General features: G+C 41.4%; 4 protein-coding genes across 7 annotated transcripts in view; 2 read left to right on the top strand and 2 right to left on the bottom strand.

The window, feature by feature from the left end:
• LOC138214246 (RNA binding protein fox-1 homolog 1-like) overlaps positions 1–9,174 on the bottom strand; it is a 278,008-nt gene extending 268,834 nt beyond the window's left edge. Inside the window, exon 1 of one of the 4 annotated variants that reach the window (XM_069175661.1) lies at positions 9,070–9,174. The gene's annotated coding sequence lies outside the window, so the exon portion shown is untranslated. The remainder of the gene's footprint in view (positions 1–9,069) is intronic. The other 3 variants (XM_069175653.1, XM_069175651.1, XM_069175649.1) reach the window with 3 other exon arrangements.
• A 5,220-nt stretch (positions 9,175–14,394) lies between these two features.
• Positions 14,395–21,876, bottom strand: nags (N-acetylglutamate synthase). The gene is made up of 8 exons (XM_069175643.1): positions 21,179–21,876; positions 19,755–20,035; positions 18,079–18,292; positions 17,815–17,995; positions 17,664–17,703; positions 17,375–17,506; positions 17,102–17,284; positions 14,395–16,322 (listed from the first exon to the last, which is right to left on the bottom strand). The coding sequence occupies exons 1-8, from the start codon at positions 21,551–21,553 to the stop codon at positions 16,154–16,156; spliced, it is 1,575 nt and encodes a 524-aa protein (XP_069031744.1). The 5' UTR covers positions 21,554–21,876; the 3' UTR covers positions 14,395–16,153.
• Positions 21,877–30,966: 9,090 nt separating this feature from the next.
• LOC138214244 (beta-1,4 N-acetylgalactosaminyltransferase 2-like) lies at positions 30,967–40,703 on the top strand. The gene is made up of 5 exons (XM_069175646.1): positions 30,967–31,053; positions 38,052–38,233; positions 38,827–38,970; positions 39,624–39,852; positions 39,980–40,703. The coding sequence occupies exons 1-5, from the start codon at positions 31,044–31,046 to the stop codon at positions 40,171–40,173; spliced, it is 759 nt and encodes a 252-aa protein (XP_069031747.1). The 5' UTR covers positions 30,967–31,043; the 3' UTR covers positions 40,174–40,703.
• Positions 40,704–49,074: 8,371 nt separating this feature from the next.
• On the top strand, positions 49,075–66,164 carry LOC138214242 (beta-1,4 N-acetylgalactosaminyltransferase 2-like). The gene is made up of 12 exons (XM_069175644.1): positions 49,075–49,151; positions 50,024–50,142; positions 50,943–51,086; positions 52,534–52,640; positions 53,022–53,059; positions 54,741–54,807; positions 55,412–55,525; positions 55,881–55,967; positions 63,024–63,205; positions 63,799–63,942; positions 64,594–64,822; positions 64,950–66,164. The coding sequence occupies exons 2-12, from the start codon at positions 50,024–50,026 to the stop codon at positions 65,141–65,143; spliced, it is 1,425 nt and encodes a 474-aa protein (XP_069031745.1). The 5' UTR covers positions 49,075–49,151; the 3' UTR covers positions 65,144–66,164.
• The last annotated feature ends 5,925 nt before the right edge of the window (positions 66,165–72,089 follow it).

The following is a 72,089-nucleotide window of genomic DNA, read 5'->3' as shown; positions in this document are numbered from 1 at the left end:
CAATGCAAACCGTGTCTGGATTCAAAAGCCCACATCTGAGAGGAAATCCATCATCACATGAAAGGTTGCTCCACCTCTGCAGGAGATACTGATAGCAGCACTCAGCTCACTCTCACTCACACACTCTCCTTAAAATTCTCTTCTGTATCCACCCTAGTGACACTGCTATTGATTACAGTGAGGAACCTTAATGACTCTGCACAATGAGCAACCACTATAAATGCATAATTTTTTCTAACCCGACCCCGGGGTAGACGATCTGGCCCCATGGGAGAGTCAAAAGGCTTATCGCGCTGCAGAATGCCATCATTCAACGTTTGACACATTAGATAAGTTGCATCTCCGTTTCTGTCGATGTCGACCCTGTTTACCAAACAGGAACAACACAAGACGTTTAAACGCAGACACAATGTTAAATGCACCGCAGGCGTATGCTGACAGGCGATCAGACTGACTATTAATGATGGAAGAGAAGACTGCTGGTTGTTGTTGTTGTTTTTCCTTCCAGATATTAAGGAATGGTGATGATGATCTTCACCGGTCCGATCAACTCTGAAGATACAAGACTTGACCATGCTGGAGTTGGAGATACAAACTCTTCTCGGACTATTCAGGTCGTGTACGGTCTCATTCCACTGATACAGATGCTGAATGCTATAACCTCGTTATCATCACGTGATGTCGCATTTACTGCAGGAGGGAATGTTTTGATTAGAAAAAGGACATTAAATGAATTAAACTGAATTTATATTAAAAAAAAAAAAGACAATTCAAGTGCTTTTGAATCACAAACAAATGATTTTAGTTTCTGTGACTCTTCATTTTCTGGTATTGTTGATATATATATAACTATATATATATAGTTACATATATATATATACATATATATGTAGTTATATATAACTGACATATATCTATATATATAGATATATATAATATATGTAGTTATATATAACTGATATATATATATATATATATACATACAGTTGATAGCAGATCATGCTGTTACGTTTTGTGTGTCTGAGTTTCTTCAGGTGAACTGTATGTCGGCTCTATTACGCTCTGTTCTGGTCGGATGTGGCTCACGTTGGCTCGTCAACATTTTGGACCCACAAAGACCTTTATTCTGCTTCCTAAAGTAAAGCAATTTGTCTGCGATCCTTTTCACGTGTCCTCATCCTGACAACCCTCAGCAGTTATTCTCCAGATGCCTGCTCACTCTAGCGTTGCTGTGCACCAACATCCGTACGATGATCCACCGTTTACTGGATTATATGAATCAGTACTTTGATCTGATTGTTGATTCAAACGTACGTCTTCGGCTCCGGTGCAGCAGGAATGTTTTTGCTTGTACTCTGGCTCAGTGTTTCAAGACAAACTACCATGCAAACCAGAATATACAGTAGCTGGTACGTCAGCCAACAAAGTGACCAGGCCACACACTGATTGTTCTAACTGACAGTTTAACAATTCATAGATTCTCGTCCGTCTCCGACCGGCTTTTCGCTGCTTCCAGTAGTTCAAAACAAGCATTGAAAACATTTTACTGTCGTTCTTTTTGAGCACACCGAGAGCTGAAGAGCCTGGATGACATTTCCAGTAACGGGGTATTCACCTGAACAGGTGCCAGATGTTCTCTGGCTTTGGTTGGTAGAAAAAGGAAACAGCAGGCACGGTGTCAGTACTACATGGTTACCGAGGGTTCTCACGGATTTGCTCCATTTTCGTCTCATCAGCTTGTAACAAAGGTCTTCATCGCCTGGGCTCAGCTGCTGCTGTTTCTGCCAGTGTGTTCCTCAGCGGCAGCAGCAGGCACATTTTAATCACTTGCTGGCAGACAAAGAAACGGGGGGTATGGGTGTGGGTATGAGTTGGATGGGAGGGGGGCTGAGGGAGGGGGGCAGGAGGGGGGGGGGGGCATGTGACAAATATATGCTGCTTCCTGGGAGAGTGAGGAAGAGGGGAGAAGCCCCTTCAGGCTGAGTGGAGGGAGAGAGAAATGATCGTGTGCTCTTGTTGACTCTGCAGCAACAAATAATGAGATGAAAGATATCATTCACCTCGTAGAAGGAGGAGCGGCGACAGCTGGACGTTTATTGCCTCTGCCAAACATGGGCATGTGAGACAGGCTTCCTGTGGAGGCAACACCTTTGACTGTATAGTTTAATAAGAATACATAATAAAGAATTTATAAATATCTGTTGGCGAGGAAAACCTGGATACATGTGCTATTTGTCATGGTACTAACCCACAAAGAAGTGTTGACAGAATCAAATTATTGTATTGCCATGTATTAACATGCCCCCCCCCCCCCTTAACAAAACAAAACACAAATGTACTCAGAACTGCAGTTACGTTCAGTAACTTCTATTTATTTACTTAATTCCTTTGCAACCGTTTCATTTCAGCTCATTGTGAGATTCGCTCACACATTTTTCTGTCACTGAAAGTTTCACCAATTTGTCTGTTTCTGTGCTCTGCTGCGTGTCTGTGTTTGATGAAGGGCGGAGCCTCACAGACAGGAAGTGCAGCAGAGCAGCAGGTAGACAGGTGAATGTTACTCCAGTTGACAACAACTACACTTGTTAGTTGACTGTAAAAAGATTTTTTTTAAATAAAAATGGCCCAGGCTGTCTGCCTCGGGGAATCACTGCACACTCTGGATTCAAACTGGTCTGAATTGAAATTGTGAATCAGGTGTGAAAAAACTATGTGGCCTCATTCTTAAAGTATAAGAAAGAAATCCCCCATCATGACACTGAAAGGTCACTTAATTCTGCCTAATCACACCATGTCAAGCTGCTCAGGTGATCTCTTCTTCTGCAAAGGAAATAGAAGTAGAACCCACAGCAACATCACTTCTCCTAAGAGACAGCACCCTGCTGGGAGGACCCGTCCTGTACCAGGACCCAAAATAAGGTACGACCCACTTTAAAGCCCTCATCAGCTACAGTAATGTACCATTTATTTCCATACAGACTTTGTTTCCATGTGTTGTCCTGCAGGTGACCGACAGGTTTACCTGAGCCACCAATAGCAGCGCGTGATGGTCAGGTCATAGAAAAGCAGCCTACAGATGCCTTTGGACTTCTCCATCTGCACATCTTAAAAAAACTCATCCATTTTCCCTCGAGAAAGCTCTTCTTCCCTCTTTAACTCAGATAAAGTGATGTCACGTATCTCACTGTTGGTTGGGTCTGGAGTTTTGAGTGTGAAAATGAAAGTGAAAGCGGTGTGCAGTGAGATTAGCAAACCTCTGAGACCCTCTTTCATCTCTGCTGCAGGTTAGAGGCTCCAGGTGAGTGATGTCAGCTGATGTAAGGCAGAGAGATGGAAGACCTCGGTGCAAAGGTTCATTTTTCTCAAACTGTGTTCACAAATTTGCTCAAAAGATTATTGCAAAGGTGTGCGTTGGACTAGTGACAAGACAAGGCCTCTCTGAAATGTGCAGTTATATCTCGGGGGTCAAAAAACACTCCGAATCTGGTATGACCACCATTTGCCTCATGCAGTGTGAAACAGCTCCTTCTCAGAGTTAAACAGGTTGTGGATTGTGGGACTGGTATTCATTTTGCGTTATCATGCAGCAACATGATAGACAGCAGGACAACAGGCCTCTGGACCTCATCAAGGGCTCTCTATTTATTCAAACGGCCATCAATGAAATGCACCCGTTTGTTGTCCATTAATTACGCCTGTCTATGCCATAACCCCACCGCCACCATGGGCCACTCTGTTCACCACGTTCACATCAGCCCACACCACACCAAACGCACCAAATGTTGGCCATCTGCCTGGTACAGCCTGAACTGGGATTCATCTGAAGAGAACACTTCTCCATCCAAGGAGAGCATTTGCCCACTGAAGTCAGTTATGACGACAAAACTGACAGTTTGTGCAGAAATTCTTTGGTTGCTCAAACACACCTGTGCAATAATCGTGCTGTTTAATCAGATGTGACACATCTGCCAGGCGGATGGATCATCTTGGCAAAGGGAAAGTGCTCACTGACACAGATTTGATCAAATTTGTCAACAAAATTTGAGAGAAATAAACTTTTTGTGTGCATAAAAGAAACAAAAGTGTTCTATTTATATTTTTGTTGCATATACTGTGTACACACACACACACGGGCTGATATCTGAATTTATTTACTCTCTCATATTGGTTTGTACATCAACACCAAAAATCCAGTGTCAGCCAGGCTCTCTGTAATATACTGGATGTACCCGGCTTCGAGTTTGAACTCAGGTTTTTAGATGTCTGGTTAACATGTTCACATACAGAATGCGGATATGTGGACATTCATTTAACGCCTGCCTGGATTCTCCTGACAACAGTCTAGAAAAATGGAAGTAAACCAGACACAAGTTTGGACCTAACGAGATACAGAACATTTCTTAGGAGAATATGTTAAACATAGTCCAGACTTTATTGAAATGCATGAGGCCCTTCCCGCTGACAGAAAAACTGATTTCTTCATTGATTAGTAAAAATGGATGAAGTGTTTAAGTGTCAGCAGGTGGATATGTTTAGCCTCCGCTCCTCCAATATCAATTTAAACCTCGTAAACAATTTCAGAAGCTTGTAAATCCTCTCCCCAGGACTCACTGTGAGCTGCTCAATTAAAGCCTGCACAGACTGTCAGCATGTGATATTTCTTTCAACAGCAATACAATTTTATGAGGCATCAATACATGGTCTCACTCTACATGCCAGCCAGCTTGTTGCGAGCCAAACAGCAGATGCTTCTCTTCCTCGTTTTGCATATTCACCACATGAAAGATGGCAGCGAAGCCAAGGCTTCTCTCCACCAGGTTTAAGAAGTAGGAACTCGTCTGTGTGGAAAACACTTCAGCTATTTTCACACGTCTCATTTGGCCTCGTACTATAGTTCTCTTTAGGAATTTCTATATAAATACTGCAGATTTCAGACAAGATTATAATCACAAACACACATCTATGGTACATAATGCTGGACGCATGAAGAAACACCTCCAACACCATCTCCTGACACATTACAGCGAGAGAGCTGCAGCATTGGAGCGGATGAGACGGGGTGTGCGTGAAGCATATTTACCGTCCCAGAAGGATTGCTGCTAAATATCAGGTGATGTTATGTCCATTGAAGAACGCTGCTATACGCCTTCCATTAGTCAGCTTCTTGGTGTGCAGCTAGCTAGCTATCATTGACTGATGGCATGTGAGGGAACATCGGTGAACCGCAGCCCACCGGTTGAGGCGGCTGGACGTCCAGCGAAGCGTCTGCTTCTGTCTGAGGATTTATCAGTTAAAAAGGACTTTTTTTTCCAAACGTTAGTGAACCGCTTGCTTGCGTGGCTACTGTGGAGTTGTTGGGTTTGTCTCGGTGATGTCGGCCAGACGGAGACACACGTTGGACAATTGAATTGACACATGAAATCTGTCATGCTGAAATATGTTGAACTACATCTTTTGGGTGGACATAACAGATCACCTAAAAATAAGCTCCAAACGTTCAAACTTTCCTTTGAACATGAACATTTTACAGCTGAATGTGTCAATCTGGTGACTCTGAGATTACAATGAGAACATCACCAACATGGAACAATCTCCTTAAATGTAAGACCAACATTCAAATTAGCCAAAATCTTACCAATTGCCTGATATGCACCCCCGCATGGATCAGTGATGAAGCAGCGACCTATGCAGGACTTCACGTCACCAGTAGGCGGCTTTAGGACATCAGGCCCCTCCCCTATTTCAACAGCCAATCGGCTTGAAGCAAAGTCACCTGGTCACAGTTACAAACGGTCAGCTGATGAAGAGAGTGTTGGACGAGGCAAAGAAACGATCACCTCATCAATGTATTCAAGGAACAGCCGTGACATTAGAGAAACTCACTGTCCTCGTTCATGTTTCATATGACATGAAGCTGGGAGGTACAACGGAAGTTCAGAGAGTCGTTGCTACGGAGACGTTACTCCGTCTTGTCCAGTTGCTTCGGTGTAAACTGGCACCGCCTGCTTTAATGTGCCCTCGGCTGGAATCAAGTTAAATAGAAGGACAGACTCGTTCATTCTTGACTTTTCCTGGTTGTTTTCATTTTTCTGTGAGGATGTCGCAGGTCCTCAGGCTGTGTTTGTCTTTGTGTGCTGTGAGGTCTCCACCTTAAAGAGCTCTGAGATGACTTATGTTGTAATGCTTTACAGCAGATAAGCTCAACCTGATTTGCACACATAAAACAGTGAAATAGTCGACGACTGCACGGCACAAAATACACTTTCAAACATGCAACACTGTGTATTTGCTGTACATGAAAATGGAAACAGCAAAAGGAAACTCCAGTCCTTCGTGCACAGCAGCCGTTTTAACGAATGAAGACCATCCTCAGCTCATCACTGCTTTACTAGCAAACCCGTGAATCTGCCTCATCCGTCTCTGCCGGTGTATCAGGGAGCTCATCCTCAACATCTACACACCGAGTGCAGCGGTGAAGAGTCCTCCGTCAGGACATCAGAGGACACGTCGGAGACCCGGCGAGCTTTGAGACTTCTGCACTCCTTCAGGCCGTTTCAGAAACATCTCACTCAGCTTCACCATCGCAAACTACATCTTGAGGTTGGACTTCACGAGAAAGGTGTTTGCCTGCTGAGCACTTTGAACGAAGACGTCATTAACCGTGGGAATCCATCCACCTTTCAAATGGGTGACAGGCTAAACAGACACCATGAACTTTGGTGGAAGTAACCGTCTTCATCGAGTCCACAACTCTACTTGTAACGGCTATGCGGCTTTCACAAAAGAAAACAAAATGGAAGCCTTATCTTGTAATTATGACTTTCTGTCTCATAATTAGGAGATCTAGATCTCCGATTCCTGGTCCATTAGTCTGTTGTACATTATCTAGTAATTATGGTAAAACTATCTCAATCAGGACCAGGAGTGGGGCTGTGCATCAGGATCCGGTAACTCTGACTCTAAAGCATAATTTGGTGTATTAAAATCGGATGTGTTTCCTATTACTGTGACACTACGGGTCAGGCAAACTTCCCACTCTTCCACACATTTAAAAAGATGACAATTTTGCTCACTAATCCCAGCTAATTTAGCATTCTTCATTTTCCAGCTCACTGCATCAGGACCTGGACCACTTCCTGCCTGCCTGAGAGTCGTGTGTGTTTTAAGATGTCTCAGTAAGTAAATGCATCCGTCAGCACAGTTTGCAGCTCACCGCAAACACAATCTGTTAATAGATAATTCAGCATTTCATTTCCCAGAATGTAAACAAATATAAAACGGGGCTCGTGTTGCTAAACAGTGTGACTCATTTCATCCAAGGAAATATTCTACTTCCTGTTTCTTGTTCAACTTTACAGCTGTTCACACAAGTGATGAATTTTTAATGTGACAATTTCCAAAATAGTTTGTTGGATAAACATCACTCATATTGAAATTGAAGGCTCATATTTCTTACATTAAATCAGGTGACACCCGTCCGTCCCTCGCAATGATGGATAATCACCTTTTAACAATCATTTGACATCCAGATCTTGTTATTTTGAGGTGTTTTATCTTCATTCAATGTCATAATTACAGGATAAAGTCTACAATTTATTGTGAACGCAACACACTTTCATAAATTCTTTCTGATCCAAGAACCAGTGGTTGGTTCAGGTAATGACATAAATCTAGACACTTCACAATATACATTTTAATTTTTAACAAAAGTTTAGTATTTACTAAAGCAGCTATTATAAATAGCCGGTTGCTGTTGGGTCAATAACGTTGTGGGGTTCCTTTTACTGATCTGGATGTAAACAATTCATTTGCAAATAATAAAAAAAAATGCATCCAAATATCATAGTTTTCTCCAAATTAAAAAAGATATTTGTGCAAACTCTTTGCATTTCTTTAAAAACAGATAGTTTTGATAAAAAAAATGTTTTTGTTTATTTATGTATAATTTGAACGCAAACAAATAACCTTATTGAAGCAGGGGACATCGTACCGCTTAGGAAATGTACTTTTCCTCGTTAGTATTGCAATAAAAACCTTTTTAACAGTCAGCACATATGTCCATAACAGGGTGGACGTATCATACGGATCATTCTCCAAATATTGGCTTAAGGTTCTCTATAAATGAGTGGAAGCTCTGAAAATATATATTTTTACAACTAGAATGTATAATATTTAACATGACAAAAATGGAATTAACTTAGACCGAAATGTGTGAGTATTATGAGGGCTGACAGGCACCCGGCAGCGATATCCACCCTGGAGTTGTCAGTGAATGATACTGAATCAGGAGGAAACTGTGCCTTTATGTGGACTATTTGTATGTTGGCGACTGAATCAGAATAAACAACGTGTGTTTGTGATGATGAAGGAACATGTGATCCCGTCTGTGGTAGCATGTTTCTCTACAGGAGGGAGACCGAGACCTCAAAAGAAGATTCTGTATGAAGTTATGTCCTCTGTAGAAAACAGTCTTAATTCTCCACACTCACATCAAAGACACTTCTACATCAAGAGGAAATGAGTACATGTAGAAATTGGTCTGAATTGGATGCGACCAGGTGCCACTCACTGAAAACTCAGCACACACATCCTCAAACCGCAGTAACTGTCCAAAGGAAGCCAATTTATCTCAAGTAGGCAGGAGAGACGGATAATAGAGGTTTGACACTTGATGCAGGCAGAGTCATCAAGGTGGGCATCAGAAAAACCCTGGAGAGTTTCTGCCATGACAGGCGAGCCAGAGCTCACAAATCTCTGGCTTCAACTTCACCACGAAATCCTGAATGAGCTGAAGTCCTCCTTCAGCCCGTCGCGGAACCAGAACGCACTCCGGTCCGCTTCCAGCCGGACACCGCGCTCAACGCTTCCAGAGTAACATCTGGGTTTCTCTTCCAGCGCAGCGACCAGACAGGTAGAAAGGAGGAAACAACCTGTGCCCACCAACACCTCACCTTCCCACTTCATCTCAAACAGAAGCTTCAGGCTCTGACAGCAGAGGAGAACCATGAGAGGAGAACCATGAGAGGAGAACCATGAGAGCAGCAGCAGAACCGGAGGACGTCCACTCACCTGGCTGCGCTGCTGGACGCTCCGCGGGGAAGAGACGCTCTCCCTGGACACCTCTCCTGTCCTGTCCTCTCCTCTCCTGTCTGCTGCTCCGAGCACCGGCAGCGACCACAAAGCTCGTCTCACTGAGCCCACACACCGGAAAGGGTGAGAGGATGTCTTCAAAATAAAAGCAGGGCATTGGCGGTAAAACTGGCTGGAACAGAAAGAATATTCGAGTTATTCTTCCTTCGTTTTTTGCCACAACATTACACAGCTCTTATCAATTAATGTTGTCTTGAATGTGTCATATGGAGCTTGTTTATGTAGTGACCCTCTTTATAATAATAAGAGATCACAACTTGTTTTACAAGGACAGTTACATCATATATGGATATGGATTGTTGCCATGTGCTTGACTGGACAATCATATCTATGAATGGATAATGCTGATGGAAATGTGGTGTGTCCTATAGACAGGTCCCTGAGTGACATTAGCCCAGGTTAAAAAAAAATTTAAAAAAAAAAAAATCCATTTTCAGATTTAAATCAATCTTCACTCAACCTTCAGACCGCCCACTCTGCCATGACAGTATTTACGCAGCTCACCTGTAAAGTTTCACAGTCCAGCAACGATACATCAAAGTCTGGCCTGGTTACGTCCACAAAGGTCCAGTAGATCCATTCCTGTGAAGTATTTGGTCCAAAACACGTTGTCGCATCCACAATGCCCTCGACCCGCTGCTAGCTCATTTGAAACTTCCCGCCAGGTGTTCAGATTGACATCTCACTGAGCCAATAGGAGCTTCCATATCCTGTCCTCAGCCTATAACAGCCAACCAGAGTCGGTACCGGGCGGAAGTGTCACATCCAGCCAGTCGGAAGCCACATTAGCGATGATTGACACCTCGTATAGCCAATGACATTCTGAATTTGAGTACATGGGGCTTCAGTGGGCGGGGCTAAAACCAGAAAGAAAGAGTATCAAATTGGGAAGACTTGTGGATTAAAATGTGCATTAATGTTACTGCTTTGGGTTCTGGTCTTAATGTAAACATTCATATTGTTATGTTAGAGGGTTCCTTGTACAATTTATAGAATCACTTTTCTAAGATTAATTTTCAAATCTAAGAATTTGTTTTATTGTAACTGAAATATATCCCTAACAGAATTAAAATTGAATCGAATCGAATCAGGACCTTGTGAATTGAAATTGTGATGATATCCAGCCCTACCAAACGTAACCTGCTCCGGATATACCCTGAACCATCTCTAAATGCAAATAAAAGTACATTAAAATGCAAAACAGCTGCTCTGTAAATTATGCATACAGTCATACATTCTGCAAAACAAACATGGCTTATCAAATATGAAGGTATTCACTCACTCTCTCTCCACCACTCTTTTGTCTTTCCTTCATTTATCCCAAACATGCACGTTTGCTAGATGACATGTCTTATTTTTAATAGTTTTGCAAATAAATTTCATTCTACACGTTCTACACATTTAATATTCTGCTATTTCTATCGTCCCAAACTCCAAAGAACTTCAACATTTACTGGCTACTGATACAGTAATGATTGTAGTTATTTATTTGATTATGTTTCAGACTTCCATGTTGCTAGTTTAGTATATTTTATGAGACTGATTGAGAACTGATCTTTTATTTTTTATATTAGTTATATATTACATATTATATTGTTATTTGTACTGATGTAAGGATAGTAACAACATTTTATTTGCAGCACTTGAGAACTGTCTTTTATATTATTTTGGTGCCGTCCGTGTGAGGTCGGTCCATTTGTACTGACCTGATCTTTGGTCCTCCTGCGTGTGAATGGAGCTGATCCACTAACACTGGTGACGAAGAAGCTGCTAGTTTAACAACATTACCGCCAACTTCCAGGTATCCTCGTGGTTTTTAAAATCACGTTACTTCATGTTTTCAAACGTGTGTTCATGTTTTGTTTTTCTAAGCTACACACAACTCTATGATGCTTTGTGTTTTTTTCTGCCTCAGTCTTGTATCTGAACTGAAGCCAACATTTCTCCTTTTACTGACATGTTTGCGTAGATATTGGGATGTGACTTCTGCTTCTCATTTTATCCAACACACACGCGATGACACGTAGTGACCCTTCCTATGGAGGTCAGATGAACTTATTGTCGGTCGCTTTGAGCAAAAAGACTCCAAAAGGATGAAAATAATAAAGCTTTGTTTGAACTGATATTTGCTCTCCCTCTCATATAATGTTGGAGGACAGGAAGTGTTAGAGGGTTACACCACATTCACTGGGAAACCCTTTCCAAATATAGTTCTTCTTGGAGAGAGCTTTATTGGCAAGCTGCCTGATAACTCAGTTGGCTGTCTCAAAGCAATTTAATGCTTGAATGATTATTGCCAGACTGCTCGAGGCTAAAAGACAATGCTCACTTAAGGATTCTCTGAAAGATCAAATAAGCAAAAGACGGGTACATATGAGTACATGTGAGGATACCACACTGTAAACCCGGGAGAAAGGAGGCAGTCATTTAGAAATAACAAATATATTGTTTTGATTTTTTTTTTAAATGTCGCAGCATTCTGTCATTCACAGAAATTAATATATTTACATGAGGAGTGTTTTAATTGACTGGTTTTAAATGCCATCATCTACCTGCTGCAACGAGCTCAGTCTCACCTGGATGGAACCGGTGACTCTGTGAGAATCACTTTCTTTGATTTCTCCAGTGCATTCAACACCATCCAACCACTGCTGCTGAGTGAGAAGCTGCGGGTGGAGGGGGTGGACGCGTCCACCGTCTCCTGGATCAATGACTACCTGGCAGGCAGACCACAGTTTGTCCGTCTGGGCAGTGTGCTGTCTGATACGGTGGTCAGTGGTACTGGAGCTCCTCAGGGAACTGTTCTGTCTCCTTCCTGTTCACCTTATACACAACTGACTTCCAGAACAACTCTGAGTCAAGACATCTGCAGAAGTTCTCTGATGACTCTGCAGTGGTAGGATGTATAAGGGATGGACGGGAGGAGGAGTCAGTGGACGGCGTATAAGGGATGGACGGGAGGAGGAGTCAGTGGACGGTGTATAAGGGATGGACAGGAGGAGGACTCAGTGGTCGATGTATAAGGGATGGACGGGAGGAGGAGTACAGGGCAGTAGTGGAGGACTTTGTGGAGTGGGCTGGTAGAAATCACCTGCTCCTGAACGTGGCCAAGACCAGAGAGATGGTGGTCGACTTCAGGAGGAAGACGACGGCTCCACAACCGCTGAGAGTTCTGGGAGAGGAGGTGGACATGGTGGAGGAGTACAAGTACCTGGTGTCTCCATGACAACAGACTGAACTGGAAGACCAACATCAACGTTGTCTACAAGAAGGGGATGAGTCGACTCTTTTTCTTGAGGAAACTTCGATCCTTCAATGTGTGCAGCAAGATGTTGGAGATGTTCTACCAGTCTGTTGTGGCCAGTGCATTGTACTTCTCTGTGGTCTGCTGGGGGGGAGGAGGGGGGGGGCAGCATTGGAGCCGGTGACACCAACAGACTTAACAAACTGGTGAAGAAGGCCGGCTCCATCATCAGCTACAAACTGGACAGTCTGGAAAAGGTGGTGGAGAGGAGGACGCTGAACAAACTATTGTCCATATTGGATAATCCTGACCACCCTCTCCACCTGCTGCAGGGACAGAGGAGGACGTTCTCCAAAAGACTCCTCCAGCTGCTGTCACAAGGACAGATACAGGAGATCATTCCTGATACAGGAGATCGTTCCAGATACAGGAGATCATTCTAGATACAGGAGATCATTCCAGATACAGGAGATCATTCCTGATACAGGAGATCATTCTAGATACAGGAGATCATTCCAGATACAGGAGATCATTCCAGATACAGGAGATCATTCCAGATACAGGAGATCATTCCTGATACAGGAGATCATTCCAGATACAGGAGATCATTCCTTCCGACCGCAATAAGACTGTACAATAACTCACCTCTGGCAAAATCCATCACACAGCAATAACACTGTTGTCTGTGTTTCTTGGTTGTTTATATATATATATATATATATACTGTACTGTATATACTGTATATACTGTGCATTTTATATTTAAATTTTTTTTGACTGTTTTTTACTGCTTTTTATTGCTTTCCTGTATGCTGCTGTAGCGAAAAGATTTCCCCTTGGGGATTAATAAAGTAACTACCTAACCTAACCTAATAAACAGTCAGCTTAATAGAATCCTCCCACTGTGGAACAACCTGCGTGGGATGGATGTGTAGTTCTTCGTGAAGACACTGAACCCTTTTCACCCACAAAACACAGAGCAATCAGGAAACCTACAGAAATACAACAAGGTACATAAACATACAAAAGGTTGGTGGAATCAATTAATCTTTTGTAGTTAACATACAAATGTAACTGGGTGGTAAATATATACAAATGTAGTTTTCCACTGGAGGTTGGGTATAATTGTCATAGATGTTTGAATGTTAATTTTTGTTATTTACTTGTAAATTTAATATTGTTTAGATTACAATAAAAAGTGAAGCAGGTTATATTTGGTATTCCAGTTTCACTTGCTCGTGCAGACTTTGTTCACAAGGGGGCAGCAATGAGTAACTTCGTTTCACTGCCAAGTGTATCACAGTTTTTCTTTCAGCAGATCTGCAGATCTGATGCTCCTCATGCTGCCGTTGCATCACTACACATTCCTGCTGGGTTTAGATGTGTTGCAGGAGCTCTGCAGCATCTGCACTTCTTTTATAAAACAGTTGCCCACTTTTTAATTCCAGAGCCGGGTGGAGAAGTAATGGATGTAATTCCTCTTGAATAGGCAGCAGGATAGTGCAATACCGACATCTATGTTTTAAAAATGTGTTTTTATTAATTCTTTGCTGATTCTGATTAGAATATCCTACTTGTCACAATACCAGTATGCTTAATTTCCTTCCGTGTTTCCAATATATCAATAGATACAACAAAGCTCACCGTTTTGCAAACAGAAGTAACAGGGATTGATTACAAAATGAAGTACTCCTGGGATGATGACTCATGGATTTGGTTTACTATTGTCAAATATTTTTTTTACTGGGTATAAATAATGGATGGATGGATGAATGGAAATCTATTTTATTTTTTATGAAATGGTCAAAGTTGTCATATTGACATTTAGAGTGTATTGATTAATTCAGTCAACTCCAAGCCTAGTTTTAATCAGCTCCTGTTTGGGCTATTGATGGTAATGCAATATATCTAAATACCAATACAAACTTAACACTTCCTGTACCGTTTCAAAATAAAAGCCCTTTATATTTCAGAAGACGGAAACCCTTCAATTGACAACAAGTCTTTTATTGTGAAACATTTGCAGGAACATTTTGAAGCTGAAATTGAAGAGGTGTTTCAACAGTTAAAAACTGCACGATTCTCTTGTTGACTTGATATTTGAATTACTTTAATTTAATCAAGGTTACATTATTGACTACAGCAAACCTGCTTGAGCTGGAAATCCAGTAAGAAGAACTTTAGATTTAAAAAAAAAAAAAGAGAAAAGAAGGTACTAAAACCTGCCAATATGTTTGATCCAAATAAATCCCAGGCGATGGCTTGTCTGACATCCGTGCCACTACCATAGTCCAATGTGATGGGATCTGTCTGTCTGTCTATCTATGAATACACACACATACATACATACACACACTAACAGACTTAGTTGTGGTTCAAACGTAGCTTTCAGGATTATGATAGTAATCAGTCATAAAAAGATACTGAAGAATACAATTCAAAAAACAGTATTATTATTTTTTATTTCTCTTTTACTTTGCTCAAAAACTGCAATTAAAATTCATGATTTCTAAGAAACAGACTTCAAAAGGTCAAATGGCTCATATAGTTCAGATTGCTGGGAACAACAGTCAAAATATATTTGACGTCAGAAAGCATAATATGTCAACCTGCATCATCATCATCATGTATTTTCTTCTGCCTGTGTAATTGATCTGAGGGCTCCACCAGCTGGTCAAAAAATGAATTGTACTCCTTTCTACTATAAAAGAAAATGGACCATTTGGGATGCTACGACCTAAAAAAGGAAAAAGAAAACAAATAACAAAAACTGAAATGTGAAAAACAGCAGATCAAGTGTTATCAGGCTGAAAATTTAAAAACAAAAATACCCTACAGTGTAACAGTCATTTTTAAAGGATTTTTTTTTTTTAAATTCTGAGGTTAACTGTTAGCTCGAGAACGAGGAGTGATTCTGAGACACTTGATTTTCTTCCTGTTATTTGTCAGTTTTCTGCTTGCGAAGCCGACTTGCAAGTAAAACGTTTAAAAGGAACAGTAAAAATCAAAGCAGCACAAGTGACAGCTTAAATTTTAGGCTCTTAAAATGCTGGATGTTACATTTCCTGTCAGGAAGTCTTTCAGTAGACTTTCCTTGATCGGTAAACAGTTTTTAAGGCTTTCAGATATGAATTTTTGAGCCAAATCAAATATAAACCTGATGACATCACAATTACATCATCAGGATTATTTTCTCAAACTTCGAAAAGCTCCGTCAGAACCACAGAAAATATCACTATTTCCACTGGCTGAGTAAGACTCCTTGTGGAAAGTAAACAGACATCCATGTGCAAATCTCCTTAATAACACCTGTAGTGTGCGGTCAGATATGTTGGTATTCAAAAAACAATAAGATGGTCCACATTACCAGGTAGGAGTAAACAGTTTAGGAGTAAACAGTTTGGGAGTGAAACACCTGACAGAGGTTGCTTTTTCAAATGAAACAGCCTCAGTGTGTACATGTCAGTGTAGCTCTGTCTGAAAAGTGATTGGTGCGTTATCCAGCTGTAAAAATAAAGAATTATTCATAGTTTGTGAAAACACAGCATGTATGAGATTCTCCACAACACGGTAGTTCAAGGTGAAGAAAAACCCAAGGAAAACCTCCAGATCAGAAAAAGTCCAATCAGAGCAAACCTGAGAAAACAATATTGAAGGAAAGGAACTCTAAAGCCTTAGAGCTGAAAGAAATGTAGTGCCACTGTAACAATCCTCCAGATTTTTATAAAGCTAAATAACCAGCTGCTGAGAAGCAGTTGGTTCATGAGCCTGCAGCAGGTGGCAAAGACTGCTGGGAGGAGCTGTGGAAGGAGTCGGGGAGGTTCTTGGCGTACTCCACCAGCTCGTAGGAATCTCTGATGTCCGTCAGGCCAAACCAGAAGACCGTCCACACCCCCTTAATGAAGCTGCCGTCACAATGTTTGAAATACCTGCACAGACAGAGACATCACATGGCAAATGTTTAAATGTGTGAGCATCTCCACCTGCTGTTCATGTGTGTGTGCTGCACCGCAAACAGAACAAGGGAGCCGATCCCAGTGGAGCAGAACTACAACGACTCCAATGAGTCCAATGAGATCACTGCTCTGTTGTACAAGTTGTTCATGTTTAACTACACAATATATCAGATGATGCGGTTCTATCAGATCTCTGTCAGGATGATGCGGTTCTATCAGATCTCAGTCAGGATGATGCGGTTCTATCAGATCTGTCAGGATGATGCGGTTCTATCAGATCTCAGTCAGGATGATGCGGTTCTATCAGATCTCAGTCAGGATGATGCGGTTCTATCAGATCTCAGTCAGGATGATGCGGTTCTATCAGATCTCAGTCAGGATGATGCGGTTCTATCAGATCTGTCAGGATGATGCGGTTCTATCAGATCTCAGTCAGGATGATGCGGTTCTATCAGATCTGTCAGGATGATGCGGTTCTATCAGATCTGTCAGGATGATGCGGTTCTATCAGATCTGTCAGGATGATGCGGTTCTATTAGATCAGATCTGTCAGAACTTCTGTTGCAGGAAAACAACCCACCTTTACAGAAAACACCTGAAAACACCTAAAAAAAACCCTCGCAAGGATTTACTGTTTGTCTTGTTCTCAAACGAAACCAAAAACCCATCTTTACATGCTTGTACTGAACCCGCATTAAGTTATTTGTTTAAAAGAGACACATGTAATGGAACAAAAAGTGGGTGTGTCTCACCAGGGGTTGATCCTGTTGGTGGCTCTGGACCTCCAGAACAGTTTGCCCAGGTCCTGTCTGATACACTCCCAGAGGATGGGACTGGTGCCCTGGCCCTGCTTACTGCTGCTCACCACAAACTTGTCGAGGTAGGGAGTGCCGCTGTTCACCGGCTCCATGGTGATGATGGCCGCCGCGCTGTAACTGGACATGAAGACGGGATAATGAATACGATACTAATGTTGATTAGATCCCAGAATTTGGGTATTTTCTTGCTGCCATAGTTGCACACACCCTTCGGAGAGGTAGATGGAGTGCAGCCGTCCTTTCAAAGAGTCGATGTAGTCCCGCCTCAACGTTTTATCAAAGGACTGGTTGATGAGAGCGAGGAGACGCTCCACGTCGATCCCATCCAGAGAGCTGTACCTGCACACACCAAAAGCAATAATAATGAGAGTAAATGAAATGCAGTGTTTCATTGTGCTTTCAACCTGCAAAGGAAAAAGTAACGCAACAATTAAAAGGGCTTGATTTTGGATTATGACTTGAATTAAGAGTTGTGGTTGGTGTGGTATCTACAGACCTGTGTATGGGGTCTCCGTTTTTAAAGAGCGTCCCAGAACCTAAAACAGACGAACAGAAAGAGAAACTAGCAGTTATTGAAAAATATTCTGATGTTAAGGACTTTTTTTGATGACCAAAACCAACATCAGTGAGTCGGCCAGCGGTCTCACCTCTGTGGCTGAACAGCTCGGTGAGCAGCGTGTCCGCAGAGGTGATCACAGCCGACGACTCAGTCGGGAGCTGGTTGAGGAGTCTGGCGATGGCGGTCACTCTGCGGCGCTCTGACGTGCTCAGCCACGCCGCTGTGGACAGACCGGGCAGGTCAGTGGGCAACAACACGCTGTCCAGGACCTGTGTTCAGGACAAAGTCCTTTAATATGCAGAAAATTGACATTGAATTTATTTGCTTGTATATGATGAGATGCATGGCGTGCCTTGTGTTCTTGGCTGCGCAGGCCACCCAGGTTGTTCAGGAACATGACTTTGAGGGGCTGCAGGGCTCGAGAAACGGCCGCGGTCACCTCCGTCGGGTCCAACATCACCGAGCAACCTCGCCTGTCCCTCCCCACGGGACAAATCAGAGGGATCGTCCCGCAGTCCAGACTCCACTGGAGGAGGCTGGTGTCCACGGCGATGGAAGGTGGAGCACTGCACAGTGAGGAGGAGGAAGGCGAGGAGGGGGAAGGTGAGGAGGAAGGTGAGGAGGAAGGTGAGTGATGTCAGTGTCGGGATGAAGAAGGTCAGTGAAGGAGAATCTGTTAGAGTCCAAGTGTTTGTGTTATTCAATGATGTTAATGAGGACGTCGACTCCTCGGATCAACAGCAGCTCATCTACCAGGTTTCATAAAGTAAAACCTGACGTGAACCAGGAGCACTTTCAGGGAGGTTTTTTCTTACGGTCACATTTTTCTTGACTGTCGGCTCATTTATTTCTGCACCTCGATGGAAACAGTGCAACCGTGGCTAGAAGGAGGGAGAACTTAAGAATATCTGCTGTTTAATATCACCATTATTATGTCATAAATCATAAAAGAAGAAGAAGGAAGATAATTAATTTTACAAAATTAAAAACCTATAGAATCTCTATATACAACATTTCTCCAAGTGTTAACAAGTGTTACCAATATTGGAAAGAAAATTATGTTGAAATTTTGCTGCATTGTTGTCACATGACTGTTGTTCTTGGCCGAGTCATCCGAGGAGGGTTTTTGTACAGAATCTGAACAGCTTATTTTTTTCCCCAAAATGACACTAAAGTAATTTTTATATAATATCACTATTTTAAGCTTAGATTTTGTTATTTTTTTCTAAGAGTTTCTGCCTGATAAACTGTAATTTTTGCACTCTTTACATGCCTTTCAAAGTCCCTGGCGGTTTGTGAGGTTCAGAGGGTTAAAGTGTTCAGAATCTATCCAACTGTTCAACGCTGTTTGTAGTAGAATGATGTAAAAGGCAAATGTGACTCTATTAATGTACAGAGATGTTTACAGCATTTATGAGTCTGATTTGACATCCCATATTAACAGAACTTGTTTGTGTACTGCCGTCCAACCCTGAGGAGCCGTTCATGTTCGGTACTGTAACTAAGTGAACTGAAATAAAACTCCAGCCGAGCATACCACAGTTGTCACAGTGTATAAATATCATGAATGAACATGTTTTTTGCGACATCAATACTTTTTCATGTAATTTATTATGCCAAAGGTACACTTTTTTTTCCCTCAGATTTCAAGCAGCTGGGTTCTGCAGTAGAAATGTTCTGCAGTAGAAATGTTCTGCTGGCATAAAACATTTTTGGTTGTTTTTTTTTGGCACGATCTTGTTAGAATTTTTAAAAGGAAGTAATTTGTTCTTTGCCAGATGAAGGTTTCGTCCAACTCCTGTTGCTGGAGTTTTACTCAAGAAAAAGAGTTCATGCTGAAAATGATATATTTTCCCCTGTGGTATTAAAGTTGATACAGAGAATTGTAGAAAGCGTGGTATTAGTACAGACCAGTAGATTTCTGGTATCTCGACATCCCTATCACAGTCCACGGAGGGGACCTGCTCCCCAAGTAGAGTTAAGGGCTCATTCAAAGGTAATGAAGACAACGTCTGTCCCGACCCTCACCTGCTTCCTCGCGGCGCTTCCTGCAAGAGAAGGAAGGACTCGGCCGAGAAGAACGGCAGCACGGTGGCCGAGTGCTGCTGAAGAGCCTGGGTCAGCAGCTGGCACCGCTCCACCAGCTCTCGGGTGCTCCGAGACCCGACCTCGGGTTCGGTGAGCCCCGGCTCCTGGTGCTCAGAGCAGCCCATCACCACCACAGCCTTCATATCCATCCGCTGCAGGAAGGAGAGCCCGAATGCCAGGCTCTGGACCATTTCCCAGCTGTCGAACGCTGAGCTGTCCACCTGGGACACACAGAAAGACATCGTGTTAGCACCAAACCAAACCAAACAGCTGTCGAACAGAGATGTACTTACGGTCTGAACCTAGAAGATTAATGTGGACACCATGTTAGTGCTGTCCTTCAGAGACTGTCTGATGGAACAGAATTTTTTTTTTTATGAAGCTGTCACCTTTCTTGGGTTTAATAAGGTTGGACAATGAATGACGCGGTAGTAAAAAACAAATGTGTACCTGGGGAGTAGTTATTATAATTTGCTCCAAATCTATATAGAAGGTTCTATAAAAAAAAAACTTCAGGAGTGTGTGGGAAGAGAGTTTAAAGTGTCTATCTCAAAAAGAAAACTCTGACCAGGTGTCAGTACATAGAGCAGAGATAGTGGCAGCTGTTGTTGGTTTACAGTGAGGAGGTCAGACCTAATACCCATAACAAGACTTAGATTGGATCACACAGAATTGAATGGCACCATGTTTGTAGGTGGCAGTATGCACCTCAAACATGTTTGCAATCCACCTGTAAATCAAGAGAAGAAGAAATTGCCAACAGTCGCCTTTCTGAAGCATTTCAAGAGCTTTCGAACCAACGCACACAAAAGCACGTGGAGCTCAGGTCCTGAAATTGATCAAGTGACGAAAGTTAACAGTCACTGAAGCGACCAGCGTCCTGCTGCTCAGTGCGCGTCATGGTGCATCGCAACAGGAGCAGTTTCTGAACGTTTTAATTGCAGATCAAATGACTGGAAGGTTTATAGGCGTGATAGCATACCTGCAGCCACTTCCATCAATCATCATTTGACAGGTCTTCTTCAAAGACCCGGATGTGTGTGTGACACAAACAGAAATAAACCGGATTTACCTAAATGTTCGGTTTCAGAGCTAATTAATACAATTTCATTACAACAAGTTTCAAATTCCATGTTTCCAAACAGATGTTAGTTTCTAAATGCAATCATTCAAGGAGCTACAAATTCAAATCATGTGATTCAAGTTGAGCAATTGAAATAAAATGACGAGCCACATTGAGTTTCTAGTGACATATTTCTGCCCAAAATAAGCTTCCATCTCAATATGTTTCACAAACAGCTAATTTAACGCGACAAAAGTTTCATCTTCTACGAGCTAAGTTTTTCTTCCATCCAAAAGTTTACCTCCAGCACGGCAAAGGCAGGAGACTGAGCCGAACCCGCTCGCTGGAACTGGGTCAGCCAGTACCGAGCCTCCCGGGGATCTCCACCAACTTCATTGAGGAAAGCCTTTACATCCCGGTAAATCAGATTCCGGTTGGCCAGTACATGTCGGTCTGCTGCGGAGAAATAGCCCAGATTCTCTTGCTGGGCCAAAGCCGCAGGTTTTCCTCCAGAGCCGGCCGCGTCAGAGCTCGCCATGCGGCGCTGTGGACCACACGTCCTCCGTTGCTGCTGGCCGGAGGTCCGCGTCAGCGCCGGGGGAGAGGGGGTCGTCAGGTACTTTCCTGCCAGTACCATCGCCCTGCAACCGGGGGAACTGCTGTTCACTTTGGACATGTTGAAAGCTGAAAGCGGTGTGAATCCCTCGGGCTGACGGCTGGAGCTGCGCTGCAACGCATGAAATCTCCGCGAAAGACCGGCAGCTGCAGCCGCCCGGGCCGCCTGGTTCAACGGGCCGCCTGGTTCAACGGGCCGTCTGGATCAACGGGCCGTCTGGTTCAACGGGCCGCCTGGTTCAACGGGCCGCCTGGATCAACGGGCCGCCTGGTTCAACGGGCCGTCTGGTTCAACGGGCCGTCTGGTTCAACGGGCCGCCTGGTTCAACGGGCCGCTGCTGCGTCGGCACTTCTCAGATTTCAGTGCTCTTGTGTGGAACTCAGTCGAAGTCCATTCCCACTGATAATAGACCCCCCCCCCCCCCCCACACACACACACACACACACACTCCCAAAATTATCTGTTTCTCTGGTTTTATTATTTATTAGTATGTGTTTGAGTCAAATTAAATTTAGTGTTTTATTCTATAAACTACTGACAACATTTCTCCCAAATTTCAAATAAAATAAAACTGAAAGCAGTGACGTACGGGCCCTCGCACTCCGCGTGGCCTCCCCGAAGCCGTCTCCCCGACGTGCAGCGCGCGAGGGACCGTATACCCGCTTAAAGTTGCTATTTTTGTCTCGTTTCCTGTCTCCAGCAGGGGGCGCTGGCGAGCCTTTTGGCCACGCCCACTCGCAAAACACATCACCACGCCGGACATATGTGACACGTTTCGTGAGGTTTCAAGCATCCTTTGACCTTAAACATCAACTTCCTGTGTCACGGCGAGACATCCAACTTTGCCGCATCGTCACGGCGACGCCCATTGATGAAGTCGAATGAATGTCTCAATATATCATCAACCACATGTTTAGGTTATTGTGACCCGACTTTAGGTTCATGTGATCAACCAGCTCGACGTAGAATGTGAAAGTATGAAAAGTGTCATTTCCGGTGGCCACCAGGGGGCGCTATGACTATGAGCAAATATTCCCCCACAGGGGTCTTCAGGGCGGGGCTGTTATCATACCTGTGATGTTTGGAGAAGGTCGGTCCATGTACATAAGATTTAAAGCAACTCATAGTTTCATGGCGAGACGCCTCTCACGGGCACACACATCGACGAAAACAAATTATTTTGATAACTTTTAATCCTTTTTAAAACTTTTTACATCCTTTGACCTTAAACATCAATTTCATGTGTCACGGTGAGCCAACATTCATCCACAGCTGGAAAAGACTCATTGCAAGTTATCGCAAACGCTTGATTGCAGTTGTTGCTGCTGAGGGTGGCCCAACCAGTTATTAGGTTTAGGGGGAAACACTTTTTCACACAGGGCCATGTGGGTTTGGATTGTTTTTCTCCCTTAATAATAAAAACCTTCATTTAAAAACTGCATTTTGTGTTTACTTGTGTTATCTTTGAGTAATATTTAAATTTGTTTGATGATCTGAAACATTTAAGTGTGACAGACATGCAAAAAAATAAGAAATCGGGAAGGAGGCAAACACTTTTTCACACCACTGTATATATATATATATATATATATATATTGCATATATATGCATATATATATATATATCTGCAGCAATGAGTCTCATTGGAATATATACAGTATATATATATATATATATATATTGGAATATATACAGTATATATATATATATATATATATATATATATATACTGTATATATTCCAATGAGACTCATTGCTGCAGAGGATAAGTAAAGGATATATTTTTGTTCCTTTTGAATTCAAAAATAGTCAAATATGCCTCATTGGTGGAAGTAATAGTAAAAAAAAAAAGAAAAAAAAAAAAAAAAGCAGAACAAGGTTGTTCAACAAATATCTTTAAAAAATGATAACTGCTGACCTGCTGTGTAAACAAACCATGTCATGGTCCATGGCCCTGCACTGCTGACAGAGTGGAGACCCACCCTGCAGTGCCACGACGTCCCACTAGGGGGATCCTCCCCTCTCGCCCATTATCTCACTGTAAAACAAGGTTGTCATCATTTCACAGGCTTATTGCTTCACCTGTCATCCATCTAAGAGGTGTTTGTTATTCGTGCTACATTCATGGAACGATAGTGGAACTTTAGAAAGAGAAGACGGTGAGAGCTGTAGTTTTTTTTATTACCATTATAAACACCATGTCTTTGTTTTCATGGTGGCATTCTGTTTCCTGAAGAAACTGTGTAAAACACCAGTCTCAGATGCCTGAGAGGTTCTATATTTCTTTCACAGGAATTTCAGTCTCAGGTTACTACTTTTGACCAAAAAGTAGAGCATGTTGTGTTTGCTGGTACTTTTCTATTTTATTTCAACTTAAGCAAGAAAGAAAAGGACAGTTATATTTTTGTATTAAAGCAAACCTTAATTATTTTAAATATGTAAAAATGTTTGCTGATGTTTGTACAGAAAGCATATGAATTTATTTGGAGCCTTTTTAGGGAAATGAGACATTTTTTTTTTTTCAGACTGAACCGTTGTTTGTAAAAGGACAGGTTTCATTACATGGTCAACATTACTCTTCCTTTATCAGAAGACTACCCAGAACATCAATACTATTATAACTTCATAAGTATACATTTAAGTTAAGCCCGGATAAGTGGAAGAAAATGGATGGATGGTTTACATTTTAGATAATGTAATGTCAGACATGTGTAAAACAGTCTTTTCAGAAAGAAATGATAAATACATTTTTCTGTAAAGTTAAATTTACAAAATTTGAGAGCATTCTTTAGGGTTTGCAGCATTACACTTTTTGTTGAGATTTTAATCTCTGATTTTGAGCAATACACACATTCATTATTTAGTTTAGATTAGATTAGATTAGATTTGACTTTATTAATACCACAATGGGGAAATTCGGTCATCACAGCAGCAAAGAAAATCAAATAGTGCACAAAATATGAAACAATGTACTTACACTACTTACAGTAAAGTGTTGAATATGTTTATAATATATAAATGTATAGATATAAAATGATAGGAAAATGGCTGAAACTGACAAAATGAAAACCAAGTGAAGCAGGAAAGAAATTCTGACGAAGGTATCGGTGGAGTTGATCAGAGAAATCATGGAGAAATCAGGACCAAATTGACAATTTAAACAATGGAATTAAATTATTAAAACAAAGAGCAGCGTGACATCCTATGAAACCTTCAAATAAAGTTAAACTTAAAGGCCAAAACTACCTCGTTCTATATTTTATATACAGCTGCAGCTAATGCATTTTTCAACATGAGCCGTCACTTCAGAACACGTCCAACAAGGTGTGTACTTTCCCCTGTCACGGTTATGAGTGATATTTGATCTGCTCTCAAATCCACGGTGCTCACTGAAGTCAGAAGAAAACTAATAAACTTTAAATATTCTGCTGGCTGCAAAGCTTTCAATTTCATCACTTTTCAAGAGGAATGAAACAGTTTTTCCATAAACTGGGATTTTTGAACAGCGTACCAACAAATTTATCAGCAATATATATTTGGTAGTTTTTAAACCAGCAAACAGACAATAATGTGAGTGTTTATATCTCAACAGATGGGTGTATTGAGCAGAGCAAGGCTGCTGGTGGTTGCTGTTGTGTGTGTCACCATCCTGCTGTCTTTCTATTCTGTGATACTCACACACAAAGAGGTATCCACGGCACCAAGTCAAAGGTAAAACCGACCCGATGTCTGCATGTGTTTCTGCTCCTGGTTGTGTTTGTCTGTGAAAGTTTGGCAATGAAAAACAAAACATGAAAATGAAAATGAAAAGGGGATCATTGGCACTGAAAAACTTGCATTGTATTGGCACTGAAAAAAATGATTTTCCTGAAAAAAATCAAATGATAACCTTAAAATCTCTTGATCTCATTTATTTTGATATATTTTGAATTACAATGTGCTTTTCTGTGTCAATCTTACTTTTTTTCCAAGATGAAAACATCTGTTCTTCAATAGAATGAAAAGGTAGAGTTTGTAAACCCCATACCAAGATTTCTGCCTACAATCCTGCCAGTTTCTTTCTCCAGAAGAAAGCTAATAAACCCCATCGAAATTAAGATAGATGCACGTTTGACATAGCATTGCCTATGTATAGCAGGGTACGTCAAGCTTGTAGCCCTAGAGTACGTTAAACCAATGCAATGCTGTGCATGCCACCAAGAAAGTAAAATCACTATATATCATTCAATAACCTTGGGCCATCCTACTGCTGCCTACACCCCCTGCTACTTCTCTACCTGCTAAGTTTAACGAACCAGGGATATTCAGCTGTGTATTTTCTCAAACTAAGCTGCACTGCTTGTTGGGAAGAGTGGATATGCTTTTCACCAATTCAGGCAACAATCTCATTTACATGATTAAGTTGTTTTGCTTTGTCTCCTGAGCGTGTACTCCCGATACTTCTATTTCATTATGGTTGTTCTTATGACTTGTGACCCATTAAGACTTCCATATTACCCCCAACCTTCTAGGTCACCACTCCCAAGTCACCTTCCCTCACCTGGTCCATGCAACTGTACCAAAGGATATGCTATCCTCAAAGATCACCTCCCCAAGGAGAAATATGAGGAGCTGGTGAAACGCCGAGCTAAAGAGTTCCAGCAGCACAAAGCCAGGTAGTGGATGGATGGATGGATGGATGGATGGATGGATGGATGGATGGATGGATGGCTGGATGCATGGATGGATGGACTGATGGATGGATGGACGGATGGAAGGATAGATGGACTGACGGACGGACGGACGGACGGACGGATGGATGGATGGATGGATGGATGGGTGGATGGACTGATGGATGGATGATGGATGGTCAGACGGATGGGAACTTGAATTATTAAATTGTGATTTTATCGAATATCATTTCAATAGCTTGGTAATAAACAGACAATGAAGAGTGCTATCTCATGGCAACATGACAATACTGAAAGAACAATGAATTTTAAAGTGCATAGAGTGCCATGATATTGCAGAACAACAGCCAAACGGCAATCAACAGTAACGTCAACCATTGGTTTTTGAGCTGCTGTTCTAAAGCCTGGAGTTCAGAATATCGGGCGTCACTTTTCTGGTGCCACAAGGTACCGTGTTTGAAAGAGCTGGGGAGGATCTGAGTTGATCTGACTAGAAACCCGAGGAAACTATGGCCGCCCACCTATAACCCAAACCTGACTGCACCACAGACCTGTCAACCAGACAGACACAACCCAAAACACAGTTTTTTAGGCCGAATATCCAATTAATGATGGGATTATTTACAGGTGGAATCTGTTCGATTTCTGGGCCCTGTCCTCCCATGCTCCCATCTCCGTCTCTAAAAAACCGAATAGCTTCCTTCTTGTTTCTAGTCTTCCTGCTGTTACTTTCATTCTCGTCTTCTCGATGGCTGCAGCAAATCACCTCCACAGCTGGTTATGCCTCCATGTGTACATACAATGCGTCAAACTAATCTTACACCGACAGAATGTGTTTTACTGAACATTAAAACCAACTTTAAAAACACTGTGCTCAGGAAAAAACACTTTGGTGGACACGGTAGTTGCAGCGGTAGCTGAGTGTTGAACGGTTTTGGTGCAAGCTGACGGTTCAAATTAACCCGAGGTCTACGCCCAGTGGGATGCAACATCTGCAAATGATTCTTTATGGAGACTGACTAGACCCAGATAGCAGTGAAATTGGGTGGGGGTCGCACCAGACTAGGAGTTCTTACCTGCCACATCATACGATGCTCCAAGCAGAGAGACTACACGACTCACCTCCATGCACCACAGGTCCTTCCAACTGTGTCATCTCTTCTTAACCCTCTCCCCATTCACCCTCTGTCCCTGCTGACCCTGAGCACCTGTCTGACCACATCCGCATCCTCATGCCCCCCCCCCCCCCCCCCGATCTATTGCTTGCTTCCTCCTCTCTACAGAGCAAACCTCTCTCATACTTAATAAGTACATTTGTAAAGCAAACATAATATGTCTACTGTCTACTGTTTCATGTCTACTCAAATACAAATGTTATGCAAATGTCAGAGTCCAAGAGCTACTTGTTTGCACACACTACTAACACCCCATCTGCTCAACAGGACATCCTCTGTCCTGTCCAGACTGCTGTTTGCTGTGGCCAACTCCCCTCTACAGTATCCTATCCAGGGTTATACAGTACGACCTTTAACCTCCACTCTCATACCAGGTAGGCTCACCTCTATATTGTGCTCAGATAGCAGCAGGTTGAAATCTTTACATGACACTACAATTTGACACAATAGAAGGTTGGGTACATCTGAGTCATGGAAAATCATAGTGAAGGAACATATAAACTGAGAATAGTAATGAACAACAAACCATACCACAGTAAATAAATATACAATGTACAATCTTTATTCACTATAAAGTCATAAAGTATGAGGGTAGAGCCGCCGTATTCCAACGACAACAAGCTCGACAAGGATTTCACTTCATTGGTCAATTGCCAGGAAGGAATGATTCGTTTCAAACGTCAATACAAACTGAGATAAATCTTTGTCTTCCAATAAGATGAAAGTATGAAAGTGTTAGGTCATTTTAATTTCAGGTTTAGAGCTGCATGCAGGGAAGAGAAGCAGCTACAAGGTTGGTGTGATCCTGTAAAACAGATCAACAGGTCGTCTGATGATGGATTGGTTGAGTTTGGCTGGTTGATACAAGATGGCTGTTGAACCTTTTGGAAATTTAAAGATAAATCTGTAAATTTGATATAAAACAAATCATTTCAAGGAAGATTTTGCCACAAACGTGATGATTGTGAATCTGAAGAATCTTGCTAACCTTGACCTTACCATTCTTGTTCCGATTTAGAGAAATGAGGACAATGACCATCCATTCAGAAATAATTCCTTGTGAAATATTGCAATGGAGATACATCTTTTTTGACGTAATTTTATGTCTTTGTACAGCAGCCATCTTGTTGTCGACTTAGGTGTAAGCGGCACAAAGCTCACTGCAACTATGAAGGCCCATAAAACGCTGCAAAAGATGGGTTTTGATTTTGAGACAAACAGTTGTCTCCTGATGTAAGTCCTGTATTTGATCTACGCAATCACCCTAAACCTAACTCCTTACATGGACTTGTCATTCTTTACTACCACTGCCCAATATATTTGGGACAGAGGCGTGATGATAATCAACTATTTAATGATTCGCAAACATGATTAACACTGGCTTTCAAAAACTTAAAAGACCTGGTCACACTAGCGTTTAAAATGGAAATATTTCATTTCAAATTCAATTCATTCAAACAGAATCTCCTTTAATAATGGGTTTGGTTGGCGGCGGTGGAGTTAATCTCTGCAAATTTAACATGTTCAACAGGTTTAGTGAACTTTTGCACTATTGACCAACACCTAGGTATTTACTGTTGAGGGAGAGATGGAGTTCAAAATGGAAGAATTCCTGGTCGTTAAGGGTTCTGATCTATTTTTTTTTTTTTTAATTAATTAATATGAATTAGCAGGCTTTTCCACCTAAATTATTTTTTATTAGATGTAAGAAATAAGCAATCCTGTAAACAAAATATGCGGGCAATCTCTGGGACAGTACAGAGTAATAGAATAAAGATCGGGGAGCTTATCTTGACAGCCGTTAAACAACATCAAGGCGTGTCACCAGTCGCAGTGTGAATAAGCCTATAAAAACAATCATTTTGTAAATACGTTCAGACTCATTTTATTGTGTCACTTACTGGTGTGACCAAGCTTGTATTCAGTGAAACCTGACTGAAACTTCTTATAGTGTCCTTCAAGCCTTTTATATAGCTGCACACATTAATCCCTGTAGAAGGCTTCAACTCTTTTGCACAGACAGCAGGGATTGTCCAAAGCTGCACTGATTTTCTGGTTGCCGTGTGAAGTTGAATTGATTTTCTGGTTTTGTGGTTGCGGTGTGGGGCTGGCCTTCTTTCAACTTAAAAAATGAACAAATCAAAAAATAACTTTTTAAAATAGCAAAATAAGCCTGGTTGCCAAACCAAGCTGTTTTCTATGTCTTGCAGAGGGTTTTTCCCCTGGCAATAATACATCAACTTTCTTTTGATTTTTTCACCAACTATTCAGATACAAAATTTGTATAACATATCAGAATTTGCCTGTGATATGTGGCTGTAGTCCATCAGGTGTATAGCCAGTCAACTGTGATCCTGCAATATTACCAATCAAGACACAGATTTAATTGTCAAGGTTTTTCTATTGAAGAACTGAATGAAGATGGTTATGCTGGTATGATACTCTGACTCTGTAGTTTATTCAAGTGCATCTCTCTCAGGTGTTGTTGAGTGTGTCCAAAGGCATTCTGACCACAGAGATTCCTGCTGAGGAGGCAACAGTCAAAGGTGAGACTCCTCTGTCAGGAGTAACTTTATACACTGAAGGTTGTCATTGAAAATGTTGAATGAAGAAACAAACACTTGTTGATATTGAGCTGCATGAATCAGACTATACTCAGCTAAACTGAGTTACACCAGTGATTCACCGTGTCTTCATCCCATCTGCTACAGGTTAGAGATCTTACTGTTATTGCTGACTATTTGCAATCTTTCAGATATTTGAAAGATTTTGTCATCTTTTCAGGAGTCCAGGTCCTTTCATTTCCACACAGCATGCACGTTGTTTAGAGTTGGTGTTGTTGTCTGTCAAAGTCATACAATGTTATATCATCATTTTGAGGGAACACAAAGCAAGATTAGTGATTTGCACTTGATTCACATTCCAACATTTTAGATAATTGAAGAATAACATTATTATTATTATACAAGTCAATTCTAAATCAGTCAAAGGGTATTTTTATATTTATTTGAGCTTCCAAAGTACTGTGTTAACACTAAAGATTCTTCATGCTTTAACTTGAATGAATGCTCATAAATCAACATGGTATGAACATGGTTTGTACTGTAGTTGATGATTAAACGGATGTTGTTCAACTGTGTAAATGGCAGGTGCTGGTGAGGCCGTATTAATTATAGAGTCTAGCAGCCTGGGGATCCTCAACCACCTGCTGGCCAAAGTGTCCTATGCTAGCACTGTCTACCATATCAACACTGGAGACCTCGGTATGTTCTATATAAATGAAAATTAGGCCAGAAATCATGATCTTTATGTGGGAAATGAAATGGACAAAATAAGACGTACAAGTACTGATATCGTAAATGTAATCAAAAGGAATTTGCACATATTCAGTTGTATATATCTGTAAATGTGTTTTTCTGTGTGTGTGTGTGTGTGTGTGTGTGTGTGTGTGTGTGTGTGTGTGTGTGTGTGTGTGTGTGTATGTGTGTGTAATCTTTCCCTAAAATTTGTGAACACATAAGTGAATTTAGGCTGAGTGAAAGATGTTTGTGTATTGTTCTTCCATTCTCTGGAAACTCACTTCTTCCTCCTTGGACGGCACCTTCAGTAACTCTTTATCTCTACGTAGCATCCTTCCAGTTTGAAAACCATAAAGCTGTGTTTCCCATTGCCATCAAACAACCTCACCTGCCAGTCCTGTACGACATGGGAACAAGTAAGAGTGCACTTCTCATGAGGGGTTAAAGATTTATTTTTATTTGTTATCAGTAGGCTTTCTGTTAGATTTCAATTTAAAATTAAGAAAATTACAATGAATGCACAGTGCCTTCCAACTCTGTGGGGGAAGGATTTTTCCTTATTTCTGATAGTTGAAGCATTGGAGAACAAAACAGAAGTAATCAAAACTATAATTATGTAGTGAACAAAAAAATGTTGAACAAGCAAAAATAGGTTTCATATTTTAGATTCTTCACAGTAGCCACTGGTTGTCTTCATTACAGTTTTGCACACCGTTGTCAATATCTTGAGCAGCTTTGTGGGGTAGTGGCTTTCAGTTAAGTGGTGCGATTACATAAAGTAAATGTTAGAAAAATTACTCAGAGGCTGGATTCAAAATCAAACACATCGGACATTTATTCTTGCAAGAAGGAGCAAATACATGTACACTCAAAGAAGGATGTCAAACATTGCTCAACGTCTCTCCTCCGTAGGGAAGCTTTTATACAGTGTGACAAACAGTAGTTGACAGTCACCCCCATTCCCTTTAGATATAAGTTCAGTTGTAGATCATAAGATAAGGACATATGGACGTCGTAAATTAGACGTTGTAAAAGAGACACTAGGAACTTCTTAAGCCACAGGCAAAGAAAATAAAACCCATCTTATTTTCTTTCCATCATATCCCTCCTGTTTATACAAAGTATAACATGTACTTACAAAAAAATAAAAGAATCATCATGAGGAAAATCATATTAATCACACAATTGTTGTTGAGTATTGTTCAACCAGACATCAGTCATTGACACCACTTCATCTCAATTGCCATTTCTCTCAAGTTTCGGCATGGTATACATTATTTTGTCACACGTCAGTGTCTAAGAACATGTCCTGATCTCCAGGGAGGAGAACAAATACGTCTTCATAAGGGGGTCGTTCAGTCGTAGGTAGAATCGGTGTCGTATTAGTGGTCTCGTACGTTTGGTCAGTTGTAGTAAATCGCATATAAAGGATGTCCTGTTTAATCAATGTAACATTGATTAGTCTTTGGATCAATCCTTGGATACGGGGATTACAACAACAACCACAAATAATAAGTATGGCTGCTATAATTGAAACACTAGTGAAACAGGTGAGGAACAGGTCTGTCCATTTACCAAACCAAGATTCCATAATCCTGGAAAAATGATCATCAATCCCAGCATTTACAGCAAGTTCCTCACTTAGGGCGGTAAGACCCCGTAGAGCCTTGGTGACAGATCCATCTGATGCTGTATTGTTAGGAATAAACGTACAACATACAGAGCCAAACATTTTACATATACCCCCCTTTGTCAGCCAGCAGCATGTCCAATGTCATGCAGTTCTGCCACGCCATAAGACTAGTTGCATCTGTTCGCTCAGGCCCTTAACAGAGTCTCATGTATAGGACCTAAATGTGGGCGTGCCTCGGAGCATCCAATGCAGTCGGCTTTGACCATCATCTGAGCTGAGTACTGCATCCACTGTAGCCACATATTGGTATCACCATATCCCATCTCTAGTGACACCACATCTGTAAATTTAGTTATTTTCAATCGTCGGACTACAGGATCTACGTGTGAGCTCGTATTTGCAACGCTTTGGCGGGATACCGTGGTGGCTGGTTGTACTATATTTATCCAGATTAAGCCCTTTGGATCTGCCCCAGATACTAACAGTCTGGAGTCGCATTGCTTTGGATCCTTCAGTGTCAGTATTAAGGTGTTGCAGTTTTGTACGTGACAACCTGGTGCAGTAGATCCTTTAATCAGAGACAGTCGTTGTTTTAGGTCGACACAGATGCTACAATGCACAGATATTTGTCTGACCAAACTAAGCTGCAGTCTTTCCCCTTGCAGGGGAGAACCGCACATGCGTCAAACATGAGACTGGCCTGTTGCCCTTCCGTGAATGTGAGAATTAATGCTCCCTGTACCCGGTACTGATTTTTTGTTCCTTGCATATTTTCCACCAGCCTTTACACTTGTTCTTTTAGTGCTGTGAACTTTGTCAGTAGTCTGAGGTCCTATTGTGGTCTTGTTGTCTGATATCTGATTGTCAAGTATTTTATGTTGGCTCCGTACCAAAATATGGGGAGTACTATGAACAGAGCTGTGACTATCAGAAAACAAAGGGTCCCACTGAGGCCACAGAGTCCTATCCTCCTGAATGGATGCCATGTTATGCTGCCTTGAGTCATTTTAGTTGAACGGTCCATCCACAGATATACCAAAATAAGCTCACCAGAACCTACTCGCCAGGGTGTTTGTTGGTTTCTTCACTGGTTTGAGACAAGTACCCCTATTGGTATCACCTCCCTTTGTAGCCAGACTTCACCACAAGGGAAATGTCGGCTTACTGAATCTGGTATGTCTGAGTTATGTGGTTCAAGCAAAGGTCTCATCCTTCTGCAATGGCTGAGGTGTATCCAGGAGGTCCGTTCAGCAATCCGAACTGCTGTCGAGGTAGCCAGGAGTATCTCGAAGGCTCCTTCCCATCTGGCGGAGCTCCAATATTTCTTTTTTTTAATCACCTTAATGAAAACCCAGTCCTCTGGTTTTAGGTCTATTGACTGGTTTTCCACCACCTGCGTAGGAGGGACAACAGAAGACATAATATCTTTTCTTTTTAACATTTTGGCCATGTAGTCTGCAGTCGTCTGTTCAGTGGGCTCTTTCTTGTCCACAATAGGTCCAAGTTGTGGCATGTGACAGGGATGTTCGTGTATCATTTCAAACGGTGAGATGCCTCTTTCACTGGGTAGAATATGCATATTTAATGTTACCAGTGGAATGCATCTCATCCAATTCCACAAAACCTGCCATCATCTTTCTCAATTTTAATTTGATTGTCCCATTAGTTCTTTCCACTTGGCCTGCTGACTGTGGATGGTATGAGCAGTGATGTCTTCACTGTGTCCCGAAAGCTGTGGCTAGGTGTTTTATAATGTTGTTCACGAAATGTGTCCCGTTGTCACAAAATATATTTTCTGGTATTCCAAATCGTGGTATAATGTCCCTTGTCAGCGCTTTTGCTACGGTCAATGCATCCGGTGTTTTAGTTGGGAATATTTCTACCCACTTTGAAAAGGTGTCGATGATAACTAGGCAATATTTCTTTCCTTCACATGGTGTTAATTCAATAAAATCCATGCAGAGATGCTGGAATGGATACTCTGGTGAAGGGAACCGGCCCCTTGTAGGTCTCGTGTTTCCTTGGGGGTTGTGTTTTGCACATATAATACATGCCAAACAATTTTTTTTTTTAGTAGTTTGTAAAGCCATATGATGTAAATGCCTGGTTTATTATAGATACCATCCCTCCTGTTGAGACATGGTTCATCCCATGGCTCAAAAGGCCGCATATCTATATAAACTTTTTTGGAGTATCATCTTGCCTTCCTGTCATCTCCATAAATCATCTTTTTGTTGTGATTTATTTGTCTTCCACTGTTGTTTCTTTCATTTATTTATTATTATTTTTTTTTATCTCATTGTCTCGGGCAAAGGTCTTCAACAGCAACATTTTTTGTTGATTAGACAATTTTTTCTTACTTTTCAAAATCGTTTTCTGTTTCTGGTGTCCATTGTATTTTATCGTGGGCAGCCATAGGGTCATCATAAATGAGTTTAGACAGTGGGGAAGTCATTTCTGCATAATCTGGAATCCAATTCTGACAGAAATTTGTCATTCCTAAAAATGACATCATTTGTCTTTTTGTCTGTGGTTTTGGTGCCTTTAAAATGGCCTCCTTACGTCCTTCGTCAAGACTCCTAATAAGTGACCTACATGCTCCTGAATCGCACAATAAGGTTACTTCAATCTCTTCTATCAGTAGAGTCACAAAAGGTTTATCTTGAGTATTTCAACTGTACTTATCTCTAACACATCACTGGTATCCTCCTCTTTAGTTTCTAGTTGGGTCTGTGTTTGTGTATCATGTGAATGTGTTTCTGTGTAACCTGATCCTGGTGTGGTTGTGGTTAGTCATGCTGAAGCCGTCTGTGACCGCCAACTGTCTTCTCCTCTTCTTCTTCCTCCTCTTCCTCTCCTTCCTCTTCTTCCTCCTCCTCTTCTTCCTCCTCTTCCTCTTCTTCCTCCTCCTCATCCTCCTCCTCCTCCTCTTTAGTTTCTAATTGGGTCTGTGTCCGTGTTTGTGAATCGTGAATGGGTGTGTTTCTGTGTAACCTGATCAAGGTGTGGTTGTGGTTGGTCATGCTGAACCCATCTGCGACCGCCAACCGTCTTCTCCTCTTATTCTTCCTCCGCCTCCTCCTCTTCTTCCTCTTCTTCCTCCTCCTCTCCTCCTCCTCTTCCTCCGACCCTCCCGTCTCTCCGCCGCCTGCAGTCTCTTGCCCAGTGTCCATTCCTCCCGCAATTATAGCAGGTGTCGTGACCTGTCTCTCGTGGTCCTCCCCCACGGCCGCCAGCCCCTCTCCATCCACCTCGCTTCCTGCTTCTGAAATCTCTTTGATCATTATCCCCTCGATAATATACTTCCGAATATTCTGTCTTTGTAAAAGTTCTTGGCTGCTGTCTGGGGTTGGAGTAGAGGGGATGGAGTTTGGTGACGGTGTCGTGGGTTCGGAGACAGAAGCTGGCTGAGCAGCCGGAGGCGGAACGGGTGGAACGGGTGGATCAGCTGTTACCGGGACGTCTCCCATGTTAGGGTATGGAGGAGGATCGGGCCGCTGTCCCATGTTGGTTCGATTTTGTACCACATAATCAACATCTTCATCATTTCTCTGGGAGAAATGTATTTCAATTATTAGATATAGTATTGGTGCATTAAAAGCTATACTCCCTTCCCCTGCCTTTTTGTTTTTAATCTCTCCCATCTCCTTCTCTTTTCTTTTCAACTTTCCTCTTTTCAACTTTCCTCTTCTCTTTTCAGCTTTTTTCTTCTCTTTTCAACTTTCCTCTTCTCTTTTCAAATATTTTATGTTATCCGCGCCTTTTGAGTGCATGCATTTTACGTCTCCCTCCAGAGGTATCTCTTCGATCTTACTACAGCATGATCCCATTTTTTCTATCTGTAAGCCAACCAGTTAGTATGGAGTTCACCTGAGCAACTGGTCTTTATACAGTGATATCTGCTTTTGGCACCGTTAGGTTTCCGCAGAGAAGAGTTTAGGTTCACATTGCAAGGTTTCGGCTCTCCTTTACACTGTAAGACACTCACAGTATCTATTCACTCATTTATTTATTATTTATTTCTATCCATGAGCCAACCAGTTTGTATGGAGTTCACCCGAGCAACTGGACACTCACAGTATCTAATTATTTATTTATTTATTTTTATATCTACTGGAAGTTTTATTTTTATTTATTTATTTATGTTTTTTAAGTAGTTATCTGTAGGTCCCTGACCTATCTCTTAAGTCCCTGACTTAGTTACCTGTAGGTCCCTGACCTAGTTTTGCACGCGCAACTTTTAGTTTACCGAGTCTACTCAGACTCTTTAGTTTATATAGTCTACTCAGACTCTTTAGTACAGGTCCCTGACCTGACTCTTTAGCACAGGTCCCTGACCTGACTCTTTTGGGGGGGGAAATGTCTTACCCGGGTGTCCGACGTTTGATGGTGAATCAGCCTTTCTCTAGGATCCCGTCACCTTTCCTCTCTCCAGTCAGTCCTGGCCTCACCAATGTCCAAACTGCTTCGATAAGGAAACAGGCCGGAGGTCTTTCCTCAGGAGTCCCAGACTCCCCCGTGCACGGTTTCAGGCTCTGTCCAGAGAGAGGAGGAGATGTTGGGATCCGGCTCGAAGGACATATGGACGTCATAAATTAGACGTCTTAAAAGACGTTGTAAATGAGACACTAGGAACTTCTTAAGCCACAGGCAAAGAAAATAAAACTCATCTTATTTTCTTTCCATCAGTTAATTAATTGAATGTCTTGTCTTATTTGTGCATTTGAGAGCATCAGTTGTATCCCAAGGCAATGTTGGTATGGAGCAAATAGTCTGATTAAACTACTGTAGTCAACCATTTCATGACAAGAACCGCTCAATGAAGTAAAGAGACCATCATCAAGTGCATCAGCACTTTAAGATATGAAGGTCATTCACTTTGGAAAATTTCAAAAAGTGCTGTGTCAAAACCAAAACCTGTCAGAAACTGGCTCTCGTGGACCATCCTATAATGGGAAAACCAAGAATAGAGTTTACATGAGTCTTTCTCAGAGTTCAAGCTGCAGACACGTATCAACATCAGCTGTTGGGAGGAAACTGTGTGAAGGAGACCTTCATGGTGGAACTGCTGGAAAGAAACCCACAGTTCAAAGCAAAATTGGTGATGTATTCAATGTGGTTGTCTTGCTGCTCACAAAATGGAGACAAACCAAACCTGGATGATGTTATCTGAGTAACAGAACCTGGCTGCTCGCTGTCATTTAGCATTTTTATACCATTTCAGCCCTCATGAACTCTAAAACTACAACTGCGCACACGTGTGACGTCAGTTACGACCGTGAGGGTTTTGGGTCTAAGCTTCAGGTTGGGCTTTGGGATTGAGCCTTTGACTGCAGAGTAAGGGAAAAGAAACCAAGTGTTCAACATATGTGGAAACTCCTTCCAGACTGTTGGAAAAGCTCAACGTGACGACCTCATGAAGCTGGTTGAGAGAATTAAGATTGTGCAAAGCTGTTATCAGGACAAAATAGCGACTTTCTAGAATCAAACATTTCAAATTTGAAAAGAGTTTAACAAACAGTAGACCACTTTGTATTGTTCTGTATGTTATAGTAGTATTAGTGCAGTGCTACTCATCAGTACATTTATGATATCAAATTTGTCGTTAACAATGAGAATTTACAGATGTAGAAACCAACTGAATTGCTTGAACCTGAAAAAGTGCTTCAATAACCAGCAGCCTCATGTAAACCCATGTGGACATTTTATGCTGCTGGTGTTTTTTTTTTTTTGTTTTTTTTTTACTGGAATTGACTCTTTGGTTTTGTCTCTGTCTGTCAGATATTAACTCACAAGTCACGATCACCACAAAGACATTCCTGCGCTACTCACAACTGAAAGTGTTGTTGAACAGCATCCGGCATTTCTACAGCAAAATAAAAGTCATTATTGCAGATGACAGCTTTGAACCAGAGCACATTACCGGAGAAAACATCCAACAATACATCATGCCTCCAGCACAGGTACACACACTCACTCTGTCAGTTATTACACTTACATAAATGTAAAACTTTTATTACTACCACTTTTTATTTTTTTACAGGCCATTATCTCACATTTTTGACTAAAATTGATTTTAAAAAAAAGATCAGAAACATGAATTTGTTTAAACTTTTAAAGATGTATCAAACTCAAATCTGGTGTATCTGGGAGGACCCTTAAGATTTCAAGACTTATGCATTTTAACAATGGTTATAAAGTATTGACCAAACTTAGATGGATTAGTAACAATTCTACCATATTTGATGCATATCAGTCAATCAGGGGTCATTCACACCTAGAAGCAAATATCCTATAAGGACATTATTTGGTATAATCCAACACTTTAAGGTGTTATGAGGTGAGGTGTAAACTTGACAAAAAAAAGTATTTTTCCATTTTGACATCACAACAGTTTAGGAATAAATCTAATGAAAATGATTGACATAGATTTTATTGCCAAGTTTTTTTGTGTAACTGTTGGTGCCCTTCAGTATTACTTTTTACCCACCACCTCAAATGACCATTACAAAAGATCGTAAAATGTATCAAACATAAAACACGTTTCCTCCCTCAGGGCTGGTTTGCTGGCAGGAATCTGGCTGTCTCCCAGGTAACCACCAAGTACTTCCTGTGGGTGGACGATGACTTTGTGTTTACGGAGAAGACTAAGATAGAAAAGCTTGTGGAGGTGATGGAGGCCAACCCCGAACTGGACGTGGTGAGAATTACAAAGCCTCATGTCTGAGGGGTGTTTTTGTGGACTGATTTGTAAGCTGAAGGGGAAATAAAACGTACCCAAACCTAAAATATGAGAAGGCTTTTCAATTGTTACGTCTTTATGTGTAATGAATTGTAATTCCTTTGTATTTGACCTGAGTTGCGTCTTATATTTTATGGCTGAGATTGGCTACTGCCTCAGGGTGCACGCTGACTGCCTGATTCACATCCAATTCTATAGACAAGAGTCAGTTCCATTTTTCTTTTGATTACCCTAATCATAAGGTTGCATTTAAATATATATACATATATTATTTTATTTACTAATGTAAATTGGATTAAATACGAAAGACATCCACCAAGCCTGTCTGTGGGATGTTGGATAGGTTTGTTCACGTGCACTCTAGTAAGGACTCCATTTCTCACGTACATGAGGACAGACAGTTGGTTAGCTGAAAGATGATTTTGAGTTCTAGACTCGTTGTGAGTTGGATATAATGTCAACATCTTTCCCAATCAGCCCTGTTGAACCTTCAACCCATCTGTTCAGGGCTGATGACAACTGGAGTCTATCCCAGCATGTCCAAAACGTAGGTACACAATCAACTGGTAGCCATTTCATAACCAATTCTCTGGTCTCTGTGTTCTTATCAGATTGGTGGGTCAGTACAAGGGAACCGGTTTTACTTCTCTCTTGTCTATGAGGAAGGAGAGGAAATGGATGGTGGCTGCCTGTACAGGAAGTCTCATGGGAAGTTCCATTCACTTCCTGGTTATCCACAATGTTTTCTGGCCAGCGGGGTGGTCAACTTCTTCCTGGCTCGTACAGATGCAGCACAGAAGGTGGGATTTGACCCTCAGCTCCAGCGGACAGCACATTCAGGTACAGTAGGTCCAGACTGCGACAGAGTTTGGATTCCAACCGGCAGGAAGTCCAAACTCTTTAAGTTCTCAGACATGATTCAAGCAGCTTTTCTTCTTAATGGGTAAATGTCTGTCTCTTGCTCTAGAGTTTTTTATGGATGGCCTGGGCTCCTTGCTGGTTGCCACGTGTGATGACGTTGGTGTTGGCCATCAACAACAAAGATACAAAAACACGGACTCTCGCTACAAAACATTCAGAAACCCTGAAAGGAGTGTTAATGAGTTCAAACTGGCGCTTCACTTCTTCAAAAACCACCTCAAGTGTATTCGATATGGATAGACGGATAACAGGATGACTGGTGGAAGTTACATATTGCACTTATGTATTTGATATTTCTCTTCCATTTTTGTTCTTATTGTTTGGTCCTTTATGACAAATTTTACTCATAATCCATGCTGTACGTGATAATAATAATGTAATATGATGATGCTAAATAACAGAAAAACATGAATAAATGATTTATGTTTCAAACAATATACTTAAACTTTGCTGATCCACTATCATAGCGTTGGTTGATTAAAACAGGACATAGTACCGTAGTACATGGACATTTCAGCGGGTCGGGACATCAAGTTAAGCATATAAGTGTCTAAATAGCCATCACTGGCACTGTTCTTCAACATTTAAAACAAAAAGAAATGAAAAAACAAGCTTTTATTTTTCTTGAATGGATGCCAGAGTTGTGATAAACCACGCTCAGTTTAATCCCTAAGAAACATTAATAACATTTAATATAATATATTAAAGCTACAATATTTTTTTGGGTGGTGTTCGGGACAAACAGTTGCTTATTTAAACATGTAGCAGTTGCAGAGCAACATTTTCATTCATCTGAAGGTGTTTCAGATATATGTAATTACAATCCCTCGTTTAGCTCTCTGTGTAGTGTCTACCCCGTCCTGAGGGGTATACGCTGGGATCTTAGAACTTCTACCTGAAAACAGCTGACTGATGTGACCAAAAAGGATTCTATGAAACCAGAGAGAGAAAGAACCAAACTGGCAAAGTTAGCGACCACACAGGTAAAAAAATTAGCTACAACTTTCTGTAAAGCTCTGTTAAGCTGAGGGGGGGGGGGGCTTCAGAGTCAGGTGATGATTCTGGACAGAGTCATCACTACAAGTGACGCCTTCACAAAGTCTGATCCTGAGCTAAATTAAAAAAAAAAAAAAAAAAGCAAACATTTTCAGTTTATCAAAAAAACTAAAATGTTAGAGTTAAAGGTTTCTCAGCATCTGGTTAATTACCAACAATTATGCTCAACCTGTCAGTTTCTTTTTTCCCCTTACCTAACTCTACAGGAGCACCTCATGAACCCAGAACCAAGTCTACTTAGCAATAAGATGCAGCACCAATGGGGCGAGATCACCGAGGTCATCTGAGGAACCCGCGAGGTCGCCAATGTGCCTAAACATCAAAATCAAACTCTGCCCTTATCACATGCTACAATAATGCAACTATTAAGTAGTCTAAGTAAAACATCTTGTCGACTGTGACGTGTTAACAAACTCATAATTTTGTGAAAAAACTTAATGGGTAAACGCTCAAAAGTACGTGTTGACTGATGCAGGTGCAGCAACGAGCAGACTAAAGATGAAACACGGCAGCAGGTCAGCGCTTGAACATGAAACAAACTAACTAAACTGCACATGAAGGCTCTTTGAAACCAGATTAGGTTCTCAACAGTTCATTCCTGTACAGTTAGTCAACACCCTTAAAGAGAGACGGTCTGATCTCAGTTGAAAGAAGTTGAGTACGCAGTCACTTCCACAGAATGATGTGTCTGTGTAAACCAGCTTATACCGAACTAAGCTGAGTTATACTGGTACACAAACACACACGAACACTAAAACTAACAGAACACACAATTAGTCATGATCCAAATACAGCTTCCACCTTTATTATTACAATGACTCTTCAAATGATTCCATTCCTTTTTGTTTTTTTTGTTTCTTTATACCTTAGCTCAACAGTTGTGTGAAGCATCCTGTTCCAATACAACTGCAATTCAAGATCATGCTTTCCAAAAAAGAGACTGCAAATGTCAAAAGCCTCGTAACTCAGATTGGTGAAAACAAAAGTTAAAATATGTTTGACCTCAGAATATGTAAACTTGCATCATCATATGCATCCGTCACCTTTCTTCTACCTGTGTACCTGATCTTAAGGCTCCACCAACTGGTCAAAAAGGAACGTTTACTGAGCTACACCATGAAGGGAAATAGATCATTTAGATTCTGTGGCTAAAAAAAATAAATTCTGCAGAATTGCTCTAATTGCTTGATATTTGATTCAGACAAAAATCACACTGACACAGAATGTTGATTTCACGTAAATAACAAACCCACCACCTTCCTTGTTTTGTTAGCCTTATTAAGCATGTAGCCAGAAATAAAAACAATATCAGCAGCTGTTGAATTAACACATTTTTAACCATATCAGATAACAAACTACAAACAGTTAAATGAACAATTTTAAAGAACAATTATTAAACCGGATTGAGGTTCAAGATCAGATGGTGTTTGAATGCATCTCAATTCAGCACCTGGATGAGGTTGTACATTCCCAGATAATAACAGGTGTCTCAGAATCACCTTTGCTTACAACATTATTTGTCATCATTTTCAGACAAAACTTCAAATGAATAGTATAATTAGTACATAATAGTACAATAATCCAATTATAATTAGTAAAACCAAAATGGTAAAGAATATATTTTGGTTCCCTTTAGTTAAAAATGTTTAAAATGATACACTCTTTGGTGGAAGTTAGCCTACACCAAACCAATAAAAAACAAAAAAGTTGCTCAAGAAAAATCTTAAAGGAAACTTATGGCTGCTGACCTGTTGTAAAAATAAACCAGGTCATTTGGCCCTGCACTTCTAAGCGAAGAGGCAATGCAGTGCCACAACGTACCACTAGGGGGATCCTCCCCTCTCTTACCAAGGATCTCACTGTAAAGCAGGTTAGTCATCATTTCACAGGCTCCTTGCTTTACCCGTCATAGATCAAAGAGGTGTTTGTTATTCGTGGTGCATTAATGAGACCAGACTGAAACCTTAGAAAGAGAAAATGGTAATAGATGTAGTTTTTCTATATCATTATTCATACATTATTGCTTTGTTGTCTTGGTGAAGTTCTGTTACCTGAAGCACCTGTTTAAAACACCAGGACCTGTGCTATAGAGTTTAGAATCCTCATTACAAAATACTTATATCTTTACTGGAGCCATTTATATTATTTTACAAGATGCCTGTGAGAGGTTGTATAGTTTTTTCACAGGTTAACTAGTTTTGACCAAAAAATAAAGCATGTGTTGTTGTTTTTTTTTTACTATTTTCTTTCTCATTTTAATAAGAAAGTGTTACATATTTGCCTTAAATCAAAACTTTATTACTTTTAATATTTAGGTTGTCAAGACAAAATTGTTTTACCTAATGTACAATAGAAAGTGTATGAACTTTGAATGTGAAATGTGAGGATTCATTGTTTTAGACTGACCTTTTCTCTTCCTCCCTCATCACCGCTACTCCGTCCACCTCTCAGGAGGAGCCGATGCAACTAGGTCGGACAAATCTATCCTCGGAGGAAAGAGAAAGACGTTTTCGGTCCGGAGATTGTTTTTACTGTGGGAAGCCCGGACATCGCATCCTGTCTTGCCCCTTCCGGCCAAAAGAGGGAGCTCGTCAGTAGCTGTGGGAATACTGACAGTGGACCACAAACTTCACACCATCCTCCGTCTCAGCTGCTTCTTCCGGCCACCCTGTGTTTATCGTCCGGTTCCCGGTCTGCATTAATAGACTCTGGAGCAGAGCAAAGTTTCCTGGACTCCGTTCGTACAGAAACACAGGATACCGGTTGAGGTCCTGGGTCTTCCTCTCCTGGTGAGTGCGCTCGATGGAAGTTCTCTGGCCCGGATCACTCATCGTACTTGTCCCCTGCTTCTGCTCATGTTGGGAAATCACCACCAGGACCTTCAGTTCTACGTTTTTCCCTCACCCAAGACTCCTTTGGCTCTCGGACACCCCTGGCTCGCGGAACATAACCCCCAAATTGACTGGATGGGAGGAAGAATCACGGGTTGGAGCCGCTCCTGTCAACCCTGCTGTCTTCACTCTGCTCTTCCCCCGGTGAATTCCGCTCCCGGAGCTCCAGAATCGGCTCCCACCCTCTCTTTGGTACCTCAGGAATATCAGGACCTCAAGGAGGCGTTCAGTGAGGAACGCGCTCTCTCTCTCCCCCCTCACAGACCTTACGATTGTCCCATCGACCTGCTTCCTGGTGCTACGTTTCCCTCCAGCCGTCTATATAGCCTCTCCAAACCTGAACAGGCTTCCACGGAGAAGTATATTATGGACTCCCTATCTGCTGGAATCATCACATCCAGCACCCGGGCAATCAGCACTGGCACCCCCCAGGGGTGTGTGCTCTCCCCACTGTTCTTCTCCCTCTACACCAACGACTGCACCACAGGAGACTCATCTGTCAAAATCCTGAAATTTGCAGACGACACAACGGTCATCGGCCTCATCCGGGACGGTGATGAGTCTGCATACAGTTGGGAGGTTGAACAGCTGGTTCTCTGATGCAGTCAGAACCACCTGGAGCTGAACCTGCTCGACACTGTGGAGATGACAGTGGACTTCAGGAGGAGCCCCCTCCCCCCAACACTGCCCCCCATCACCATCCTCAATAACACTGTGTCTGCTGTGGAAACCTTTAGGTTTCTGGGATCCACAATCTCTCAAGACCTGAAGTGGGAGTCCAACATCAACTCCATCATCATGTGACTTACACAAGTTAGGTATGGCACATAGGTAATGTTTAATAAGTTAGTTAACTTAGGTACATAACCTCCAATAAGTGAATATTGACTTGTGTTTTCACACGGGACACAAATTGGACAGAAACAGTGGTCTCCTGGCTGAAAGTCCTGTGTTTGATCTATGCAACCACCACAACCTCATTCTCACTACAACGTCTCCTGACTCCCTCCGTTGCTCCCTATAACAGTAACTAATACAAGTCCATATAGTTGGGACCAAGGTGTGATCATACCTGCCAATTGAATTATCTTATAGCAGACATAATCAGGTGGACATAATCAGCACTGGCTTTCAAAAAAAATTAAAGTCCTGGTCACACTAGAATTTAAAATGGAAACATTTCACTGCAAAGTTAAATCATTTCAACAGAATCTCTGATTAATGTGGTTTGTTGGCTTTAGTGAACTTTATTTACCTTCGACCTGGAATTTTGCACCTTTGACCAACAACTAAGGAGAGAAGGAGTCCAAAATGAAGAAGTTATGATAGTTAATGTCAGGAGTTCCTGTCTGTCTCTGCTTTTGTCTGTCATGTGTTCTTGTTCTGGTCTGTGTCTGGAGGGCGTGGACTCGTTCACTGCTCACCTCCAGATACCTCCTACTCTTCACTCCTAATCAGGTTGGCACAGCTGGTTCTCCTTCCAGTAATCATCACATGGCAGTATATGAACCCCGGTCCTGCACTCCACCCATGTCAGTCTGGACACTAACCTCACCTGGTTCTACGCTGCCATTCCATAAGTTGTTTGCATGTTTTCAATCGATCCTGTCTGTTACCCTGAGTTGGGCCTCGGGTACCACCCAGTCGATCCTGTCTGTTACCCTGAGTCGGGCCTCGGGTACCACCCAGTCGATCCTGTCTGTTATCCTGAGTCGGGCCTCGGGTACCACCCAGTCAATCCTGCCTGACGTGCTGTTCTGGTCTAGAGGACCGTCCGGTCCAGCCTGTCTGATAACCTGTGTTTTAGAAATAAATATCCTTACCTGAAGTTCTGCTGTTGTCCGTGCTGCATTGGGTCCTCTCACACCACATATCGTGACAGTTAATGGTTTAAATATATATTTTGAATAAATTACTTTCCGTTAGCAGGTATTTCCTCTTCAATAAAACTTTGTATTAAATGAAATAATGTGAAGTCCCGAGAACTAAATATAAGTGGGCAGAAAATTACAGTACAGTGAAAATAGAATAAAGCTCGGTGAGCTTTGTGACTGACTCACGGTCGCATGTTTCTGGCTGCTGTTTAGCTTGGCCGAGCTACCGCCGTTTACAACAAGGTGTGTGAGCAGTCACTTTGCTTTTAACCGAATATTTTGTGAAGACAAATGGCTGAATTTCAATGCACCACTTTCAGTGAAACCTGACTAGAGGGGCGTTGTGTTGTACCTGCTTAGCCTATTGTTCCTGCAGGCCTTGTTAGGCGGCGTCAGTAATGTACCTAAAAGCTGTTTGTAAGGGACAAATCATAAGAGGGACGGTGCCTTCCTTGGTTTCCATCTCCAAATGTTCAAGTGACGTTAAGTCACGTGAGAAGAACTTAAATGTTTCACCTGTTACACCCTTCAGCACTCACCAAGCAGAAACTCTCTTGTGCCTGCTGGCTGCTTTGTGAGCTCACTGCTTTGTTCTATACATGCAGGTGTCATTCTTTGCCTCTCCCAATGTTTAGTTTTTTCCAGCTGCCTGTACAACTCTTAGTTTTTGAAGTTGTGCACGGGGACAGATAGTGTGAGAGTTGCAGTTGATATCTGCTTGCGTGAAATATGATTTGCTTGTGACCATGTTTTATCAACCTTGGGAATCACAACATAGGACATAACCGTTGTTTTCCTGTCTCTCTCTGCTGTTTCTTTATCGTGTTAAAACCCTGGGTAGCACCTGGAGACAACAGGCCCTGCACCCTCTCCTACAACCAGGATGGACTGTTGCTCTCTGTGGTTCCAGAGACCTCTCAGTGCCTGATGTCTTACTTTTGCTCCCTTTGGGCCCATATGAACGTACTTTTGTGTATTTTTTATTCAAACATAAAAAACAGGTTTGAAACCAAATCTCTAGCACTGCAATCAAAAATAGAATTTATAAGTACAAATATTTAAGCTGAAAAAAAAACATTATTTGGATTGCAATATAATTCTTCTGACAGTTTTGTTGGTTTATCTGACAATTTTTCTCGTGTTACAAAAAGTTTTGCTTGCAAATCAAAAACCTTTGGTTGCGAGTTGAGTTGGATGTAATGGGCGGGGCCCACACTCATGGATGAGACAGGAGTTTCTATTGGTGGGTTTGACTTGGATCCTCAGCTTGGCTGTACTCACACTTTACAGTTTGCTCCCTTTGTTGTTGGAATTTTCAATCTACAATGTAAAGTTGAGTGAATCTTAAAATATTTGTTATTTTTTTTACATGCACTCACACTTACATTAATGCTCTTGACTGGAGGCTCATATTTTGTACCACATTATATTAATATCATACCTACTGTCTTTATTTTGCCCTCTTTATATCTTCCTTTAATCCAAAAGCTCCTGCATGTAGTGAGATGCCTTTACTGCCCCCACAGACCATAATACTACTTAAACCTGCCAAAGTCATGCTGGTGACGAGACTAAATTACTTTACCAGCACTTTCAAATTTTTTCAGTGTAAAAATTTGCTGACTCTGTTGGTTTGTTAAAAGAGTTTTATAGACTGTGCGCCAACTGTATTTATAATTCTTCCTGGTTGTCACTCTTTGGTGACATCATGCTCCTGTCTCTGTTTCGTTCCTATCTCTGTCTGTCATCAGGCTGGACGACCACATCTGCCCTGTATGGCCTCAAGCAATAACATGCACCACGCGCCCACACGCGCACACACATGCGCACACACACACACACTCCCAAAATGATCTGTTTCTCTGGTTTTATTATTTATTAGTATGTGTTTGAGTCAAATTAAATTTAGTGTTTTATTCTATAAACTACTGACAACATTTCTCCCAAATTTCAAATAAAATAAAACTGAAAGCAGTGACGTAAGGGCCCTCGCACTCCGCGTGGCCTCCCCGAAGCCGTCTCCCCGACGTGCAGCGCGCGAGGGACCGTATACCCGCTTAAAGTTGCTATTTTTGTCTCGTTTCCTGTCTCCAGCAGGGGGCGCTGGCGAGCCTTTTGGCCACGCCCACTCGCAAAACACATCACCACGCCGGACATATGTGACACGTTTCGTGAGGTTTCAAGCATCCTTTGACCTTAAACATCAACTTCCTGTGTCACTGCGAGACATCCAACTTTGCCGCATCGTCACGGCGACGCCCATTGACAAAGTCCAACGAATGTCTCAATATATCATCAACCACATGTTTAGGTTATTGTGACCCGACTTTAGGTTCATGGGATCAACCAGCTCGACGTAGAATGTGAAAGTATGAAAAGTGTCATTTCCGGTGGCCACCAGGGGGCGCTATGACTATGAGCAAATATTCCCCCACAGGGGTCTTCAGGGCGGGGCTGTTATCATACCTGTGATGTTTGGAGAAGGTCGATCCATGTACATAAGATTTAAAGCAACTCCCAGTTTCATGGCGAGACGCCTCTCACGGGCACACACATCGACGAAAACAAATTATTTTGATAACTTTTAATCCTTTTTAAAACTTTTTACATCCTTTGACCTTAAACATCAATTTCATGTGTCACGGCGAGCCAACATTCATCCACAGCTGGAAAAGACTCATTGCAAGTTATCGCAAACGCTTGATTGCAGTTGTTGCTGCTGAGGGTGGCCCAACCAGTTATTAGGTTTAGGGGGAAACACTTTTTCACACAGGGCCATGTGGGTTTGGATTGTTTTTCTCCCTTAATAATAAAAACCTTCATTTAAAAACTGCATTTTGTGTTTACTTGTGTTATCTTTGAGTAATATTTAAATTTGTTTGATGATCTGAAACATTTAAGTGTGACAGACATGCAAAAAAATAAGAAATCGGGAAGGAGGCAAACACTTTTTCACACCACTGTATATATATATATATATACTGTATATATTCCAATGAGACTCATTGCTGCAGAGGATAAGTAAAGGATATATTTTTGTTCCTTTTGAATTCAAAAATAGTCAAATATGCCTCATTGGTGGAAGTAATAGTAAAAAAAAAAAAAGCAGAACAAGGTTGCTCAACAAATATCTTTAAAAAAATGATAACTGCTGACCTGCTGTGTAAACAAACCATGTCATGGTCCATGGCCCTGCACTGCTGACAGAGTGGAGACCCACCCTGCAGTGCCACGACGTCCCACTAGGGGGATCCTCCCCTCTCGCCCATTATCTCACTGTAAAACAAGGTTGTCATCATTTCACAGGCTTATTGCTTCACCTGTCATCCATCTAAGAGGTGTTTGTTATTCGTGCTACATTCATGGAACGATAGTGGAACTTTAGAAAGAGAAGACGGTAAGAGCTCTAGTTTTTTTTATTACCATTATAAACACCATGTCTTTGTTTTCATGGTGGCATTCTGTTTAGGTAGGTAGGTAGGTAGGTAGGTAGGTAGGTATTTACTTTAACCTGTGTAAAACACCAGTCTCAGATGCCTGAGAGGGAAGAGATTAGATTAGATTTGACTTTATTAATACCACAATGGGGAAATTCGGTCATCACAGCAGCAAAGAAAACCAAATAGTGCACAGAATATGAAACAATGTACTTACACTACTTACAGTAAAGTGTTGAATATGTTTATAATATATAAATGTATAGATATAAAATGATAGGAAAATGGCTGAAACTGACAAAATGAAAACCAAGTGAAGCAGGAAAGAAATTCTGACGAAGGTATCGGTGGAGTTGATCAGAGAAATCATGGAGAAATCAGGACCAAATTGACAATTTAAACAATGGAATTAAATTATTAAAACAAAGACCAGCGTGACATCCTATGAAACCTTCAAATAAAGTTAAACTTAAAGGCCAAAACTACCTCGTTCTATATTTTATATACAGCTGCAGCTAATGCATTTTTCAACATGAGCCGTCACTTCAGAACACGTCCAACAAGGTGTGTACTTTCCCCTGTCACGGTTATGAGTGATATTTGATCTGCTCTCAAATCCACGGTGCTCACTGAAGTCAGAAGAAAACTAATAAACTTTAAATATTCTGCTGGCTGCAAAGCTTTCAATTTCATCACTTTTCAAGAGGAATGAAACAGTTTTTCCATAAACTGGGATTTTTGAACAGCGTACCAACAAATTTATCAGCAATATATATTTGGTAGTTTTTAAACCAGCAAACAGACAACAATGTGAGTGTTTATATCTCAACAGATGGGTGTATTGAGCAGAGCAAGGCTGCTGGTGGTTGCTGTTGTGTGTGTCACCATCCTGCTGTCTTTCTATTCTGTGATACTCACACACAAAGAGGTATCCACGGCACCAAGTCAAAGGTAAAACCGACCCGATGTCTGCATGTGTTTCTGCTCCTGGTTGTGTTTGTCTGTGAAAGTTTGGCAATGAAAAACAAAACATGAAAATGAAAATGAAAAGGGGATCATTGGCACTGAAAAACTTGCATTGTATTGGCACTGAAAAAAATGATTTTCCTGAAAAAAATCAAATGATAACCTTAAAATCTCTTGATCTCATTTATTTTGATATATTTTGAATTACAATGTGCTTTTCTGTGTCAATCTTACTTTTTTTCCAAGATGAAAACATCTGTTCTTCAATAGAATGAAAAGGTAGAGTTTGTAAACCCCATACCAAGATTTCTGCCTACAATCCTGCCAGTTTCTTTCTCCAGAAAAAAGCTAATAAACCCCATCGAAATTAAGATAGATGCACGTTTGACATAGCATTGCCTATGTATAGCAGGGTACGTCAAGCTTGTAGCCCTAGAGTACGTTAAACCAATGCAATGCTGTGCATGCCACCAAGAAAGTAAAATCACTATATATCATTCAATAACCTTGGGCCATCCTACTGCTGCCTACACCCCCTGCTACTTCTCTACCTGCTAAGTTTAACGAACCAGGGATATTCAGCTGTGTATTTTCTCAAACTAAGCTGCACTGCTTGGTGGGAAGAGTGGATATGCTCTTCACCAATGCAGGCAACAATCTCATTTACATGATTAAGTTGTTTTGCTTTGTCTCCTGAGCGTGTACTCCCGATACTTCTATTTCATTATGGTTGTTCTTATGACTTGTGACCCATTAAGACTTCCATATTACCCCCAACCTTCTAGGTCACCACTCCCAAGTCACCTTCCCTCACCTGGTCCATGCAACTGCACCAAAGGATATTCTATCCTCAAAGATCACCTCCCCAAGGAGAAATATGAGGAGCTGGTGAAACGCCGAGCTAAAGAGTTCCAGCAGCACAAAGCCAGGTAGTGGATGGATGGATGGATGGATGGATGGATGGATGGATGGATGGATGGATGGATGGATGCATGGATGGATGGATGGTCGTATGAATGGATGGATGGATGGTAATATGAATGGATGGATGGATGGTCGTATGAATGGATGGATGGATGGACTGATGGATGGATGGATGGATGGATGGATGATGGATGGTCAGACGGATGGGAACTTGAATTATTAAATTGTGATTTTATCGAATATCATTTCAATAGCTTGGTAATAAACAGACAATGAAGAGTGCTATCTCATGGCAACATGACAATACTGAAAGAACAATGAATTTTAAAGTGCATAGAGTGCCATGATATTGCAGAACAACAGCCAAACGGCAATCAACAGTAACGTCAACCATTGGTTTTTGAGCTGCTGTTCTAAAGCCTGGAGTTCAGAATATCGGGCGTCACTTTTCTGGTGCCACAAGGTACCGTGTTTGAAAGAGCTGGGGAGGATCTGAGTTGATCTGACTAGAAACCCGAGGAAACTATGGCCGCCCACCTATAACCCAAACCTGACTGCACCACAGACCTGTCAACCAGACAGACACAACCCAAAACACAGTTTTTTAGGCCGAATATCCAATTAATGATGGGATTATTTACAGGTGGAATCTGTTCGATTTCTGGGCCCTGTCCTCCCATGCTTCCATCTCCGTCTCTACAAAACCGAATAGCTTCCTTCTTGTTTCTAGTCTTCCTGCTGTTACTTTCATTCTCGTCTTCTCGATGGCTGCAGCAAATCACCTCCACAGCTGGTTATGCCTCCATGTGTACATACAATGCGTCAAACTAATCTTACACCGACAGAATATGTTTTACTGAACATTAAAACCAACTTTAAAAACACTGTGCTCAGGAAAAAACACTTTGGTGGACACGGTAGTTGCAGCGGTAGCTGAGTGTTGAACGGTTTTGGTGCAAGCTGACGGTTCAAATTAACCCGAGGTCTACGCCCAGTGGGATGCAACATCTGCAAATGATTCTTTATGGAGACTGACTAGACCCAGATAGCAGTGAAATTGGGTGGGGGTCGCACCAGACTAGGAGTTCTTACCTGCCACATCATACGATGCTCCAAGCAGAGAGCCTACACGACTCACCTCCATGCACCACAGGTCCTACCAACTGTGTCATCTCTTCTTAACCCTCTCCCCATTCACCCTCTGTCCCTGCTGACCCTGAGCACCTGTCTGACCACATCCGCATCCTCATGCCCCCCCCCCCCGATCTATTGCTTGCTTCCTCCTCTCTACAGAGCAAACCTCTCTCATACTTAATAAGTACATTTGTAAAGCAAACATAATATGTCTACTGTCTACTGTTTCATGTCTACTCAAGCACAAATGTTATGCAAATGTCAGAGTCCAAGAGTTACTTGTTTGCACACACTACTAACACCCCATCTGCTCAACAGGACATCCTCTGTCCTGTCCAGACTGCTGTTTGCTGTGGCCAACTCCCCTCTACAGTATCCTATCCAGGGTTATACAGTACAACCTTTAACCTCCACTCTCATACCAGGTAGGCTCACCTCTATATTGTGCTCAGATAGCAGCAGGTTGAAATCTTTACATGACACTACAATTTGACACAATAGAAGGTTGGGTACATCTGAGTCATGGAAAATCATAGTGAAGGAACATATAAACTGAGAATAGTAATGAACAACAAACCATACCACAGTAAATAAATATACAATGTACAATCTTTATTCACTATAAAGTCATAAAGTATGAGGGTAGAGCCGCCGTATTCCAACGACAACAAGCTCGACAAGGATTTCACTTCCTTGGTCAATTGCCAGGAAGGAATGATTCGTTTCAAACGTCAATAGAAACTGAGATAAATCTTTGTCTTCCAATAAGATGAAAGTATGAAAGTGTTAGGTCATTTTAATTTCAGGTTTAGAGCTGCATGCAGGGAAGAGAAGCAGCTACAAGGTTGGTGTGATCCTGTAAAACAGATCAACAGGTCGTCTGATGATGGATTGGTTGAGTTTGGCTGGTTGATACAAGATGGCTGTTGAACCTTTTGGAAATTTAAAGATAAATCTGTAAATTTGATATAAAACAAATCATTTCAAGGAAGATTTTGCCACAAACGTGATGATTGTGAATCTGAAGAATCTTGCTAACCTTGACCTTACCATTCTTGTTCCGATTTAGAGAAATGAGGACAATGACCATCCATTCAGAAATAATTCCTTGTGAAATATTGCAAATGGAGATACATCTTTTTTGACGTAATTTTATGTCTTTGTACAGCAGCCATCTTGTTGTCGACTTAGGTGTAAGCGGCACAAAGCTCACTGCAACTATGAAGGCCCATAAAACGCTGCAAAAGATGGGTTTTGATTTTGAGACAAACAGTTGTCTCCTGATGTAAGTCCTGTATTTGATCTACGCAATCACCCTAAACCTAACTCCTTACATGGACTTGTCATTCTTTACTACCACTGCCCAATATATTTGGGACAGAGGCGTGATGATAATCAACTATTTAATGATTCGCAAACATGATTAACACTGGCTTTCAAAAACTTAAAAGACCTGGTCACACTGGCGTTTAAAATGGTAATATTTCATTTCAAATTCAATTCATTCAAACAGAATCTCCATTAATAATGGGTTTGGTTGGCGGCGGTGGAGTTCATCTCTGCAAATTTAACATGTTCAACAGGTTTAGTGAACTTTTGCAATATTGACCAACACCTAGGTATTTACTGTTGAGGGAGAGATGGAGTTCAAAATGGAAGAATTCATGGTCGTTAAGGGTTCTGATCTATTTTTTTGAGTGAATTAATATGAATTAGCAGGCTTTTCCACCTAAATTATTTTTTATTAGATGTAAGAAATAAGCAATCCTGTAAACAAAATATGCGGGCAATCTCTGGGACAGTACAGAGTAATAGAATAAAGATCGGGGAGCTTATCTTGACAGCCGTTAAACAACATCAAGGCGTGTCACCAGTCGCAGTGTGAATAAGCCTATAAAAACAATCATTTTGTAAATACGTTCAGACTCGTTTTATTGTGTCACTTACTGGTGTGACCAAGCTTGTATTCAGTGAAACCTGACTGAACCTTCTTATAGTGTCCTTCCAGCCTTTTATACAGCTGCACACATTAATCCCTGTAGAAGGCTTCAACTCTTTTGCACATACAGCAGGGATTGTCCAAAGTTGCACTGATTTTCTGGTTGCCGTGTGAAGTTGAATTGATTTTCTGGTTTTGTGGTTGCGGTGTGGGGCTGGCCTTCTTTCAACTTAAAAAATGAACAAATAAAAAAATAACTTTTTAAAATAGCAAAATAAGCCTGGTTGCCAAACCAAGCTGTTTTCTATGTCTTGCAGAGGGTTTTTCCCCTGGCAATAATACATCAACTTTCTTTTGATTTTTTCACCAACTATTCAGATACAAAATTTGTATAACATATCAGAATTTGCCTGTGATATGTGGCTGTAGTCCATCAGGTGTATAGCCAGTCAACTGTGATCCTGCAATATTACCAATCAAGACACAGATTTAATTGTCAAGGTTTTTCTATTGAAGAACTGAATGAAGATGGTTATGCTGGTATGATACTCTGACTCTGTAGTTTATTCAAGTGCATCTCTCTCAGGTGTTGTTGAGTGTGTCCAAAGGCATTCTGACCACAGAGATTCCTGCTGAGGAGGCAACAGTCAAAGGTGAGACTCCTCTGTCAGGAGTAACTTTATACACTGAAGGTTGTCATTGAAAATGTTGAATGAAGAAACAAACACTTGTTGATATTGAGCTGCATGAATCAGACTATACTCAGCTAAACTGAGTTACACCAGTGATTCACCGTGTCTTCATCCCATCTGCTACAGGTTAGAGATCTTACTGTTATTGCTGACTATTTGCAATCTTTCAGATATTTGAAAGATTTTTTCATCTTTTCAGGAGTCCAGGTCCTTTCATTTCCACACAGCATGCACGTTGTTTAGAGTTGGTGTTGTTGTCTGTCAAAGTCATACAATGTTATATCATCATTTTGAGGGAACACAAAGCAAGATTAGTGATTTGCACTTGATTCACATTCCAACATTTTAGATAATTGAAGAATAACATTATTATTATTAAACAAGTCAATTCTAAATCAGTCAAAGGGTATTTTTTATATTTATTTGAGGTTCCAAAGTACTGTGTTAACACTAAAGATTCTTCATGCTTTAACTTGAATGAATGCTCATAAATCAACATGGTATGAACGTGGTTTGTACTGTAGTTGATGATTAAACGGATGTTGTTCAACTGTGTAAATGGCAGGTGCTGGTGAGGCCGTATTAATTATAGAGTCTAGCAGCCTGGGGATCCTCAACCACCTGCTGGCCAAAGTGTCCTATGCTAGCACTGTCTACCATATCAACACTGGAGACCTCGGTATGTTCTATATAAATGAAAATTAGGCCAGAAATCATGATCTTTATGTGGGAAATGAAATGGACAAAATAAGACGTACAAGTACTGATATCGTAAATGTAATCAAAAGGAATTTGCACATATTCAGTTGTATATATCTGTAAATGTGTTTTTCTGTGTGTGTGTGTGTGTGTGTGTGTGTGTGTGTGTGTGTGTGTGTGTGTGTGTATGTGTGTGTAATCTTTCCCTAAAATTTGTGAACACATAAGTGAATTTAGGCTGAGTGAAAGATGTTTGTGTATTGTTCTTCCATTCTCTGGAAACTCACTTCTTCCTCCTTGGACGGCACCTTCAGTAACTCTTTATCTCTACGTAGCATCCTTCCAGTTTGAAAACCATAAAGCTGTGTTTCCCATTGCCATCAAACAACCTCACCTGCCAGTCCTGTACGACATGGGAACAAGTAAGAGTGCACTTCTCATGAGGGGTTAAAGATTTATTTTTATTTGTTGTCAGTAGGCTTTCTGTTAGATTTCAATTCAAAATTAAGAAAATTACAATGAATGCACAGTGCCTTCCAACTCTGTGGGGGAAGGATTTTTCCTTATTTCTGATAGTTGAAGCATTGGAGAACAAAACAGAAGTAATCAAAACTATAATTATGTAGTGAACAAAAAAATGTTGAACAAGCAAAAATAGGTTTCATATTTTAGATTCTTCACAGTAGTCACTGGTTGTCTTCATTACAGTTTTGCACACCGTTGTCAATATCTTGAGCAGCTTTGTGGGGTAGTGGCTTTCAGTTAAGTGGTGCGATTACATAAAGTTAATGTTAGAAAAATTACTCAGAGGCTGGATTCAAAATCAAACACATCAGACATTTATTCTTGCAAGAAGGAGCAAATACATGTACACTCAAAGAAGGATGTCAAACATTGCTCAACGTCTCTCCTCCGTAGGGCAGCTTTTATACAGTGTGACAAACAGTAGTTGACAGTCACCCCCATTCCCTTTAGATATAAGTTCAGTTGTAGATCATAAGATAAGGACATATGGACGTCGTAAATTAGACGTTGTAAAAGAGACACTAGGAACTTCTTAAGCCACAGGCAAAGAAAATAAAACTCATCTTATTTTCCTTCCATCATATCCCTCCTGTTTATACAAAGTATAACATGTACTTACAAAAAAATAAAAGAATCATCATGAGGAAAATCATATTAATCACACAATTGTTGTTGAGTATTGTTCAACCAGACATCAGTCATTGACACCACATCATCTCCATTGCCATTTCTCTCAAGTTTCGGCATGGTATACATTATTTTGTCACACGTCAGTGTCTAAGAACATGTCCTGATCTCCAGGGAGGAGAAGAAATACGTCTTCATAAGGGGGTCGTTCAGTCGTAGGTAGAATCGGTGTCGTATTAGTGGTCTCGTACGTTTGGTCAGTTGTAGTAAATCGCATATAAAGGATGTCCTGTTTAGTCAATGTAACATTGATTAGTCTTTGGATCAATCCTTGGATACGGGGATTACAACAACAACCACAAATAATAAGTATGGCTGCTATAATTGAAACACTAGTGAAACAGGTGAGGAACAGGTCTGTCCATTTACCAAACCAAGATTCCATCATCCTGGAAAAATGATCATCAATCCCAGCATTTACAGCAAGTTCCTCACTCAGGGCGGTAAGACCCCGTAGAGCCTTGGTGACAGATCCATCTGGTGCTGTATTGTTAGGAATAAACGTACAACATACAGAGCCAAACATTTTACATATACCAACCTTTTTCAGCCAGCAGCATGTCCAATGTCATGCAGTTCTGCCACGCCATAAGACTAGTTGCATCTGTTCGCTGAGGCCCTTAACAGCATCTCATGTATAGGACCTAAATGTGGGCGTGCCTCGGAGCATCCAATGCAGTCGGCTTTGCCCATCATCTGAGCTGAGTACTGCATCCACTGTAGCCACATATTGGTATCACCATATCCCATCTCTAGTGACACCACATCTGTAAATTTAGTTATTTTCAATCGTCGGACTACAGGATCTACGTGTGAGCTCGTATTTGCAACGCTTTGACGGGATACCGTGGTGGCTGGTTGTACTATATTTATCCAGATTAAGCCCTTTGGATCTGCCCCAGATACTAACAGTCTGGAGTCGCATTGCTTTGGATCCTTCAGTGTCAGTATTAAGGTGTTGCAGTTTTGTACGTGACAACCTGGTGCAGTAGATCCTTTAATCAGAGACAGTCGTTGTTTTAGGTCGACACAGATGCTACCATGCACAGATATTTGTCTGACCAAACTAAGCTGCAGTCTTTCCCCTTGCAGGGAAGAACCGCACATGCGTCAAACATGAGACTGGCCTGTTGCCCTTCCGTGAATGTGAGAATTAATGCTCCCTGTACCCGGTACTGATTTTTTGTTCCTTGCATATTTTCCACCAGCCTTTACACAAGCTCTTTTAGTGCTGTGAACTTTGTCAGTAGTCTGAGGTCCTATTGTGGTCTTGTTGTCTGATATCTGATTGTCAAGTATGTTATGTTGGCTCCGTACCAAAATATGGGGAGTACTATGAACAGAGCTGTGACTATCAGAAAACAAAGGGTCCCACTGAGGCCACAGAGTCCTATCCTCCTGAATGGATGCCATGTTATGCTGCCTTGAGTCATTTTAGCTGAACTGTCCATCCACAGATATACCAAAATAAGCTCACCAGAACCTACTCGCCAGGGTGTTTGTTGGTTTCTTCACTGGTTTGAGACAAGTACCCCTATTGGTATCACCTCCCTTTGTAGCCAGACTTCACCACAAGGGAATGCCAGCTTACTGAATCTGGTATGTCTGAGTTATGTGGTTCAAGCAAAGGTCTCATCCTTCTGCAATGGCTGAGGTGTATCCAGGAGGTCCGTTCAGCAATCCGAACTGCTGTCGAGGTAGCCAGGAGTATCTCGAAGGCTCCTTCCCATCTGGCGGAGCTCCAATATTTCTTTTTTTTTATCACCTTAATGAAAACCCAGTCCTCTGGTTTTAGGTCTATTGACTGGTTTTCCACCACCTGCGTAGGAGGGACAACAGAAGACATAATATCTTTTCTTTTTAACATTTTGGCCATGTAGTCTGCAGTCGTCTGTTCAGTGGGCTCTTTCTTGTCCACAATAGGTCCAAGTTGTGGCATGTGACAGGGATGTCCGTGTATCATTTCAAACGGTGAGATGCCTCTTTCACTGGGTAGAATATGCATATTTAATGTTACCAGTGGAATGCATCTCATCCAATTCCACAAAACCTGCCATCATCTTTCTCAATTTTAATTTGATTGTCCCATTAGTTCTTTCCACTTGGCCTGCTGACTGTGGATGGTATGAGCAGTGATGTCTTCACTGTGTCCCGAAAGCTGTGGCTAGGTGTTTTATAATGTTGTTCACGAAATGTGTCTCGTTGTCACAAAATATATTTTCTGGTATTCCAAATCGTGGTATAATGTCCCTTGTCAGCGCTTTTGCTACGGTCAATGCATCCGGTGATTTAGTTGGGAATATTAATACCCACTTTGAAAAGGTGTCGATGATAACTAGGCAATATTTCTTTCCTTCACATGGTGTTAATTCAATAAAATCCATGCAGAGATGCTGGAATGGATACTCTGGTGAAGGGAACCGGCCCCTTGTAGGTCTCGTGTTTCCTTGGGGGTTGTGTTTTGCACATATAATACATGCCAAACAATTTTTTTTTTTAGTAGTTTGTAAAGCCATATGATGTAAATGCCTGGTTTATTATAGATACCATCCTTCCTGTTGAGACATGGTTCATCCCATGGCTCAAAAGGCCGCATATCTATATAAACTTTTTTGGAGTATCATCTTGCCTTCCTGTCATCTCCATAAATCATCTTTTTGTTGTGATTTATTTGTCTTCCACTGTTGTTTCTTTCATTTATTTATTATTATTTTTTTTTATCTCATTGTCTCGGGCAAAGGTCTTCAACAGCAAAATCTTTTGTTGATTAGACAATTTTTTTTATACTTTTCAAAATCGTTTTCTGTTTCTTGGTGTCCATTGTATTTTATCGTGGGCAGCCATAGGGTCATCATAAATGAGTTTAGACAGTGGGGAAGTCATTTCTGCATAATCTGGAATCTAATTCTGACAGAAATTTGTCATTCCTAAAAATGACATCATTTGTCTTTTTGTCTGTGGTTTTGGTGCCTTTAAAATGGCCTCCTTACGTCCTTCGTCTAGACTCCTAATAAGTGACCGACATGCTCCTGAATCGCACAATAAGGTTACTTCAATCTCTTCTATCAGTAGAGTCACAAAAGGTTTATCTTGAGTATTTCAACTGTACTTATCTCTAACACATCACTGGTCTCCTCCTCTTTAGTTTCTAGTTGGGTCTGTGTTTGTGTATCATGTGAATGTGTGTATGTACAACCTGATCAAGGTGTGGTTGTGGTTAGTCATGCTGAACCTGTCTGCGACCGCCAACCATTGTCTCCTCCTCCTCCTCCTCCTCTTTAGTTTCTAATTGGGTCTGTGTCCGTGTTTGTGTATCATGTGAATGTGTGTATGTACAACCTGATCAAGGTGTGGTTGTGGTTAGTCATGCTGAACCTGTCTGCGACCGCCAACCATTGTCTCCTCCTCCTCCTCCTCCTCTTTAGTTTCTATTTGGGTCTGTGTTTGTGTATCATGTGAATGTGTGTATGTACAACCTGATCAAGGTGTGGTTGTGGTTAGTCATGCTGAACCCATCTGCGACCGCCAACTGTCTTCTCCTCTTCTTTTTCCTCCTCTTCTTCCTCTTCTTCCTCTTCCTCTTCTTCCTCCTCCTCCTCCTCCTCCTCCTCTTCCTCCGACCCTCCCGTCTCTCCACCGCCTGCAGTCTCTTGCCCAGTGTCCATTCCTCCCGCAATTATAGCAGGTGTCGTGACCTGTCTCTCGTGGTCCTCCCCCACGGCCGCCAGCCCCTCTCCATCCACCTCGCTTCCTGCTTCTGAAATCTCCTTGATCATTATCCCCTCGATAATATACTTCCGAATATTCTGTCTTCGTAAAAGTTCTTGGCTGCTGTCTGGGGTTGGAGTAGAGGGGATGGAGTTTGGTGACGGTGTCGTGGGTTCGGAGACAGAAGCTGGCTGAGCAGCCGGAGGCGGAACGGGTGGAACGGGTGGATCAGCTGTTACCGGGACGTCTCCCATGTTAGGGTATGGAGGAGGATCGGGCCGCTGTCCCATGTTGGTTCGATTTTGTACCACATAATCAACATCTTCATCATTTCTCCAGGAGAAATGTATTTCAATTATTAGATATAGTATTGGTGCATTAAAAGCTATACTCCCTTCCCCTGCCTTTTTGTTTTTAATCTCTCCCATCTCCTTCTCTTTTCTTTTCAACTTTCCTCTTTTCAACTTTCCTCTTCTCTTTTCAACTTTTTTCTTCTCTTTTCAACTTTCCTCTTCTCTTTTCAAATATTTTATGTTATCCGTGCCTTTTGAGTGCATGCATTTTACGTCTCCCTCCAGAGGTATCTCTTCGATCTTGCATGATCCCATTTCTTCTATCTGTGAGCCAACCAGTTAGTATGGAGTTCACCTGAGCAACTGGTCTTTATACAGTGATATCTGCTTTTGGCACCGTTAGGTTTCCGCAGAGGAGAGTTTAGGTTCACATCGCAAGGTTTCGGCTCTCCTTTACACTGTAAGACACTCACAGTATCTATTCACTCATTTATTTATTATTTATTTCTATCCATGAGCCAACCAGTTTGTATGGAGTTCACCCGAGCAACTGGACACTCACAGTATCTAATTATTTATTTATTTATTTTTATATCTACCGGAAGTTTTATTTTTATTTATTTATTTATGTTTTTTAAGTAGTTATCTGTAGGTCCCTGACCTATCTCTTAAGTCCCTGACTTAGTTACCTGTAGGTCCCTGACCTAGTTTTGCACGCGCAACTTTTAGTTTACCGAGTCTACTCAGACTCTTTAGTTTATATAGTCTACTCAGACTCTTTAGTACAGGTCCCTGACCTGACTCTTTAGCACAGGTCCCTGACCTGACTCTTTTGGGGGGAAAAAATGTCTTACCCGGGTGTCCGACGTTTGATGGTGAATCAGCCTTTCTCTAGGATCCCGTCACCCTTCCTCTCTCCAGTCAGTCCTGGCCTCACCAATGTCCAAACTGCTTCGATAAGGAAACAGGCCGGAGGTCTTTCCTCAGGAGTCCCAGACTCCCCCGTGCACGGTTTCAGGCTCTGTCCGGAGAGAGGAGGAGATGTTGGGATCCGGCTCGAAGGACATATGGACGTCATAAATTAGACGTCTTAAAAGACGTTGTAAATGAGACACTAGGAACTTCTTAAGCCACAGGCAAAGAAAATAAAACTCATCTTATTTTCTTTCCATCAGTTAATTAATTGAATTTCTTGTCTTTTTTATACGTTTGAGAGCATCAGTTGTATCCCAAGGCAATGTTGGTATGGAGCAAATAGTCTGATTAAACTACTGCAGTCAACCATTTCATGACAAGAACCGCTCAATGAAGTAAAGAGACCATCATCAAGTGCATCAGCAATTTAAGATATGAAGGTCATTCACTTTGGAAAATTTCAAAAAGTGCTGTGTCAAAACCAAAACCTGTCAGAAACTGGCTCTCGTGGACCATCCTATAATGGGAAAACCAAGAATAGAGTTTACATGAGTCTTTCTCAGAGTTCAAGCTGCAGACACGTATCAACATCAGCTGTTGGGAGGAAACTGTGTGAAGGAGACCTTCATGGTGGAACTGCTGGAAAGAAACCCACAGTTCAAAGCAAAATTGGTGATGTATTCAATGTGGTTGTCTTGCTGCTCACAAAATGGAGACAAACCAAACCTGGATGATGTTATCTGAGTAACAGAACCTGGCTGCTCGCTGTCATTTAGCATTTTTATACCATTTCAGCCCTCATGAACTCTAAAACTACAACTGCGCACACGTGTGACGTCAGTTACGACCGTGAGGGTTTTGGGTCTAAGCTTCAGGTTGGGCTTTGGGATTGAGCCTTTGACTGCAGAGTAAGGGAAAAGAAACCAAGTGTTCAACATATGTGGAAACTCCTTCCAGACTGTTGGAAAAGCTCAACGTGACGACCTCATGAAGCTGGTTGAGAGAATTAAGATTGTGCAAAGCTGTTATCAGGACAAAATAGCGACTTTCTAGAATCAAACATTTCAAATTTGAAAAGAGTTTAACAAACAGTAGACCACTTTGTATTGTTCTGTATGTTATAGTAGTATTAGTGCAGTGCTACTCATCAGTACATTTATGATATCAAATTTGTCGTTAACAATGAGAATTTACAGATGTAGAAACCAACTGAATTGCTTGAACCTGAAAAAGTGCTTCAATAACCAGCAGCCTCATGTAAACCCATGTGGACATTTTATGCTACTGGTGTTTTTTTTTTTGTTTTTTTTTTACTGGAATTGACTCTTTGGTTTTGTCTCTGTCTGTCAGATATTAACTCACAAGTCACGATCACCACAAAGACATTCCTGCGCTACTCACAACTGAAAGTGTTGTTGAACAGCATCCGGCATTTCTACAGCAAAATAAAAGTCATTATTGCAGATGACAGCTTTGAACCAGAGCACATTACCGGAGAAAACATCCAACAATACATCATGCCTCCAGCACAGGTACACACACTCACTCTGTCAGTTATTACACTTACATAAATGTAAAACTTTTATTACTACCACTTTTTATTTTTTTACAGGCCATTATCTCACATTTTTGACTAAAATTGATTTTAAAAAAAAGATCAGAAACATGAATTTGTTTAAACTTTTAAAGATGTATCAAACTCAAATCTGGTGTATCTGGGAGGACCCTTAAGATTTCAAGACTTATGCATTTTAACAATGGTTATAAAGTATTGACCAAACTTAGATGGATTAGTAACAATTCTACCATATTTGATGCATATCAGTCAATCAGGGGTCATTCACACCTAGAAGCAAATATCCTATAAGGACATTATTTGGTATAATCCAACACTTTAAGGTGTTATGAGGTGAGGTGTAAACTTGACAAAAAAAAGTATTTTTCCATTTTGACATCACAACAGTTTAGGAATAAATCTAATGAAAATGATTGACATAGATTTTATTGCCAAGTTTTTTTGTGTAACTGTTGGTGCCCTTCAGTATTACTTTTTACCCACCACCTCAAATGACCATTACAAAAGATCGTAAAATGTATCAAACATAAAACACGTTTCCTCCCTCAGGGCTGGTTTGCTGGCAGGAATCTGGCTGTCTCCCAGGTAACCACCAAGTACTTCCTGTGGGTGGACGATGACTTTGTGTTTACGGAGAAGACTAAGATAGAAAAGCTTGTGGAGGTGATGGAGGCCAACCCCGAACTGGACGTGGTGAGAATTACAAAGCCTCATGTCTGAGGGGTGTTTTTGTGGACTGATTTGTAAGCTGAAGGGGAAATAAAACGTACCCAAACCTAAAATATGAGAAGGCTTTTCAATTGTTACGTCTTTATGTGTAATGAATTGTAATTCCTTTGTATTTGACCTGAGTTGCGTCTTATATTTTATGGCTGAGATTGGCTACTGCCTCAGGGTGCACGCTGACTGCCTGATTCACATCCAATTCTATAGACAAGAGTCAGTTCCATTTTTTTTTTTTATTACCCTAATCATAAGGTTGCATTAAAAAAATACATATATTATTTTATTTATTAATGTAAATTGGATTAAATACGAAAGACATCCACCAAGCCTGTCTGTGGGATGTTGGATAGGTTTGTTCACGTGCACTCTAGTAAGGACTCCATTTCTCACGTACATGAGGACAGACAGTTGGTTAGCTGAAAGATGATTTTGAGTTCTAGACTCGTTGTGAGTTGGATATAATGTCAACATCTTTCCCAATCAGCCCTGTTGAACCTTCAACCCATCTGTTCAGGGCTGATGACAACTGGAGTCTATCCCAGCATGTCCAAAACGTAGGTACACAATCAACTGGTAGCCATTTCATAACCAATTCTCTGGTCTCTGTGTTCTTATCAGATTGGTGGGTCAGTACAAGGGAACCGGTTTTACTTCTCTCTTGTCTATGAGGAAGGAGAGGAAATGGATGGTGGCTGCCTGTACAGGAAGTCTCATGGGAAGTTCCATTCACTTCCTGGTTATCCACAATGTTTTCTGGCCAGCGGGGTGGTCAACTTCTTCCTGGCTCGTACAGATGCAGCACAGAAGGTGGGATTTGACCCTCAGCTCCAGCGGACAGCACATTCAGGTACAGTAGGTCCAGACTGCGACAGAGTTTGGATTCCAACCGGCAGGAAGTCCAAACTCTTTAAGTTCTCAGACATGATTCAAGCAGCTTTTCTTCTTAATGGGTAAATGTCTGTCTCTTGCTCTAGAGTTTTTTATGGATGGCCTGGGCTCCTTGCTGGTTGCCACGTGTGATGACGTGGTTGTTGGCCATCAACAAAAAACAGACAAAGACACGGACTCTCGCTACAAAAAATTCAGAAACCCTGAAAGGAGCGTTAATGAGTTCAAACTGGAGCTTCACTTCTTCAAAAACCACCTCAAGTGTATTCGATATGGATAGACGGATAACAGGATGACTGGTGGAAGTTACATATTGCACTTATGTATTTGATATTTCTCTTCCATTTTTGTTGTTATTGTTTGGTCCTTTATGACAAATTTTACTCATAATCCATGCTGTACGTGATAATAATAATGTAATATGATGATGCTAAATAACAGAAAAACGTGAATAAATGATTTATGTTTCAAACAATATACTTAAACTTTGCTGATCCACTATCATAGCGTTGGTTGATTAAAACAGGACATAGTACCGTAGTACATGGACATTTCAGCGGGTCGGGAAATCAAGTTAAGCATATAAGTGTCTAAATAGCCATCACTGGCACTGTTCTTCAACATTTAAAACAAAAAGAAATGAAAAAACAAGCTTTTATTTTTCTTGAATGGATGCCAGAGTTGTGATAAACCACGCTCAGTTTAATCCCTAAGAAACATTAATAACATTTAATATAATATATTAAAGCTACAATATTTTTTTGGGTGGTGTTCGGGACAAACAGTTGCTTATTTAAACATGTAGCAGTTGCAGAGTGTGCTATTATATGCTCGTCTTTGCTTACAATAATACAATATATGTATGCCATATTATATTTCTTATATGCAATCTCGTATTAATCAATTATTACTCCTCAGGCGTATGCAACAGGCTGTGCCTATACAGGTCAGCGATACTGATGTGGTCATCATACTGCTGTGCAAAACAATAAGGCCACCGGGTACGGTATGGAACGGTTGATTTACAACCGTTAGTTTCACCTCCTCTTTTTCTGATCTCTTCTGAGTCATGAAACAGGACCAAGCAGCTAAAGACGACCCCCGTCAACAAATCAACAGAGGACAGCTCAACTGCACATGGCACTGTGTTTTTTACTACAAAAAGACGGTCAGGGAGAGACAGTCAGTCAGACTTCGTGAACTGACACATACTCTGTTGTGGTCAGGGAAACATAGTCTGGACCCAGAGCTCTGTAACACTGATGATTCTGTTGCTGTTAAATAAACACCTTGAAGCCTGACATCTTCTCCTGTTGCCTCATTAAAGAACACACAGGACTGGGGGCTGACACATATTGGCTTTGTACTAGCAGGAGCCCGAGTGCAACAAGAACAACATTTTCATTCATCTGAAGGTGTTTCAGATATATGTAATTACAATCCCTCGTTTAGCTCTCTGTGTAGTGTCTACCCCGTCCTGAGGGGTATACGCTGGGATCTCAGAACTTCTACCTGAAAACAGCTGACTGATGTGACCAAAAAGGATTCTATGAAACCAGAGAGAGAAAGAACCAAACTGGCAAAGTTAGCGACCACACAGGTAAAAAAATTAGCTACAACTTTCTGTAAAGCTCTGTTAAGCTGAGGGGGGGGGGCTTCAGAGTCAGGTGATGATTCTGGACAGAGTCATCACTACAAGTGACGCCTTCACAAAGTCTGATCCTGAGCTAAATTAAAAAAAAAAAAAAAAAAAGCAAACATTTTCAGTTTATCAAAAAAACTAAAATGTTAGAGTTAAAGGTTTCTCAGCATCTGGTTAATTACTAACAATTATGCTCAACCTGTCAGTTTCTTTTTTCCCCTTACCTAACTCTACAGGAGCACCTCATGAACCCAGAACCAAGTCTACTTAGCAATAAGATGCAGCACCAATGGGGCGAGATCACCGAGGTCATCTGAGGAATCCGCGAGGTCGCCAATGTGCCTAAACATCAAAATCAAACTCTGCCCTTATCACGTGCTACAATAATGCAACTATTAAGTAGTCTAAGTAAAACATCTTGTCGACTGTGACGTGTTAACAAACTCATAATTTTGTGAAAAAACTTAATGGGTAAACGCTCAAAAGTACGTGTTGACTGATGCAGGTGCAGCAACGAGCAGACTAAAGATGAAACACGGCAGCAGGTCAGCGCTTGAACATGAAACAAACTAACTAAACTGCACATGAAGGCTCTTTGAAACCAGATTAGGTTCTCAACAGTTCATTCCTGTACAGTTAGTCAACACCCTTAAAGAGAGACGGTCTGATCTCAGTTGAAAGAAGTTGAGTACGCAGTCACTTCCACAGAATGATGTGTCTGTGTAAACCAGCTTATACCAAACTAAGCTGAGTTATACTGGTACACAAACACACACGAACACTAAAACTAACAGAACACACAATTAGTCATGATCCAAATACAGCTTCCACCTTTATTATTACAATGACTCTTCAAATGATTCCATTCCTTTTTGTTTTTTTTGTTTCTTTATACCTTAGCTCAACAGTTGTGTGAAGCATCCTGTTCCAATACAACTGCAATTCAAGATCATGCTTTCCAAAAAAGAGACTGCAAATGTCAAAAGGCTCGTAACTCAGATTGGTGAAAACAAAAGTTAAAATATGTTTGACCTCAGAATATGTAAACTTGCATCATCATATGCATCCGTCACCTTTCTTCTACCTGTGTACCTGATCTTAAGGCTCCACCAACTGGTCAAAAAGGAACATTTACTGAGCTACACCATGAAGGGAAATAGATCATTTAAATTCTGTGGCTAAAAAAAATAAATTCTGCAGAATTGCTCTAATTGCTTGATATTTGATTCAGACAAAAATCACACTGACACAGAATGTTGATTTCACGTAAATAACAAACCCACCACCTTTCTTGTTTTGTTAGCCTTATTAAGCATGTAGCCAGAAATAAAAACAATATCAGCAGCTGTTGAATTAACACATTTTTAACCATATCAGATAACAAACTACAAACAGTTAAATGAACAATTTTAAAGAACAATTATTAAACCGGATTGAGGTTCAAGATCAGATGGTGTTTGAATGCATCTCAATTCAGCACCTGGATGAGGTTGTACATTCCCAGATAATAACAGGTGTCTCAGAATCACCTTTGCTTACAACATTATTTGTCATCATTTTCAGACAAAACTTCAAATGAATAGTATAATTAGTACATAATAGTACAATAATCCAATTATAATTAGTAAAACCAAAATGGTAAAGAATATATTTTGGTTCCCTTTAGTTAAAAATGTTTAAAATGATACACTCTTTGGTGGAAGTTAGCCTACACCAAACCAATAAAAAACAAAAAAGTTGCTCAAGAAAAATCTTAAAGGAAACTTATGGCTGCTGACCTGTTGTAAAAATAAACCAGGTCATTTGGCCCTGCACTTCTAAGAGAAGAGGCAATGTAGTGGCACAACGTACCACTAGGGGGATCCTCCCCTCTCTTACCAAGGATCTCACTGTAAAGCAGGTTAGTCATCATTTCACAGGCTCCTTGCTTTACCCGTCATAGATCAAAGAGGTGTTTGTTATTCGTGGTGCATTAATGAGACCAGACTGAAACCTTAGAAAGAGAAAATGGTAATAGATGTAGTTTTTCTATATCATTATTCATACATTATTGCTTTGTTGTCATGGTGAAGTTCTGTTACCTGAAGCACCTGTTTAAAACACCTGGACCTGTGCTATAGAGTTTAGAATCCTCATTACAAAATACTTATATCTTTACTGGAGCCATTTATATTATTTTACAAGATGCCTGTGAGAGGTCGTATAGTTTTTTCACAGGTTAACTAGTTTTGACCAAAAAATAAAGCATGTGTTGTTGTTGTTTTTTTACTATTTTATTTCTCATTTTAATAAGAAAGTGTTACATATTTGCCTTAAATCAAAACTTTATTACTTTTAATATTTAGGTTGTCAAGACAAAATTGTTTTACCTAATGTACAATAGAAAGTGTATGAACTTTGAATGTGAAATGTGAGGATTCATTGTTTTAGACTGACCTTTTCTCTTCCTCCCTCATCACCGCTACTCCGTCCACCTCTCAGGAGGAGCCGATGCAACTAGGTCGGACAAATCTATCCTCGGAGGAAAGAGAAAGACGTTTTCGGTCCGGAGATTGTTTTTACTGTGGGAAGCCCGGACATCGCATCCTGTCTTGCCCCTTCCGGCCAAAAGAGGGAGCTCGTCAGTAGCTGTGGGAATACTGACAGTGGACCACAAACTTCACACCATCCTCCGTCTCAGCTGCTTCTTCCGGCCACCCTGTGTTTATCGTCCGGTTCCCGGTCTGCATTAATAGACTCTGGAGCAGAGCAAAGTTTCCTGGACTCCGTTCGTACAGAAACACAGGATACCGGTTGAGGTCCTGGGTCTTCCTCTCCTGGTGAGTGCGCTCGATGGAAGTTCTCTGGCCCGGATCACTCATCGTACTTGTCCCCTGCTTCTGCTCATGTTGGGAAATCACCACCAGGACCTTCAGTTCTACGTTTTTCCCTCACCCAAGACTCCTTTGGCTCTCGGACACCCCTGGCTCGCGGAACATAACCCCAAATTGACTGGATGGGAGGAAGAATCACGGGTTGGAGCCGCTCCTGTCAACCCTGCTGTCTTCACTCTGCTCTTCCCCCGGTGAATTCCGCTCCCGGAGCTCCAGAATCGGCTCCCACCCTCTCTTTGGTACCTCAGGAATATCAGGACCTCAAGGAGGCGTTCAGTGAGGAACGCGCTCTCTCTCTCCCCCCTCACAGACCTTACGATTGTCCCATCGACCTGCTTCCTGGTGCTACGTTTCCCTCCAGCCGTCTATATAGCCTCTCCAAACCTGAACAGGCTTCCACGGAGAAGTATATTACGGACTCCCTATCTGCTGCAACCACCACAACCTCATTCTCTCGACAACGTCTCCTGACTCCCTCCTTTGCTCCCTATAACAGTAACTAATACAAGTCCATATAGTTGGGACCAAGGTGTGATAATACCTGCCAATTGAATTATCTTATAGCAGACATAATCAGGTGGACATAATCAGCACTGGCTTTCAAAAAAATTAAAGTCCTGGTCACACTCGAATTTAAAATGGAAACATTTCACTGCAAAGTTAAATCATTTCAACAGAATCTCTGATTAATGTGGTTTGTTGGCTTTAGTGAACTTTATTTACCTTCGACCTGGAATTTTGCACCTTTGACCAACAACTAAGGAGAGATGGAGTCCAAAATGAAGAAGTTATGGTAGTTAATGTCAGGAGTTCCTGTCTGTCTCTGTTTTTGTCTGTCATGTGTTCTTGTTCTGGTCTGTGTCTGGAGGGCGTGGACTCCTTCACTGCTCACCTCCAGATACCTCCTACTCTTCACTCCTAATCAGGTTGGCACAGCTGGTTCTCCTTCCAGTAATCATCACATGGCAGTATATGAACCCCGGTCCTGCACTCCACCCGTGTCAGTCTGGACACTAACCTCACCTGGTTCTACGCTGCCATTCCATAAGTTGTTTGCATGTTTTCAATTCTGGTTCTGACCCTTCTGTCTGTCTCCCGCCTACTGCAGTTCTTACCACACGGGTACCACCCAGTCGATCCTGTCTGTTACCCTGAGTCGGGCCTCGGGTACCACCCAGTCGATCCTGTCTGTTACCCTGAGTCGGGCCTCGGGTACCACCCAGTCGATCCTGTCTGTTATCCTGAGTCGGGCCTCGGGTACCACCCAGTCAATCCTGCCTGACGTGCTGTTCTGGTCTAGAGGACCGTCCGGTCCAGCCTGTCTGATAACCTGTGTTTTAGAAATAAATATCCTTACCTGAAGTTCTGCTGTTGTCCGTGCTGCATTGGGTCCTCTCACACCACATATCGTGACAGTGAACTAAATATAAGTGGGCAGAAAATTACAGTACAGTGAAAATAGAATAAAGCTCGGTGAGCTTTGTGACTGACTCACGGTCGCATGTTTCTGGCTGCTGTTTAGCTTGGCCGAGCTACCGCCGTTTACAACAAGGTGTGTGAGCAGTCACTTTGCTTTTAACCGAATATTTTGTGAAGACAAATGGCTGAATTTCAATGCACCACTTTCAGTGAAACCTGACTAGAGGGGCGTTGTGTTGTACCTGCTTAGCCTATTGTTCCTGCAGGCCTTGTTAGGCGGCGTCAGTAATGTACCTAAAAGCTGTTTGTAAGGGACAAATCATAAGAGGGACGGTGCCTTCCTTGGTTTCCATCTCCAAATGTTCAAGTGACGTTAAGTCACGTGAGAAGAACTTAAATGTTTCACCTGTTACACCCTTCAGCACTCACCAAGCAGAAACTCTCTTGTGCCTGCTGGCTGCTTTGTGAGCTCACTGCTTTGTTCTATACATGCAGGTGTCATTCTTTGCCTCTCCCAATGTTTAGTTTTTTCCAGCTGCCTGTACAACTCTTAGTTTTGAAGTTGTGCACGGGGACAGATAGTGTGAGAGTTGCAGTTGATATCTGCTTGCGTGAAATATGATTTGCTTGTGACCATGTTTTATCAACCTTGGGAATCACAACATAGGACATAACCGTTGTTTTCCTGTCTCTCTCTGCTGTTTCTTTATCGTGTTAAAACCCTGGGTAGCACCTGGAGACAACAGGCCCTGCACCCTCTCCTACAACCAGGATGGACTGTTGCTCTCTGTGGTTCCAGAGACCTCTCAGTGCCTGATGTCTTACTTTTGCTCCCTTTGGGCCCATATGAACGTACTTTTGTGTATTTTTTATTCAAACATAAAAAACAGGTTTGAAACCAAATCTCTAGCACTGCAATCAAAAATAGAATTTATAAGTACAAATATTTAAGCTGAAAAAAAAACATTATTTGGATTGCAATATAATTCTTCTGACAGTTTTGTTGGTTTATCTCACAAATTTTCTCGCGTTACAAAAAGTTTTGCTTGCAAATCAAAAACCTTTGGTTGCGAGTTGAGTTGGATGTAATGGGCGGGGCCCACACTCATGGATGAGACAGGAGTTTCTATTGGTGGGTTTGACTTGGATCCTCAGCTTGGCTGTACTCACACTTTACACTTTGCTCCCTTTGTTGTTGGAATTTTCAATCTACAATGTAAAGTTGAATGAAATATAAAATATTTGTTATTTTTTTTACATGCACTCACACTTACATTAATGCTCTTGACTGG

The sequence above is a fragment of the Embiotoca jacksoni genome, unplaced genomic scaffold (assembly GCF_022577435.1).
Source record: "Embiotoca jacksoni isolate LCO1_2020_lvr unplaced genomic scaffold, fEmbJac1.0.p SCAF_69, whole genome shotgun sequence".
Taxonomy (NCBI): Eukaryota; Metazoa; Chordata; class Actinopteri; family Embiotocidae; genus Embiotoca; species Embiotoca jacksoni.
The sequence above is the reverse complement of the archived record's forward strand: the minus strand, read 5'-3'. Positions and strand labels throughout refer to the sequence as shown.

Coding starts and splice junctions, on each gene's coding strand:
- LOC138214244 (XM_069175646.1), top strand. Junction 38,234..38,826: donor ACATCATGCCTCCAGCACAG/GTACACACACTC, acceptor TTCCTCCCTCAG/GGCTGGTTTGCTGGCAGGAA. Junction 38,971..39,623: donor CCAACCCCGAACTGGACGTG/GTGAGAATTACA, acceptor TGTTCTTATCAG/ATTGGTGGGTCAGTACAAGG.
- nags (XM_069175643.1), bottom strand. CDS start 21,553: ATGTCCAAAGTGAACAGCAGTTCCCCCGGTTGCAGGGCGATGGTACTG. Junction 20,036..21,178: donor CTGCCTTTGCCGTGCTGGAG/GTAAACTTTTGG, acceptor TGTGTGTCCCAG/GTGGACAGCTCAGCGTTCGA. Junction 17,285..17,374: donor TCCATCTACCTCTCCGAAGG/GTGTGTGCAACT, acceptor CTTCATGTCCAG/TTACAGCGCGGCGGCCATCA.
- LOC138214242 (XM_069175644.1), top strand. CDS start 50,024: ATGGGTGTATTGAGCAGAGCAAGGCTGCTGGTGGTTGCTGTTGTGTGT. Junction 50,143..50,942: donor TCCACGGCACCAAGTCAAAG/GTAAAACCGACC, acceptor CCAACCTTCTAG/GTCACCACTCCCAAGTCACC. Junction 64,823..64,949: donor CCAGCGGACAGCACATTCAG/GTACAGTAGGTC, acceptor CTCTTGCTCTAG/AGTTTTTTATGGATGGCCTG.